The following is a 71411-nucleotide window of genomic DNA, read 5'->3' as shown; positions in this document are numbered from 1 at the left end:
GTCTGGCATAATTGGGAAAGGTAGACAAATGTTCAGGCACACCAGCCTTCCTCAGCTAAACACAAAAAGACAGCAATTGCTCAGCTATGTACCAGGTAAACTACCTCTGAAAGAAAAGGTAGTTAGTATGTGTAGAGTAGAGCAAGTTGGTAAGGCAGTTACCTCTCTAAGGGAAAGGAAAGAAAAAAGATATTTATAGCCTGTGGAACAAAGAAAGGTTAGCCGAGGGGAAAGCAAATTATATTGTGCCATGAAATCAATATCTCTATTGAATCCCGGTTTTTTAGTGACCAGCACGGTTTAAAATGTTAGCTCCAGGCTTGTCTTTGGAAGGCATTTTGGAGATCTTCTTTAAAGATCAGGTCTGAGAGATCAGAGGTGGCACGGTTGTGAAAAATGTTCTTTGTACAAAATGGGGATATTATGTTTGTGTCAAGAGTCTATCACAGAGCTGAATCTCAGAAATATTTAGTTCAGCAGTTCTAGTCCTTTGAGGATGTCATGCTGAGTCCCACAGGATGAACTTTTGAGATTGGAAAGGATCTTTTAGGTCAGACGTATGTTTGCTTTTGTCTGTGCTACAGCAGATAGTGTAATGTATCTTGTTAAACAGGATTTACTCTTGCTAAGTCTATTGACGTCTCCCTTTCATCTGTAGATAGCTGTGCCTAAGTGCTACTGCTGGTGTGTTCAAATCCTGGAGTCTATACTGAGTTTTTATTGACTTGTCTCTGAAATTCCCATATATTCTTCTTAAAACCTGAGTCGATCTACTGCAGTGTGACAGTACATCACAAGTGGGCAGGGGAGTCCTAGAGCACACACCACTGCCCCAGATGTGAAACGTCCTGACGTGCTCTCCCCACTCTGGAAATAATGTTTTGATAAGAATAAGGACTTCTCAGCCTCCTGAAAACATCTTGCAGTTGCAGCCATACGTGACAAACCTGGTGTTTTCTCGTTCGGCTAGGTTCCCTGCTCGCCCTGCCTCGGTTTCCTTTGCCTCCCACTAATCTTGACTTCTTAAGCCTGGAGAAATGCCAATAAATGGGACCTTCTTGCTGCTTGGGTGAGTCCAGGGCTCTTCTGCCTTCCAGAAGCCCCGTTGCTATGGTGGCAGTTCTGTTGTCACCGCACCTTTTCTGGCGCCATACAGGGAATGAACAGTGAGAGAAACTGAGCCACGGCACCCTGCGCCTGTGACATCAGATGAATGACTTTTGACATTATCGTTGGGTGCCAGTTACTGGAAGATCTGGGTACCTTTTCCTCACCAGCACTCCTTCGGGAGTGAGCTGTCAGGAAGGTGGGATGACAATTCCCTCAGTTCTTCTTTTTGTCTCCCTAGAAATCTTCTTGCCCTGTACTGTTATTCAAGGTGTGCTCACCTTAAAGTAACATCTTCTCTTTGACAGCAGCCAACACAGGGTGTTTCAGAGGAATGCATAAAACTCTGAGGGTAGATATTTCACTGTGGTTCTGTTGCTGCCGTGCAGGACAGGTATTATACTGAGACAACAGCCAAGGAACTGTGGTCGGGTATTTCCCCAAGCAATGGGGAAAAGAGACTCCTGAAGTAATTAAAAGGTTGTTTTACTACTTTGGCGACCCCTAGAGAGTCTATTGCCATTTTCACATTAAATAAGGCACAATTAGGTCTGACATATTGTCTTTCTTTAGAGCTCCTACCTGAGCTGATGACAGGGAACAAATTAATCCCAGTTGGATCCGGTTTAATTAAACCATCTCAAATGTGTTGCGTTGCTTTGGATATTTTGATTTTGTTCTTATTTTTATTTACTGCAAAAGAATACATTTCTTGGTCTGCCTTTTGCCAGAAACAGGATTATTTAGTCAAAGTTTCTATTCCTAAACAAGAGACTGTGATACTTTAATTGAACTGTATTACTGTGTGTAAGATGGTATAACTGAGGCTGGCAGAGAGACTTCCACACTAGATTTGCAAACGGTTTCAATCAGGCGCTTACTGTTCTGTTCCTCAGGAAACTGAGCTTATGATAAGAATACCACACATGGAGCATTTCTCGTTCCGTTATTCAGGATTTTTTGTGAGCATACCTGATTATTCTTCTATTACTACATAACTACTGTTGTAATCTATTCTTTAATAAGTTAGATTGAAAGTACAAAATTATTTTATTGAAATATTTTATACAATTTTGCAGGGATGGAAACCTTAATAATGAATTAATCACTTTGGCACACTCATACGGGTTAATAATTCAACAGTGCATTAGTCATGCCCATGTTAAAAGAATGCCTTTTCTTTCACGTAGCAGAAAAGGCATACTCTGGCCAACTTGGTGCATTTATATTTACCTATGTTGTGATATTTATATGATTACTGTAGTTCCTGTGGTTTACTGTAGTGCCTTTGCATGCCTTGAAATCAAGACTGCATGTTACTTTGATAAAACTCAAGTCTTTCTGTTTCCATTTTGTAGACTGAAAAGTGATAAATGACAAACATGTATTTCTGAGGTGAACTAGCCCCTGCCTGTGGGTTCTTGCCAGATCCACCAATCTTGATCTGTGGCTTTGGACCACTCTTGATGCTACAGGACAAACAAGTTGAAACAGCTTTTTATTTTACTTGACTCTACTTACATGTTGGACATGCACAGCCGTTGTCCTCACTGTGTGTATCAGGTAAGTTACTTGCTTGCTGTTCAAGGCAGTGTCAGAACTTCACCAGCTCTGAAGGCACCGGTTCCCTCCTCAGGCTGACGAAGGGTTCGGAGAGGTACATAAGCAGTTTGCTTAGTTCTGCTTGCAGAGTTTTCCCAGGGGCTGGTGAAACTCTGGTCTGCCTTTCCTCACTCAGACTATGACTCTGAAGTGCATTCCAGTTCATTTTCTTTCAGTTCTCTTAAATCACAGTACTTCACAACTAAATTTGGTTTGGAAGTGCAAAAAAAAAGGTGGGGCTGAATTATTAAAACAAGTCCAAACATATTGTTTGGCTAGAAACAAAGTGTTTGACTCCGTATTAAAGTTCTAAGGTTTATGTTGTTTACCCAATTTGCCAAAAATATTATTTGACCTCAGTAACAAAATCTAAAAATCTTATTTCTAAACACAAAATTACCGTAGCATTTCATTCAAAAAAAATGATTTTGAAATCGTTTTTGTTTTGTTTTTTTTAATTTATTTTTCTCCCCTCACTTATCCTGTTTAGAAAATATTATTTCAAATTTAGTTCAATTCATGCAGTGTTTTGGTCTGCTCAAAACTGCCTATTTTGGAAGGTCGTATTTGTCAGAAATACTTCACTCAGCTGAGTAATCTTTATCTTTGGCTCATTCTGAACCCAGTAAGTGAATTACTTTACCTCTTTTGGTAACAGTGATGAAAAAAGTGATAGTAATAATGCATACCTCTGTGATGGGATGGCTATAGCTGATTTCTACAGCCAGCGTAACCTTTTCCTGAAGCTGTCATCTGGATGCAAGTGGTCTCTAGATCCTTCTGTGCTGTTTCTTTCAAGCTGTTCAGTAGATTCTTCAAAGCCCTGTGCTTTCTGTTTTCTTATGGTCCCATTACAATAACTTAATCAATCGTCTCTCCCTGCACAAAACCAGATGATGCTTAAATTTTAGATGCTGCTACCAATTTACACGTTTTCTGCTGGCTTTGAGTGTAATTTTTTTTTTCTTTTTCTTCTTTTTCTGAATTTGACAGATTTTCAGCTCCAGTAGGAGGTAAGTATTTAATGAGGGCAGCATAGCTCGATGTTTATTTTTCTGCGCTTTCCTACCTCTTGTCCTCCATTCTGATGATCTGTTTCAAAAATTACGTCACTTTCACAATTTCTTTGTAATGTATTCTGTCCGCCCCTTGTTCTCCAGCATTTGTAGGAATTTGTGCTGCCTTCTTAATTGAGCTGTCATTTATGGACTCTATCTGTAACTCTTGGGTGGATCCTTGGTAACCATTCCGAATTCTGATGAATAAGGCAGTAAATTTCAACTCTGCAATGCTTTGGAGGCAGTGAGCTGTCTGCAGGCAAGATGCAATTATTATTATTCAGACAGGTTACTCAACTGTCCTCACTCACCAAACATACATAGGGAACTATGTAGTTCAAGTGTCAGTTTAATTTGGCCGGCTCAATCTATTACATCAATGCTAGAGCTAAATTAATCTTTTCACATAGGCAGCTACAATTTGAGATAAATTGGAATTGTATTAGTCAAGGGCAAGATGCCATCGTAAAATCCTGGCCTACCTCATTGCTTAATTAGTTTTATAAATATTTATTTTTATATAATGAAGACTGGTATTGAAGATCTTAGCCCTTTTTCACTCCTATGAAGTCATAATCCAAGTTTATCTGTCACGAGAATAACCGTCTCTTTTCCTTCCGCCTTCTCATGCATACTTACTTGTTCAACTCAAAGCTTATAAGCAGATCATTCAAAATGACTATGGACTTTAAAAGCAGATGTGTATGTGGGTGTAATTGCTTCTCAGAAGCTGAGATAATGCTGTTTACTATCAACATTTGTGTCATTTCTACTTGGTACACATCTGTGACAAATTTTCTGCCAAATGTATGTTATTTTTATCTTAATGTTGCCTATAGCACCCACAGCTATAGTATTCCATGCCTGAACAGAATTTTCAATAGTAGAGCTGAAAGAGTTAATGCGTTAGGTTGCAGGCACAAGTGAATTTACTGAAAGCAAAGCTGGATGAAGAATCAACATAATTTCTCTGACATTCTTTCTTCATAGTCATTGCATGTGATCTGTTAATAATAACCTTTGGTACAGCTCTACTCATTATTTGTCCTTCTCTCTACCCTCAACAAGAATATGGTAACATCTGTGCAAAGAGCAACCTCTACAAGTTCGGGGAGACATAGCTTGTTACCCCTTGAAGGCTCTCAAGAAAAAAAGGATCATCTCAATGCTATAAGGAGTGCCTTGCTGGTAAACAAGTACCCAGGAATCACCCTCAACTCGGGTCAAGCTCAGATGGATGCAAATAAGCGTTTGTTTACAATGTCCAGAATAGACAGCGTCATTTAAAATATTGACAAAAGGTGCATATGGAGTAAAAAGAAAGGTGTTCCGTTAATCTGTTCAAGCTAAAACCAAACAAAAAAGTCCCCTTCTATATTAGCCAACGTGTTCACACTACTTTTTGGCTCAAATGCTCAGGAAGGTTTTCCTGTGTGATCATGAGTACCAGTGAATGCAGGGCCTTCCAAGTCAATTGCATTGGACTTTGTATCTGGTTTTTTGGAGTCTCTTGGGTTTCCACTTACATTCAAATCTGCCTCTCCTTTCCTTACACTAACTTAATAAAGAAAGAATCTAGCCTTTTTTTTCCAGGAAACAATTACCGGACATCAACCCGCTTTGGAAAGACTAATGTAACTTTTGACAGCTCAGGTGCTATCTCCTAAACACGACTGTCTCTATTAAACTCATTAAGGACGTAATACCTTCCCCTGGCTCTCCACTCTCACAGCCTCTCAGGCAAGTACATTTTGCTGCGAAATGTGTCAGACCGTTGAACATTGTGTTTTATTTATCAACTACTAAATGGACAGAGATAGTCCAGGCAAAGAATACCTTTTAAATGAGCACATGCCTTCCATTACTGGTTGTTGATTTAGAACAGATACTGTTAATCAAATGTTTTAGAAGGACAGTCAGTGGGTTTCAGACAGACAAACGTACAGCTGAGGGAAACCATAACCGAGGCTTTCACGCAGAAGGACTTGCAAAGCCAAAAGGCAACGGTTCAGAGAACTTAGGTGGTCTTAAATTGCTCTGTGTTCCCTTCATTAGGAGATTGGTCAAGGTACAGAATTGGAGCATCACAGCAACCTTGTCAGATTTACACAGTTGCAGCGCCTCATTTGACAAATGAGGCAGAAATGCCTGCGACTTCAGGGCCCCCTTCATTCCGCAAACGTGTAATCATATTGACTCACAAAAACATAAATAGAAATAAAAAAGTTCATTCCAGGAAACTATGCTCTTGAAGAAGTCAACAAAGTGAAACACCAGTCCCATCTTCATGCCAAATCCTGAAAGATTTCCAGGCTCTCCTCTATGTGAATTGAAGTCTCGGTCCTGGATGTGAGTCTGCTCATGTCTGTTTTGTACAAAAATGCCTCTAGCAGAAGATGATTTCACTGTAATTCCTAAATCAAAACAAACTGGGAAATAAGCTGCTGTTTGTGTCAGTGTCTAACACTACACAGCATGTGTGAGTGCCTGACATTATTTTGCATGCTGGCACTTGCAATGGATCAGACTACAGAACAATTACCTTTACTATACAATTGTGCCTTCTTTTATAACATGCTCAGTTTTAATGAAGATCAACTGTGACAAAGCTACATGGAGTAATGGAAACACCAGAGAGAAATCACTTTTTGAAAACAGCAAGCGTTTTAAAAAGTCACAAAAGGACTGGGGGAGCCATGAGTGCATTTTCTAACCCAGCATTTTGGCATTGCTCTGTGGAACCTTCTGCTATCAGCAGGCAATGAAAAATTGCAGTTGACATCTACACCTGGCATTTGTCTCCATTAATGGTTAATGCAGGGGCTGTGTTCTCTTGGCTCAGTCTCCACCTGTCAGCTACTCTTTAGGAGAAAAGAGAGCAGGGAGAAACCAAATAGATTTAGGCTTCCTTATTTTGAACCAGGTTTCCAGTGAAATCTATAGGCGGGGGCCAAATCTGCATCCTTAAGGAAACAATTACAGTGTGGCCCTGCTTCTTTCATCTCCTTCAGATCTGCTGTCCCATCCAGTTGTCTATTAGGGAAATTTTCTGCCTGTCTTTTCACATCGGGAGTCAGAAATTAAATTTGGTCCATCCTTCACCTGTGGCATAGGTGTGTTTTGAAATAGAGAACATACTTCTGCATCTCTGACACAGAAAGTAAAACGCTGCTGAAAGCCAGAGCCTAGATTGCTTCTATTTGCTGCGGGAACAACAGCTCCTTGGTGGAAACTTAATGAAGCTGGAAAGCTGGAAGGTGGTTCCTCTGCGTGTTGTTTCACCCTCAGAGGAATGTCCCATGGGCTGCCAGCGGTGGGCCTGGTGTGGACCTAATTGGTCTCAGATTCCCTGTCTCCTCCTCACCCAGAAATGCTCTATTACATCCTCAGGGACCGCCTGTGGCATGATCATGTTCAAGAGCTTTGTCCTGAAAGCTGGTGTCTTTTTTCTTGCATTGAGCAGGAACGACTGCAGCTTAAGGAGGCAAAGCAAAAGTACCACTCCATATAGCTCTTAAACACGTTGATGTTAGAGGTTATCCATATCATCTTTTTGGCATGTTAGGTGCACAGACTCGATGTCTACTTATTGTAGCTCCCAGGAGTACTTCTCAGCTTCTAGATTTGGATGCACACTACGGCAGTAACCCAGTTATGTAGTTTTTTTGGGCAATCATCCCCACCATAAAATGGAAATCTGGGCCCAGTTCTTCCAAGGGAGCTGGGGCATGCTCTGCTCCTCTTCCATGGCTGAGACGTATGATCGCCCAATGAAAGGTGATAGTTTACTTTTCCACTGTGGCAAGTTAAAATACCTTTGAAAGACAGCACAGAATGCAATAAAAGAAATAACAAGACTAAAGTCTGGTCCAGCGCTATTGCTAGGTAGAAAGGCCAGAGAGTTGTTATAGCAACAGATGAAGGAGATTTTTTTTAACAAGCGCAAGCACCTGAACCTTAGAAAGCTAATGTAGCTGTAACTGTGAGAAAGTCTAAGTGGTACCTTTCAGGCTTACATGCCTTTGCTGTGCTTGCACTTCAAAGTTGTCCGCAGCTGAGTGCCTGCATTACTGTCATCACAGGCCCAAGCTTTTCAGACCCATTGAGGAGCCAAGCGCATGTCAGCCCAGCCCGTGGGCTGCTTTAATCGGGACACACGGCTCTTGGATGAGAGTTGCTTGCGCAGTGCTCTGGGGCACGTGTGGACCACTGCCCGCGTGGTACTGTGCAGGCGTACCCTGACGGCATCTACTCCGGGGAAATATCTCCCTCTCGTTTTGCTATCACTAGCAGCGCTCTAAAGAGCAGAGTGATGTAAAGCGGAGTGGCAGCTGCTGTTTGTCACCAGGCCATCTCTCAGCTGGCGTGGGGCAAGTCTAACCCGCTCAGTAACAACTAAACACCAGCCCCCCTGAGCCTGGATTTGCACTAACATTCCTGCCCACACTAACGCTAAAATAGTAGCGGTTACAAGAGCGGGAGTTTTTTCTAGCGCGCACAAAACCAGGGGAAGGGATTAGAAACAGCCACAAACAAGGCGTAGATGAATACATGTACCGCTAGAAGCCAGTCAGTTATTTGACCTCAGGTCTCATTTCTGTAAACATGTATCTTGGCAACGTATCATTCAGTTTCTCAATACGATGCAACGCAAGCCCTTTCTCATTTATCTCAGCTATCTTGTTGTGTTATGTTACAAATGATTACTGTTAATTCTGTGTTTAATTGCGCTTAGCATAATTTATTTGCTATCCAGTGATTTTAACTGTTGGACATAAGAAAATATGGTTGTTTTCTCTTCTGCTTCCTTCTGCTTCTCATTTGTGGATGCTGAAAGCAGCTGGACCTGTTCCATGCGAATGGAAATAATTATGGGCATGTACTACAAATTCATTAATCTCAAGAAGACGTCTTGTGTGGAGCTATTCCTGGAGTATTCTTCATGAGTTTTCTTCCTCTTTCCTACCCTTCCAAAATTCCTTCCTTTTAGTTTTCCATCACAAACCTGTTTTCTGTGAACCTACGTCCTTCCTCTTACTAATGGGGCCGGGAAGCAAAATGCATTTCAACTAAAACTGGCAATAATGGCGTGTTTCTTAAACCAACACGCCTGTCCCAGATGTTCTGGAGGAGAGGAAAGCTCTGAGTCTTTCAAGTGCAATTGGAGCACTGGGATCGTTTCACACAATGGGAGCCCAAAAGAGGGCAATTTTGTTCTGCGTCATTGCCCCTTTTTAAATACATTTATCCTGGGTTCCAAATGCAGAGCAGTCAGGACCCATGTATTTTATTTTGTGAAGTTTAATAATCTGAAAATAATCCATGTTTCTTCTGCTATACTCACTTTTATTTTCTTCTTGGTTTTGCTTATTAATCCCGGTGAGCAATTTGTCAGCTCTTTAAACAGACTATCAGTAAACCTTGTTCCATTGGTCCCTAAAGGTACTGCTTGCCCTCAAAGTCATGTCTGATGAGGGGTAGGCCGTTCAAATCTTATTCTCCGAAGCTCCCAAAGGGCTTGCGCAGGCAGAGTCCACACGTAAAACCAAGCACGGAGCAGTGTGCTGAAGTCAGGCAGCGACTCTGAAGTGTGCCGTGATGGCTTTCAGAGAGGAAAGCGACTACCCAGCCAGCATGGCAACAGACATGTACATATTTCATTACATACACATTAGCGTACATATTTCAAGAGGTTAGTTAGCCGTGCCCTTTCAAGTCTGAGCATGGGGACTTGTGTGCATAACCCTATGGTACGGTTAATGAACTTCCCAAAATATGCAGATGAATATTGCCCCTCCATCTCAAAATCAAAGCCGATAAGGCCTGTATCATTTCCTTTTAAATACAGCTGGGTTTGATCATATCAGGGAATATTTCCAGTTTATCCATATTCAATTTGTGTTACTTGTATTTCTTATTTCCTACAAATGCACTCGTCTATGTGAAAAATGAGGCCAGCATTTGATCAACCCTTAATGGAAGCCTTTGAGGATCTCTCAGCTGTTGTTCACTGTTATCTGCAGGCAGAACAATGACAAAGTAGAAGAGAGTGCATGCGCTGCATCTAATGTGGTTAGCCTTCTGATGCTGGGGATGAAGGGAAGAACACAGTCAGCAGGTAAAATGCACCTCTGGGTAAATACCTAAAGAGTGCAAGCCTGGTCTGAAATAGAAAAAAACATAAAAAATCAGCAGTTTCTTCAGTTGTAGATTGTGCTTTTATGTATGTATAGTACTAATTTACCTTGGGGAATAATTGCAGTGAGATTGCATGGAGATGGAGGGTCGGGAGAAGGAATGTAAGAAAGTTTGGTATGGTAAGTTATTATGGAATCTTTACGCCAATTACATTTTGCAAAGGTACGCTTCAGGCAGTAATCAGAATTATGAGAGGTGAATGGCAGTAGAAATTCAAGAACGTATTTATCTTAAAATGCACTCTAGCTCCATCTGCACCACCAAATAAATGCAGCTAATGAAAATGAAGTCAGTTGAGAGCTGAGTTATATCTGCTACTCAACGTCAAAGTGAGATTTTGTGTTTTATCTGAATTCTGAGCTCTTGCCCATTTTCCTGTGATGGATTTGATGGTGGAACATAGAGCCTTCTGTTCACTTTTGTGAATGGGCTGCAGATCTACACGCTGAACCTCATTAGATTGTCAGTGCTTTCATGTGCATGCTTGGGAACTGGATTTCGTGATCCAGGAGGCCCATTCCAAGTCCGTATGAGTCAAAAAAAACCCCATAATGCACTATGTGCGTATGCAGATGGACCTTCACATCTTCTGTTTCACAGAGGATAATTGTTGTATTTGCAAATTGTCAGTATAACTAGGGCTGGTCAGAAACTTATCCATTTTAAAATTATTGTAAATTGCTGGTAGGAATTGTTTTCAAAGCCTCGCTGATTTTTTTTTTCCTAGAATACTCCAGTATTATTGTTATCGGTCCACAATGAACTTTCACGTGAAAGAGAGACAGGCACAATGGTAGATGTAGCATGGGAAATAGGCAGACTTTAATGAAGTTTGGTAGAGAGGAGCTTTTCTCCCTACGTATTGCTAGTTGTTGTCCCAGGTACCTGCATACAGACTATTCTGAGCTGTGGATACACATAATTCTCATCCCTCTTAATGCCCCCATCAAACTGAAAAGCTGTGCAAAGTCTTAGGTTCATATGAATTAAAAGCCATCTGCAGTTTAAAAACATTTGAGGATGAAAAAATTCTTGCTGGAAAGAAAACTTCAGCTGCTCTTTCCTGACGTAAAATCCTACCACTGCTTACAGCACGTTGCTGCAACATTATTTTAAATTGAAAAACTTGTTTATGAATTGAGTAGTTTTTCTTGTGTCATGGTCCTTAACATTCCCCAGATTTGGAACTGTGGAACTAGCTTACTCCACACCTTCAAAAACACATGCACAAAATTTAAGAGTTGTGTTCTCAACATTTTGAACTTTTTTCTTGTGTTTTATGAGTAGAGCTTACTGCAATATCATAAATAAGTGTCATAAAAACTTTTGAGTTCTTCATTCAACGTTCTGTATTTTCGACTGCATCCAAAGAACACATCTGATTCATGGAGAACAGAGCTGTGTTGGCATTAATTTTTAAATCAAACCTGAGAATGACAAACTGTATATGTGTGTAGGTTCACACTAGGAATTAGGGCAATAGTCTATCTTGTAGATGATCCCTGGTCAAATATAATTTTCTTTAAAATATCCTTTCTCTCCTTAACTGTGATAACTTTGGTTAGGTAATATATTGCAAGTGAGAAAAAAAATCATCTACTTCATTAGAGACACACATTAATTTAATTGCTGTCATTGCATATTTCCATATCAGCGAAGTACAACCTGCATTACTTCTCTAGTGTTGTAACTTTTTCTAATATCCTTTCCAGTTCACTAGCATTTTCCAAGGTGAAAATCTCAGCTGTTTCAGTTATTGTTTCCCACCTAGGAAGGGGATTTAAAATCAGCCGTGTCAGCAGTTTTTTCTTGCTGGCACTGAGATTATATTTTCTTCCCCCCTCCCTGTGTATGCTAATGCCTCTCTCTGTTCCCTACCACAACTCTGCCATGAACCAGCCAAGCAAAATTAAAGCTTCCAGGCTTTCTAGCAACAGGAGTCTCCTAGGCAAAGGAGACTGTGTATCAACACAGTCCTGTGTTATCAGCAAAAATCTTGCTGTCTGATTATGGAGGATATGGGCTATGAAGATGATTAGGGGACTGGAACACCTCTCTTATGAAGAAAGACTGAGGGATTTGAGTCTCTTCAGTCTGGAAAAGAGAAGACTGAGGGGCAACCTTATCAACACTTATAAATACTTAAAGGGTGGGTGTCAGGAGGATGGGGCCAGGCTCTTTCAGTGGTGCCTGGCAACAGGACAAGAGGTAATGGGCACAAACTTGAGCATAGGAAGTTCCACCTAAACATGAGGAGGAGCTTCTTTACTTTGAGGGTGGCAGAGCACTGGAACAGGCTGCCCAGGGAGGTGGTGGAGTCTCCATCTCTGGAGACATTCCAAACCCACCTGGACGCGTTCCTGTGCAGCCAGCTCTAGGTGACCCTGCTCTGGCAGGGGGGTTGGACTAGATGATCTCCAGAGGTCCCTTCCAACCCCTGCCATTCTGTGATTCTGTGACCTTTACACAAATTTAGTTATGGCAGTATTTTACACTAAATCTGACACAGAAGGAGAAAGCCATGTAAAAAAAAAGGATAACTGCTCATGTGAACGCAGCAAATTTCATTCTAGTTCTTCACTGACTTTAGACTTTATGACTTGAAAGGGTAGAAATTCATACTGTTCTAATTAGGATGCCAGGGGAAAGAAATTATTTAGATCTTTGTTTAGTATTCTGTAGAAGTGGTAAGTCCTATAAGAGTATCAGCTAGATCCATGGACCTCTCTAGGGAAGGAGAACTAAGGAAGCAGAGCAATGCATATGAACACTGGACAAGAGCAGTTATATCTAATGAAAGCACTGCTGTTGTGATAGGCACTGTTTTAATTTGTCTCCACTTGCAGATTATATTTCCTGTATTTGCCCTCTTTGTGGGTGTCTTCTGTGGAGTTTTAAATGTATAATTAATGCAGCATAGAAATGTGCACTAGCCATATTATTAAAATTTAGCATGGCGTTAGCTTTCAAAAATGAGTAGCAAGTTGAAGCTAACGCTGTAAAAAAAATGAGTTTTCTGTGAGGAGCTCCATCATACAAAGCATTGAAATTTATTTCAATACTATTTTATTAGACCTTTTAATTACTATGGCTGATAAGCAGGACTGGCCATTATCTTTGTAGAACATTTGTATTAATAATGTCGTGCAATTTGCAATGATTGCTATAGAGTATTCTGTCCCCGTCAAGAGCTTAGTTTAAGCTGATATGCAAAAGCCAGTCTTCTGCAGAGCAGAAGTTTCACCATTCTCTGCCACTGGGCTCCCAAGTCACAGCCATTTTTCTCAATTGAGCCATAGTATTGCCTTTTGCAATATAGTCAAAGGAAACATATAAAATCCCTTCCTCAGTACACCAATAATAACAAGTTCTGAATGTGTGCATGGTAGCCAGAAAATTAGTCACCTTTTTTGTTTTAAAGCACTCCTGCTGTTTATAGAATGCAAGACAAGGTAATTTTGTAATACAAAACTATGCTTTCAGTTACTTACCAGATACTTTTTTTGGGTTTGTTTGTTTGTTTGTGTGTTTTGTTTTGTTTTTGTTTACATACATAATATGAAGCCCAGTGATTTTATTTGAAAGGGCAGCTTTGGTACTTTGCTTCTTAGTGGGATATTTGTAGCTATAATAAGGGGTGAAAAAATAAGAAAGAGTTCACATACCATACATTCTAGCTTACCTGTCATCTAAAAAAAAATTAAAATGTCAAGTGCTAACACTGGATTTGAATTAGAAGTAACAAAAGCCGTCTTGTAATGCTACTCACCAAAGCCCTTTGTGTACTGTTTGTGGTTTGGAGCGATATCCAGATTTAAATATTTCAGGCAGGACTGATTTTTTTAGCGAATAAACTTAACCAAATAATTATTTATGGATGTCTTGTGTCCTACGTGGTTTTGTAGTTTATCTGTGCGAGATCCCGTCTCTGTATTCAGAACACACATAATGAAACAATGAAGAAATTCAGGGATTGCAGGAACACCAGAAGAAATAATACCCCATTCAGCTTGTAATGAGATTTTTAAAGAACTGCTGAGAAGTTTTCAAATATCTGTATTGGCTGCAAACAAGTTTTTGTCCTTGAATTATTTTGACTTCATTCAATTCAGGACAGTTCAATGTTTGCATTATAACTTCACAGCACTTGGAATCAGACACAGAAAAGGGTCATTAAGATTCATTGCACTCCCTCTTCTTTGCTGGTCAAGGCAGTATTGTTCCTTAAATTATATTTTTCTGTTGTTTGCCTGGCTTGGTTAAAGATTTATTAGGCTGATGTTAAAAAAGGAACAGCTACAGGAAACAAACCACACAGCATGAAGATGAGAAGGCTTCCAATTTTGGAACCTGATCGATTTGGGTCCTGGTATTCATGCCAAAATATGGCAGGATTTTTTTAAATTGCATTGGGGTCACTCTTACCAATAAGTGTAGAACTGTTACTAGGGATGCCCACTTGTGTCTTCCATGCATGAAAATATAAGTACCTTATGAGACAATCAAGTTTTTGACCGTAAGAAGCTGCAGTTCTGCGCTATGAGGAACGAACAATCTTTTGAGATATGCTGATTCAAAAGTGAGAGAATGTCAGCTTGAACTCCTAGGTGCGTCTGTTTGGCTTTTTTCCTTTGAACTCTGAGTCTTAGAGCCTATTCAGACAGCTGAAAAAAATCCAAGAAATACTTTGTATTATATTTGTATAGATTGTATTTTTTATATGGAAACTTTTAAAATTTACTTTTTATCTGCTGAATAAAGGGAAGTGCTTTATCAGAGGGAGAAGTTAGGAATTGTAGGACCCGCAATAGAATGCTAGAAAATTGGATTTATGCAACTGAAGATGCCATTACTTGCTAATTGTAGTGCAATTATTAACAAAATAATAAATTTGAGGATAATTTAACATGTAGCAGAAATAACTAAAATGATAAGTGGTTTGCTCAAATATTTATTTTAAAAAGCATTTGTACAGCTCTTCCTGGTCAGAGTCTGGGGACCACAGAAATAATCTGCAGAAATAAATTCCACAATAATGTGGAAATGGCACAGTTGAGAAAAAAAAAAAAAAGAGAGATAACAAATGGAAGTTGCAGATTTTGGTGGTGTTAGATGGTTTACCACAAGGTACAGCTCAAACAGACTGGATAGCTGCTGGTACGAGTGTCTTTACCTAAAATTTCCTTCTTTCAGTGTGGCTTTTAGCATTATTATGTTAAATTGTAGTAGTTGGTTTTGAAATATTAGAAACAGTCTCCACACTGTCCTCCAAACTTTTAAAGCCAGAGGTCCTTCCATGGAATGTTAAATATTTGCATCTCCTTTCATGTGAGCGTGTTACTTTACAGTCTCATCCTGTCTTTAAAAACTTTTTCTCCTTTATTTATGTATCCTTTTTCTTCCTCTCTCCTGTTCATCAAGTGCCCCTGTAGATCTTCATCTTTTAGTCCTTTGATAAGCACTAGAAACGGGAAATGACTTAAAATACTATCTAAAGCATCATTGATGGCACATGAAGTAGTGCTCTTTGAAATGAGCAGGGCTGCCCATGGTTGAGAGCTACGATCTCTCTTCAAAACCTCAGGGAAAGCTCTCCGTGGCTGAAATCCTTCTTTGCAACCGGAGCCGTTATTGACAGCAAACTGCAGCGTAGTGGGTTACCATGCTTCAAGTTACTCTATGCCAGCTATGCTGAAGTAACTGTCCTTGTGCTTACACCCAGCATATGCGAGGTAGTGCTACTGATTTGGAGCTTTTATCACCTGGAGAATCCTGGGTGCGTGTTTGCTGAGATCCTTTGTTTTGCTTTTTCTTGACGGAGAGAACTGGCTTCCCAGAAGAGATTCACACCAGTCCCTTAGCTCAGTGCACCACTCCGTATGGCCACACATTCCTTGCTATTCACAAAAAGTTGCCGCAAATGAGTTGATGCCCTCGTCCGTTTCCTCTGAATGCTGTGGAGAAGAGAAGCCCTCACTCAGGTAGGATGGCTGTGACGTACAGCTCCACGATGTGCTGCTTCTGGGAAAGGGGATGGGGCAGGGGCAAAGGGTGAAAAGTGACCTCGAAAAAACAAACCACAGCACCATATGGGCTGCTATGCAAAAAAATTAACTCCATCCCAACCAGACGCAGTACACATACCAAGTGTGTTCAGTTCACAAGGAAAAGAAATAAGTAGCCCATTCCCCTCCACCCTGAGCCTGTCTGCAACCAGCCTTACAAACTTTCCTGTGAGATCCCCAAACCAACCTGTCAGTTTTCTCCAGCATGTACGGCTGGACGTTGCTGGACATTTTCTGCAGGCCAAATTCTGCCCTAATTGGTGACACCTGTACAAATGCACTTGGCAGTGGAGTTTGGGTGGGACTAATTTCCTCCTCATGTTTACTTAAGGCCATCGTTGGACAAGCAGCAGCAGCATCCTTTGGTCTACAAAGTGGCCTCTGTTAATTGGCAATCCAGAAAAAAAAAAAAAAAAGACATTTCTAGTCACGGCAGTCTGCAACTATGATGGTTAACAGGGTGTGGGTCTGTGCAGTAAAAATAAGAATCTTAATGCGGCTCTTCAGGGAGGCAACATACTTGGAATATTTTTTTTTCCCCCTTTTTTCTCTGCCGCCAAAGGATACCTCATATGGAAAAGGATAAAAATACTGAGCACATGCAAATTTGTGAGCTGCAGTTCTCTGGTTGCAGTTAGACACATAAGCCAAACCTGAAAATAAACCATTTAAAACATAAATCCTTTAGGGAAGACAAAACAACGCCTCTGTCAGAGCAAATAGTTTACCTATTATTCACATAGCTGAACACCTGATATTTCCTGTGGGTTTCCTGGCTTTCAGTCAGGCCTGCCCTCCACATGTGCCTACCCTCCAACAGATTTCAATATAAGGGACCAGAAAGATGAGCTACATCACATGAGTGCAGCGGCCAGTTGTGTGTGGCAGGATGCTCCATATTTTTTCTTCTCCAACATTTGAGAGGGAGCATGGAGTAGTTAATATCCTGGAGCTCTTCCTTCAATATTAATTACTACTCAGCTTAAAAAGAATGTCCCTGACTAGAAAAGAGAAGAGGGTCGTGAAGACCATGCCTGGGTCCAAGAGCTTACAAAGAGCTTTTTTCTTGTTGTTTGGTTTTTTTAACCTATCAGTGCAGCAGCAGTTGTTTCAGTACACCTCAATTTCAAGCTGATCTCAGTTTAACTGTTTTCTGTAACTCAGGAGGTGGTATCTACGTAGTGCAGGATGTGGAATGATACTCACAGGGTTAATTCTGTTTTCATATGCTCCCGTGTGTCCATTACAGGGCAATTAGACAAGGCTGCAGAGACTGGACACCAAGACCAGATGATAATTAATGGTCATGGCCTCTTTCCTGCTTTTTTCTCATGTGCTCTGCAGCTCTTCAGCTGTGTCAAAGCATCTCCCAAACTTCTAAAAAGCCACAGGTAAGCTTGCATCAAGAAAAGCATTGCTTCACTTTCTTCACCTGCAGCTTCATTACACAGGTGTGCCTAAACACATGATGCTGCAGTCATACCCCCCTGATAAGTCATGGTTTGGGGAAATACTTCCTCCTGCCTGCAGCGGGCTTACCTCTGTAACTGCAAAGATCCTCAGAGTTGAGGAATTGATGTAGGAGCCGGATGGGAGCTCAAGGGTGAAGCGTCTCTTCGGGCAAAACAAAACACAACACCATGAAGCAGAGTCTGTAAAGCAAATAATTTGAGGTTAGTTTTCCGTGTGTTCCTCTGCTGTTGCTTGAGACTATCTTTCTGTGGGGTGTTGTGAAGGAGGCTTGCTGTTTCTCTGGGACAGAAATGGGGTCTGTTGGAGAAATTATGTATAAGATGTTTCTACCATGATGAGTAAGGGTGGGGTAATAAGTTTGTTTCTTTTTTCCTTTGATCGATTGATCCCTTCAAAACAGTATGGGCTGATTTATTTGGCTAAAATGATATCATTGGTGTTCTATTTATCTACAGAAAAAGTGCAGCTGAAGCTGCCACAGGTATAAGAAAAGCTGTTTGTATTTTAAGCATCTGTCCATCAAGTGTCTTACCGTAAATTCATTTCAAGTAGAGAGATCACTAAGTGACACCTTTTCATCACTATCAAACTGGATTTGGACAAAGGATTTTGACGTAAGACTCTTTGTCTCTGCCATCATTCCTAAATCACAGACCTTTCCTATTTCTGCACGTGATTTAAGGAAATACAGTTGTGCCCTCAAATACAAAATGTGGGCTTTTTTCAGAAGGAATGCCTTGAGGCTTCTATATCAGCTGCTCTTTCTTCTGTCTGTGAGAAACCTGCTTATCAACAGGAGGAAACAGTTAAAATGGCTCTTGTAGGATAGAGATACTGGTCTATGGTGTCTTTTATGACTATTTTTAAAAAAGGCTGGTAAGCCCAACTAGGGTATCGATGAACAATTAGTGCAGTGCAGGCCTCTTTCTTCACCTCAGACATCTGCTTTTGACAAAGTGGTGATAGTGCTGTACACAAATAACACTTGAACTGCAGCAGAAACACCATAATTTCCTAAACAAGACATGGGGAATGTAAACGGCACTCTAGGATAATGAGCAAGTGTTAGCTAATTAAATTTTACCTGTGCGTGTTATATTCTAACTCTTGTTCATGTTGTAGGTAGAAGACTAGACATGGGTGGGTTGCTTAAAATTAAAATAAAAAATAGAACCAATATAGTGTAGTTCTCTTCAAACTCAATTAAAGTAGTTACCACTTTAAAAAAAACCAAACAAACTAACAACTTTTTGAAGGCAGGGAATGGCAAGATTACACTTTTGAATGTTCTTACAAGTTCCTTTATCTTGGCATGCAAGCAAGCTGCCAGTCATAGAAAATGTTTTGGCAGTAACTTTCTGACATTTCTGTGTGGGAGGTGTAAGAAGAAATAGGGAGTTTGCTCTTTGCCGTAACCATTCTCTCAAGAAGTGACTTTTTTGAGGTGAAGTTACTTTCTGAGAACTAAGCAATGGGGGTTGACTGAGGTTTCCAAAGGAGGGAGTTGCTAGAGTTATCAAATGCCCTTTTAAAAAAAATGTATTTGTTCATTATTTTTGCTACCTGAGCAATAGCCTGATGTGAACAGACTTGCATGCTGGGTCTGACCCCTCTTCCACCAAACTCCAGCTTTCTGGGACCCACGTTGGATGCCTTGGGAGGCTTTAACAACTTGTGCGTGGGTCCTTGGAGCCCTTTGGGTGGGGAACAGCAGGGAAACCAGGAATGGAAAGGAGCGATGCCCTCAGCAGAGATTTCTCCTCCATGATGACATCTGTAAGCCCTGGTGAGCTAGGTTTCTTTGGAAACAAGACTCCACGCAAATCCTGCATGTTCAAACAAAGGGTGGATGGTCTCTGCTTCCCCTGAAGCCTCTTGTGGGTCCCCCCAGCCGCAGGCTGAGCTGTGTGCGCAGAGCCATGGCTGGCTTCTCCCTCTCCTCTCCTGACTGGTGGAGATCACAGAACTGCTGCGCCTCGTTTAAAAACCACACACGCTAATTTGACCCTAACCGAGCCTGCTCCATCCGAGCTTGCGTGTGGCAGGTTTCCACTCCATTTCAAGCCTGCAGGTAAGGAAACCCCACAACCCTGCCCCAGTTTCATCAGCAGGTAAAGCCTTCACGCAGGGTGATGCCACTTCCCATTTCTTTCCTCTTCCTCCCACCAGGAAGGCAGACATTTACGTCAGCAGCCAGATGTGTAATCCCAGCATATGGCCCAAGCCCTTTTTGGATAAAGGCTGGAGTCTCCGCTGTGATCTCTTTTCAGCAGGCTTGCCTCCTTCCATTAAGCCTACTTAAGGTAGGAAGCAGCACAGTGACACACTGTTATCATTGTTCGTGTAATGGTAAGCGCTCTGGGAGGTGATTAAATTGCTCAGCCTTCCCCATGTTAGTCTTGAGCCCCCCCGCCCCGAAAAAATAATTAAAAAAATAGACTAATGCAAGTCACAAGAGGCAGGGGGAAAGAAGGCTTTTGGAGGGGGAAGTGTAAACCAGTTTCCTGGAAAAGAGCGCTCTGTGTGCAAGATCTTTAAACTGTGAAGGTTTTCAAAGGCCGTGGTCACAGCCCTGCTGTCGAGGAGCTGTTGAACTGTGGCAGGCTGCAGCCAGGCTGCAGGCAAAGGAAACTGCGATTCTTCCTTCGAGCTGGTGTGAAATTAAAAGCCAAAGGCCAGAGCTGTTCCACTAACTTAAAAAAGAATAAATGAAGGGGAATTTGAATGCGAGAAAGCCTGGCATTTATGAAATGGTTGGGACGAAAAAGGAATTATTCAAAAATCCAGCCATTTTTTGAGAGGGAAGTTTTTTTCCCGGCCTTTTAGTGTGGTCATGTTTCCCATTTACATTCTTTTGTTTGGTCATTTTCAAATGACAGTACAATAATAGATCGTTAAGGCAGTTTTGGGGGGCATTGGCATTTTGGGGGGTGAGGGGGGTTGTTTTATTTTTACTTTGCAAGCCATGCAAGCTCAGCATTGGTCTAAGGAGAGAGAAGCAGAGTTAACCTGGATCTGTCTTCCATTTACTTTGGAATCAAAGTGGAGATTTGAGTAACATCTGCCCTTTACCATTACTTTTCCCTGAACAGCAGCTGGTGTGGCCATTCCCCACTCAAGTTATCGCTTTCCAGCCTTAGAGCCGCTCCTGCTCCTTAAACGGCTGTTTTGTTTTATTTTTTAAGGCCCTCTTCAGCAGCACCTTTGGTCACCTTCCTTTTGCTCCTGGGTGGCATTTGAGCCTTCCCCAGCTCTGGAAAGTCTCCTTCCTTTCCCAAGGAGTCTGTCTCAGGGCCCTGTGATTTTCCAAATCCCAGAAAACAGGTCTTTCCTGTGAGCCGCATCCCTGGCCACTTGCACACCCTACGTTTTGTCTTTTCTCCTACCTTCCCTCCCGTTTGCCGTGCACTTTTGCATGAAAGCCAGCGAGTGTCCAGGCATATCCAGCACTCACTTTGCACACAAACCAGGTTCAAGTGAACTGAAAGGATGAAAGGATTCATCTGCAGCATTCAAGAGAGAGGGTACCATCACAAACATTTACAGAAGTCAGTTCTGAGGAAATGCAAGGCAATGGCTGCAAATCTACTGAAACTAAATCTAAAAGGTCACCCTCCACTTTCCCGTTTCCAGCTACCTCATACATATGCTTTCCCTCCTCAGCGGTCCTGTGCTCGTACGTGCCCCAGGCTCCAGGCTGCATCTGCTGGAAACATGCTCTTCCCAGCCAAACCCACTTACTCCCATGGCCAATCTGCTCTCCTGGAAACAGACGCAGGCTTATTCTTTGATTCAGTTTTCACTCTCCCAAACCATATTTCCTTCCGGTGTCTTCAGGAGGATGTGTTCCCACTAAATAAAGACTCGCTCCCCATTTTGGAGGGGAAGCTGGGGGAGTGTTCCAGTAGCACTTTATGTCCCATAGCGGGTATTTAACTGGTGTATTTAACTGTTTCTGGAGTTACCAAGGAGCAATGCCTCTGTTTTCCTCTGCTGCCTTCCCAGATACATCAGCATTAACCTTTCAGTGTGAAATATCTCTATCTGCTGAATTTTCTACTGGATATCAGTTCAAAAATTCACCATAATACATGTCCAGACCTTAAATAGGAAAAATACATGCAGCTTATTACGAACTCTTGAGACCGGGCATGATGGTAATCAACTGATTTAGGCTATCAGCCAATACTTACTTTTGAGGGGGGTAATCTTGGGCTTTACAGAAGGCATTAGGATTGAGACTCAGGTTTTATCAGATGACGTGTAGAAGAATGACTTTCACAACTGACATCATCTTGTAAGAAGAAACTCTTGAGTCTTCTTTAGTTTTCAAAACCTAAGGCTTTTTTTGTGAAGGATCTGCCTCTTTTGAAGCTATGATAATACTATGCAGAGGAAGAAAAAGTCGGTTATGCAGTTAATTCAAACAAGCTGGATCTTTATAGGACAAAAAAAAAACAACTCTGTCCAGAAGCCGTTGTAGCCTAGAGAACCACTAGCAGTGGCTGGCTTTTTTACAAGGCTGTTTCATTAAGTAGTTTTGTGAATTTAAGTTGTTTTTTTGCTGCAACCAGCTGCTCTTTAATGAGAACGGCACTTTGTTTAGATGTTTATCATAGAATGGTTAGAGTTGGAAGGGACCTTAAAGATCATCTAGTTCCAACCCCCTGCCATGGGCAGGGACACCTCCCACTAGACCAGGCTGCTCAAAGCCCCATCCAGCCTGGCCTTATAGAGATTTAACGATAGAGCTGAGCAACACTGACTGTTCTGGGATTTGTTCAAGCTGTCTTTTGAGTGAAAATGCTGCTGTGGCCCTGCTCCCATCTGCTCTTCCTACCCTTTAAATTAGGGCAAGGTGTTCAGAGGTATTGAAAAGAATGTCAGTTTTACACCACTCCTTTGGTCTTTTAAATGATCATGTTCCACTATTAATAACAGTTCATAGCCTTTTGACTAACCTGGTCTCCTTTGAAAGTGCTCAAAGAAAGTATTACTGTGTAAGTGGGTGAAGTGGGGCCACGAGGCTGTGGGCTACTGCTAAAAAAGTGGCTCTGCTAAACACAGAAGAGAATTCGAGTAATTCAGAGGGGTATTTATGCAAATGTAAGTAAAAATTCAAGTAGCCTGTCTTCATTCTCAACTTTTAGCTCAAGTTCAAGTGGCATGACTGTCCATGCATGAATATTTGTGGGCTGAGAATTTTAATTGTTTTCTGCTGGTCAATGAAGTGAATACCCAGTAGGAGCTGTGCTTGTTCCACTTAGAAAAAAAAGACAACACAATACGATTGTCAGGAAAAATTCTAGCTAGGCACTCTATGTTAAAATGTAATTCTGTAGCTTCTAAAAGCTGTACTATTAAAAAATAATAATCATAAAAGCTGTAACATTAAAAAATATATAAAAATAACTGATAAAAATCATAACTCTGATTTGCTTGAAATTATTAAAACCTCTTTCACTGACATTGAGCCCAGGAAAGAGGTGAAACTGAACTTCACACTCTAAGAATACACTGCTAGCCTATTAATGTATCTTGTCTATTGTAATGATCTTTCTATTCTACCTGTGCAATCTTTGCATGGATTCATCACTCTCCAGTGTTTCTACTGATGAAGTACCTGTACAACTGCTATTGTTAATTATTTCTGGAGGCACAGTCTGGCACTGGTGTACCAGATTAGCAGGACACCCATATATGCTGAAAAAAGCCTCAGATCTCATTACCACCTTGTTATTCCATGGCACTTCCCAGCCTTTTTCTGGAAAACCATTTTCTCACTGTGGACTGTTATGCCATCTTAACAGCCAAATTTTCTGGTTTAAAAAAAAAATTATGTGGTATATATTCACTTGTGTTAATGCACTTTTGGAGAACTATAAAGCCTACAGTTTAGCAACCACCAAGTGTTCCTTTCCATCTAGGACACTTTCTCGCTATGCAATCTAAGTGATGGAAAGAAAAAGGAAAATGAATCAGGCATATATATAGCGTGTCCTCGAGGAGTCTTTCTATAAAACTGTTGTGTAGTCACAAGTTAATAAGAATCCTGTCATAAGATAATGAGACAGAAGCACTTATAATCCATTATTTTCATTGGACGTAATGATTTGCACACATTGTATGCTCTTGTACTAGGAAGATAATGAATTCACGTCTGTACTCTTCAGTGCTGTGAGCCATTTCCTGTATAAACATACACGCTTTAGGATGTTCAATTTTAGAGGATGGTAAAATCAGCTCTTTGACTTGATTGAGTCTGATGCTGCAGGACTTGTAAAAGAAGGCATACCATTTGTATCAGGGTCAAATGCAAAGGACAGATCCAGTCCTTTGCCAGTCAGCTTACTGGCACAGATGAGCTACTTCTACTCTTTGCTCAGAACCAAAACTGGCAATTTCAAAGCATTTCTCTGAGTTCCCTTTCTGGACTAATAGTAGTGGCAGTTTCAAGCTAGCAGATTTCAGGGCAGATTAGTTCAACTTGAAAAAGTTTCAGAGAAAACTTGTCAGCCCAGGCTACCCAGTGAGCTTCTGAGACAAATGCAGTTATCTATTCCTGGTTCTCCTGGGACTCATTTCTTCTAATCAACTGGCTGCGATGCAGATGATGGAGTGGTTTTGTGCGTTAATCTCTGCTTGCTCGTTCAGTGTTCTTCAAGAAGTTGGTTTTAGGAGGGTGTGCATAATGTTTTCCTCATGCATGCTGGCTGCCCCTTCATTTCCAGGCATGCAATTTTGTGTTAGTTTAGACCTGGAAATGAAGGCTCTGCCCACCTCAAATAATTCCCTGTCCTCTGTTGTCACTGCTTCCACTAGTAATATAGCTTCAAAGCTTTTAGTGGGGGAAAGAGGGGCCTGGCAGACAAGCAATTCTCTGAAAACCCTTCAGCTTCCATTCCTGGTTTCAGATTAGTATGTCTTAATGACAAAGTTCATCATTTCAAGGAAAGAGACTTTTTTGTCATTTTCTTGTTTTGCAATTGCTGCTGCATGTGCTGTTCCTGACACAGTTGACCTGATAGATCAAGGCAGCCTGAACATTTTAGTGAGGCACAGAGTAATCTGTGGTTGCTATAAACAGTACCTGTGGATGTACTTTGGCTAGATCTAATCCTTTGGCAATTATTGAGGGAATGAAAATAGACCTTAGCCTGAGGCAGAGATGATGAGAAGGGAGTAGGGAACTGTGTAACCCTGATTAACAAAAAGCAAGATTATTTTCTTATTGGAAGGAAAATTATTTCCATAGTCCACAAAGTATAGTGACTCTGATTGAATTGTTTGTATGCTTAGCAAAAGGTAATTATCCCATATGGCATATGAGTAACAGCATGGGTTTCTGTTTTCCCTTAGGTTCACTATGGTAAATGTTTATAGATAGACTTCCTTATTTCTGTAAGCACTTCTAAATTAAAAACAAAAAGTCGGTACATGTAGCTTTGCTTATAGTGTAATGGTAGCTGCCTTCTGAGGTACTATAGCAAAAATCAGACTGCGTCCTCCCCACGGTGTAACGTGGAGGTCTATGTCCCATTCCATCAGAAAGCTTGTGGTAGGTTTCTCAGCTCTGACCCTCCTACCTGAACTCCTCAGCAAAGGTAACACCATATAAATACTTGAGCAAAGACACTGAGAGGAAGCAGCACTTTGTAGTTCTCTGTGCGAGATTCATCCAAAGCATGTTTGAAATTGCAGACAAGATTCTTTTTAGCTCATTCTTCTAAATAACTACCTAATCAGTTATATCGCAGTGCTGAGCAGCCACCACCAAGATCCATGGTTGTCTTCTTCGCTGCTTTCTTCCTGTCGTTGTTTTCTTGTCCTTAGACAGTTCTACCTGCATTTTGAGGATGCCAGACCAACTGCTTTCTCATGGCACCTTGCACAATTGGGCCTTGGATTTATGATAATAATATTGACAGGAATTGTAAGGATTTTTTTTTTTTTAAGCCTTCCCTGAACTAGCTCCCTGCTGCGCAGCGTCTTTCAGTCACGACCAGGACATAATTGAATTATTCAGACAGGATCTCACATGCTTATTCAGTCCTGCCAAGGAGGCAGTGACTGGCATGAAATCACCTTAGCAGTGGTTCTACGACCGGCAGTAAGTAGCTGAATAAGAAGTGTCGCTCCAAGCTGACTATCTTGTAACTCCTCATAGAGAAAGAAGCTTTTATGGGTCGATCCTAGAAGGCTGAAGTGCACCAGTCTGTCGCTTCTTCCTCCCCTACCTGGACTGGCACTGGCATAGGGAAAGCTTGCTTCACTAGGGAGGTGATGGTTAAATTCACATTACGGGGCTCAGTGAGTATTTGTTTCACCTCGAAGACAGCCAGACTCAGCACCGCGCCTGGCTAGCGCTGTGGTAGGACATGACTTCGGTCTGGGCTCACGGGGAACAGACATTTGCTGTGTCGCCACATGTTGATCACCTTTACAGATGTCCAGCTGGATACCACTCGCCTCTTGGAAAACGAGTCATTACTCTTTTTCCAGCTAGTGGAAAGCGGACTCTGCAGGTTTGTTGTCATATTGCTTGAAATACATATCTCTTCAACGGTCTTTGGGACAGAACAGTAATTACTGATGTTTGTTTACTTAAGATAATAATCACATACAAAGAATGCTTATTTCTTTTCCTGACTGAAGTTTTCAATTTTGGATAATTTTTCTATCTTTACATTCTAACTCCTGATCTCATTGCTTCCTATGGGTGATGCAAAACACTAATAATCTATTTTCCACTCTACATGGAGTGGTTACGGCAATGCACCTGCCTCAGGTGCGTGGTTTGTATATTTAATCAGACAACGTAAAATTGTTTTGAACACAGCTCACTTTTGCTGGCACAGAGAATTACAGCAGCAGGTATAGATTAGATGAATATTTTGTCTCAGCTGTTTTGGTTTAAACTAAGACAACAGAAGATCAAGCGCAAAGCAAGTGCGTGACAATAGCGTGATACAAGCTCAAGAGCTTTATGCATTAAAATAGTGCGAGGCCCGGTTCAATCATATGAATTACCATAGTGATGAAATAGTGCGTAGGTCTTTTATTGAAAACCGGCTGCCACCATTCTGTTTGTAGACACCATTTCAGCTCATAAAATAAATGGTTCTTTCTCATTACCTCTGTATACTTGCCTGTTCTGCTGAGCTTATAGAAAACAGTGTATCTTAGCATTTACCCCATATTCAGCATTTGTAAGGTGGGTTATATATAGGTTACTTGGGTTCTACAGCTTCCCCTATTTGCTCTGTTTGGAATTACTTGTTTTTCTCATTAAAACAAAGCCCATGGAGTATTAATCTTTTCCTTTAATTATTATTGGAGAGATGGGTTTTCTTACTTCTCCCATTACGTCAGACTACACTTGAATCTTTCATCTGGTTCTCTAACAAAGCAAGACTCCTACAGTTGTGTTGTCTGGGTAGGCATATGTTTATCTCCTACGTCTAGCTGCAGTAATTTTTTAACCTGTGGGCTGTTTTCAGTTCAACTTGACAGAGTAGCAGAGATCGGAAAGGTAATTTGGTTCTAAGCTTTGCAAAATTAGAGATCCAAGTAGCTCAGGGAATAGATAAGTCCTCTGACTGAGAAAGGGGTTGCAGCATGGTTCAAATCTGACTTGGCACCAGAGAACCACCGTGGGAGAGAGACCCTGTAAGTGCCTGAGCTGAGGATGACCTTCTGCTGCAGCCAGTAATTAACCATGAGATACTTGGGCATCCTGATTTCTGTCATTCTGCTGATTGTAGGCAGTCATCCTGCCCACATCACTCAGAAAAGAGGTGAAAACTCAGGGTTCCCTGGTGGATGTTCTCCTGCATCTGCCCAGCTGATGTCTGTACGGAGACAAACCCGTCTCCAGCTTTCTGTGACCCCTCTTTCTCTCTGCCTGTTCCCTCTCAGGTCCCTCCCGGGACTTCTGCTGTCTCTGGCCTCAGGGAGCTTTGGTATTTGTGTGGGTTAGAGGCATTTTTTTTCCTCTAAAAAAGCTGCAGTATTCAGAAACTAGCTAGAGGAACTGCTCTCTGTTGTGCTAGAAGCAGAGATCCTGTGTCCGCAGGCCCATATTTCCACCCTCATGACCAGCAGAACTGTACTTGAAATTCTCTTTAGTTTAGCCCTTGTTTTTGGATTTGTCAGTGATAAGGTACTGCATGTGTATCTGTGCTGTGTAGAAAAGCAAGGGGGGAAAACCTGTGGGTGGCAACATAAAGACATGTGGGAAAAGGTAGTGAAAAAGAGTCCAAAGTTACTTGTGTTAAAGCACTGAAACAGTATACGAAGCTAAATAAGAGGAGCAAATTCACAGGGTAAATATTTTTTCTTGTTATTAATAAATGCAGAGGAAGGAGTTTAACATTCAAATGCCTGTGAAAGCCATTTCCTCATTGTCATGAGTGGCATGTATTTTGATAACACGAAATAAGCACCTCATCCTCCACTGCTACTCATGCATGCACAATTCTTCCCATTTAATTCAGCAAGACTAATTATCTGAATTAGTGACATTAGCTTGAAGCTACAGCTTTGCAGATTGAGGCTCTGGCTTTCAGAACAACTTCTTTAAAGGAATTAGTCATGTCTAAGTACAACAGAACTGTCAAACTGCATCCCCTGGCTTTGTCTGCTGTTGTTGGTGGCACAGCCGGCCTTACACAAGACTGTCCTCGTGGCAATAGACTTAAGGCAGTGGTTATTCTAATTTCCTGGCTCTGACAACCAGGAAATGGCTCATAAAGGCTGGGCAGTTACCTCATCAGCTGATAGTAGTTGGGGTAATGCGCACTTGGTTTCACCTTCCACCTCATGGGTGGACTCTGTCACCCACACTCCAGGGATGCCTGTTCTCCGTTTGCAAATCAACTCCTGAACTAACTCCCGTTTTGGTTTAACTTACCATGCAGGCATGAAAACTGCAGCTAATTCTCAGGCAGATCCCCAAACCCTGCCTTGGCAGCAGCCACATCCGTTAGAGAGGCAAGGCTGAAAGCAGCAGCACTTCAGGAACTGATGCGCAAGCAACTTGGGCATCGCTGCCCGCAGAGCGGCAGTATCTCTGGGACCAGCAAGGTGCCCAGCTGGAGGAGGCAGATGCTTTGATTATTACTTTACACCCACTTAAACTAAAAGGCAGTGCTTATCCTTACAGTCCTGCTTTTTGCTATAAATTGAAGAGTTTCAGTAACTCTGTCATGCCCGCACTGTTATTGAGGAAAATAGTGGAAGGTTTAGGATCTGGAGCGCTCACTTATCCAAGGTCGGGCAGCGCAGGCAGGGGAACAGAAGGGACGGGCCATGACTGTGTTTAACTAATGGGGTCTTTTAGTCTATACATCATTTGTCACCCCTTATCTTTGAATGAACTGTTCAGAATAAAGTAGCGTGACTGAAGATGTGAAATCCTATATGGCAAATACTGAACTTGCACCTCATTTATCTCTTTCAAGTGTTTAATGAATTTTCAGCTTCAGCTAATGAATAATGGCAATTTCAGGCTCATTGTCCCACCCAGGGAAATTAATAATAGCCTAAGGATAGTTTCATACCTAAGAACATGGCAGAGATTGCCAAAATGCCAGAACGTGCATTTCTTTTTAGAAGATACAACATTATATTTGAATTCATTCCAGTCAGTATACAGTCCATATTCACAAAGAACCTCAAATCCACAACACATAGAAACTGCTCTTTAGGGATAAAAAGTGACTCTGATCAAGTTCCAGACTCAAGAACTTGGCATAAAGAAAAACATTTTATCATCACCATTTTTATTAGAAAAGGAGCCGTGACTAAGTGTTTCCAACAGCTCCTACTTCCACGGAGTAAGAAAAAGCAATTCACAGTGGTAGCAGCGGCTTCAGTTGGTTTTGGCATTCCAGACCAAGTACAGAAGTTTACATGTGGAAAGCAGAGCATACACATGATATGGATGTATACTATAATATCTACTAATTTGAGACCAGTACTTGAAAAAATGGGCATGCACTTGAAGTGCAGGAAGTATGCTCTTCTTACTGGCCAAACCTGGAGCAAACGTGCTCTACTTCTCTTATCCACCCAAAGTGACTGATTTCCGTTTCTTAACTGCCTCTCAAAAGTGTAGCTAAACTAAAATACTGAAAAATAGAAACGTGGTTTTCAGTCACAGAAGCGGGAATGTACATTTAAAAGCAATTGTTTAGTCAAACAACTGTTTCACCTGAAAACACAGTTTTATGGCTTTTTTAAACTAATCTGCTAGAAGTTAATGGTTGCCTTGTCTTCATCTTCTTATTCAACTTGCTGTGACTTATATTCATCAGAAGAAGTGAGATGTAAAATAGGTGGTGTGAGAGACTTAGTGTGTTAATTTCTGGTTTAGACAGTGGGATGAGATAAAGTCATTTTATCAAATACATAGTGGCAAATACATAACATGCCATATCCTGACATTGCCAGATACGAGACATGTAGGATTTAATAGCTCATCCTTGTCTGTTACTGCAGGTGAGTCCCAGACTGCTGTAGCATCTCCGTGTAAGATCTGATGTTGTCACTACAAAAGATGGAATAAATTGCTTTTAGAAATATTTTGGAAAATTAAGTTAAAGATCCTGTCAGAAACTCTGGTCTTTAGATTTGCAAGCTTTTGCAAATATTTGCTTCTGGAAGCACAGCCCCTGAACCAGATTCCTGCATATACTGTATAGGCTTGCCTTCCTTGCCCGTCTCAGAAATACCACTAACCATGAGCAATAAGGTTGATAATCATTGTTTTGCTTTATCCATAATGTTTTTTGTAACTTCTAGCTTGGTGTCTTTTCCACTATATGCCTTCATAAAAGCTCTGGATTTTAATTTCTGTCATATTATCATTGGGAAGTTTATTTCAGTCTGGGAGTTAACCAGCCTCCCTCTGAAATCATAAACGTGCTTCAGCGGGACTGCCTATAACTGTGTTTCTGTAAACTGGCTTTAATCCTGTCATATGACAATCATAAGGATTATCGTTCTGGAGGCATAACTCATCTAGCAGTATGCCTGGCAGCTGTCAGGATCACAGCCTTCGGACACATGTATTGGACAACTGATAATTAGAGGTAGTTAGGCATTTTTCTGTCTGCATAATTTTTCTAATGGAAAAGACAGGGTTGGGTTTTGGTTTTTTGGTTTTTTTTTTTTATTTATTCCAGAAAACCGAGTAAAGTGTCTCCAGATAACTTCAGATTTGTCATAAGGTAGGAATGACTACTGCCAGCCAAGCAAGCTGCTGCCCATATCTGTATTAGAAATAGTGAGAGCATATCCTGGTGCTTCCTTCCAGTGGCCCAAGGACACCAGCTGAAGTATTAGCAGGAGGGCAGGGAAATATACTGAGTTTTTAGCTATTCTCTTCCACTTTGCTTCTGCTCAGTGCGAGTGAAACTGGCATCACCTTTCAGGTGGAACAGTCCTAGAAAGTTCAATTCTGAGACTCTCCAAATCCAATTCTTGTCTTATAAAAGAAAAAAGTTATTTTCAAAAAACGCATTTCAAAATGAAACTTTTTCTCGCTTCCAAAAAGAAAGCTATTTTTAAGTCAATATAATTCAAAATATATTCAACTCAAAGTGTACTGTGAGAAGAAGTTTACCCATTTTCCTATTGGTGGTTACAGTCAGACTGATCAGATTGCTGTATCTTAGTAACTATTTTAAGCACTGAAACTTGCAGTTGTATGAGTTTAGTTCTACCCACTCCTGTCTGTTTCAAAGGACTGCAGTATCTTCATATGAGAAGTGTTTCGCAGCAATAATGCGTGTATTCTGCATTGTGCTTGTCAAACCGAGCCATTTAGCAATTTTACCCTAAATTTGACAAAATTATGCTCCAAAAATCTGTACATTTTAGCACAGTCCTAAACAATTTCTTTATGACAATTTGAAACACTTCATCTCTCATGTGTGCTGATCTATAAATACTGGTTTTACCAACTGCTATGTCTCATTCTCTATTTTGTTCTACTGAGTTTTTATTCTACACTGAATACAGTTTTGTTACTGAAATAGATGCGGTTTTTTATCTTGTATTTTTCTCCTCAGGAATTGCTTTCTGTCTGCTTTTAAAATCAACTATGCAGGATATATTGCTGCAGTTTAGCTTCTATGGACTTCTAAAAAGGTATATATTCTTCAAGCTTTTAATGAATTCTTCCAAAGCATACTTAAAAAAAAAAGAACTTGCCACAATAAAGTGACTATATGTAAATAACTGTAAAACTCGGACAGTAAAAACAAATCTTCTTTAATTTTTCAAGATGCCTCTTACGATCGGGTTTGTTAACGTGTCAAGTTATGCCACTAGGACCCAATTGCCAGCACTCTTATATTGTTACCTCCTTAGGTACAGGCATGCATTCTGAGTCTATGAAATGCTCCGTTGAAAAACCCCATCGTACCTGGCAATTGAAGGATCAAAGGCAAAAGAACTGAAGTCCATGTAGTATTGTGCTGTGTCTCTCAACGCTGTCCATGATTCTCTAACCTGAAGTAGATGAAAACGTAGAAGAATAGTCTGAGCTTTGATACTGAATAAATAACAGCGTGTGATGACTGAGCAACCTTGCCTGCGTTGATAAATCAGAGAGGTTTCCTCCCTTGCCCCACCTGTTCTGTGTTAATCCCAGACCTGCGCTTTCTTTTTTTCAATAGATGCCGCAAATTGATGAAAGAAAATACCTGTTCGGCTACAGTGTATCCCCAGGCATTCTGGCTGCTGCTTGGGTCCCAGTAGATCTGAGAATATGGTATCTGTCGTTTAAGTCGTATAAATTGATTTGCTGATTCTTCTGTCAGAAAAGGTGCTCCAAGGACACCTGAAATGGAATATCAGAAAAATATTTTAGAATGTGCACTTCAAAAAACATATTTATACCCAAGGAGCATGTCTTTGGACCTATAATTTATTTAACAGAATTAAAGACGGTCCTAATTTAGATCTTCAGAAAGATTTTTTTTTTAAGCCTGCAGTTAATAAAGCAGCTGCTGTAAATCATTATTTCGCTGTTGAATCCAAAGTAAATAAAGTTACAATCAAATTAAGAGACTAACTTATTTTTAGTACAAGACTTTGTGACAAAAAAAACTCCTTAGACTGGAATTGCATTAGTCTCAGGTGTGCTGTGAAACCTGAACTTTTTTTAAAAAACCTAAACTTACCTATGAGTTTAAATATCCTTTCTAAACTTCCTCCTTTCGATGTAGTATTTATTCTCATTAGTAGCAGCATAGAAATAGCATGCGTGGAAATTATTCTGTGAGCAAAAGATATTGCACTTCTAATCTTGTTATCGCATTGCTTTAGACAGCTTTTGAGGTCACCCTGGATGCAGAAGTACTTGCAGATCTTCTTGAAATAATCATTCTGCCCAAGAAAAAGGGCTGAATTCCTCATTAACTTCATATGAAAGGCCCTGGTATAGGAAAACTCTTTTCCTTTTATTCTCTAGTGTTTGAAACGTAAACTCATTTGGGGCTTAACTGGTCTGAAATTGCATGTCAGTCTGAATCATACAATTTTTAATGAGCCGCTGATTAAGTTGAAACTCGGATACGTCTGCCAAGCTGAGGCTAGTGCCTGTAAACAGCTGTGCTTCAATTTAGCAAAGTGGGTTTAAACGGACACCTGAAGATGACCTGCACATACCTGGTACAGGTGAGCCAAGAACCTGAACCCTTGTGTATTGTGTCTTACAGTAGGAGCTCAGCAGGGCGAGCTGTCGCCTCACAGGGGGCTCTCCAATGCCCTTATTCCTGAATTTCTCGGGGGAGAATCTAACTGAGAATGTCAAATGCTCAGCTGAAATCAGTTCACTTCCTGTTATCACTAGCTTTGCCGACCATCTGCAGCATGGCCAAACCTTCAGCTTTTTAAATAGAAGCAAGCATGCTGAATGCATATATAGGTAGCAGCTGCGTGAGCTGGAGTATTTGCTGCTCCTTTTCACTTTGTTTCTTTTCGTAGCCAAAAAATGCTCGAAAAGAAAGTGAGAAAGTGCTTGATTATGCAGTAACAAACAAAAAAGGAAGTGAAGGTGGTTGTCGTCTTTGCTCTTAACAAAGACATGAAATAGTGCTTTAGAAAATTTACTTAGCAAGCGAAGAAAGTCCCAGTACTTCTTTCCTACATCCATTTCTCCAGATTCCAAGTTTCTATAATCAGAAACTAGAGACAGAAATTTTGGGATAAGGAGTTTTCAAGGAATACCATCTTTGAAAATATTAACAACTCCACAGATAAATCTAAGTTCAGAGATTTGTTGTGAAGACTCTTGTTAAATGAACTGCTCTCTCCCTTAGAGGACTGAGGAATAGCTATTCCTGTATGTCAGAAAACAAGTAAGATTTAGCCCTGGGGAAGAAAAAAATGTATTTCTTGCATTTTTCTATTAAGTTGCTACACTTCTGTTCCAGAGCTGCACAGAATAAAACTAAGCTTATGCCAAATTTCATTATTTCTCTGACAACTCATTATTATCCAGTAAAAAATCTATGAGCTGCTAACTTCTATTTAGTGAATTTTGTCTAGTATTAAACATTTTATAAAGCCGTGCTTACATTTCTGAACTAAGATAACTGATCTAGGATCAGAAATTGGCTCAGTAATAGGCTTCACTTTTGTTTAAGTGTATATATACTTAGTAAGGGTCATTAAACATTAAATTTTATCACCAACATGTGCTTTGGCTCTCCAGCTACATGGGGAGCTAGAAAATAAGATCATTAAGCAGCTCTGGTTTTTGTGTTTCTTTTCCCCACTGCCGGTGTCGTCAAAAAATGAGCTTGTGATTCTGTTGGTGGGACAGTGGGGTGTTGTCTTGGCTACTGTGGCGCAGAGTCCTGCGTCTTAAGGATATTAACTTTACATTTTTAATATACAGTCTGCTCTGGCTGTACCTGTAGCCACAGAGAAATGCCATCCCTAACCATGCTGAATATTCACGTTGATTAAAGCCCACCTGCCTGCTCCGAGGGGAGGCGGGGGTATCAGCTCTGCTTTTGGCTTCTCTTGCCAAGTTTCACATCCAGTTCTCATCCTTTTCCAGACCCCAGACACCTCTCCCAGACCCTTCCACCTCTCACCTTTAGCACCTGGGAGCATCTCTACAGGGCTTGTTCCTAGCTGGTGGGGCACCCCAAAGATGCAGGAGTAACAGAAGAAAACTGGGTAAGTGCCTTTGCATTCAAGCTAATCTTTTAGGATTTTAGGAGTACCTGGGCATAAGACTAGATGGAGTTAGGAGCAGGTGGGTAACGTTAATGAAATGGCTCACAGTGCATGAAGGTGATCAGAGGGCTGGAGCACCTCTCCTATGAGGACAGGCTGAGAGGGTTGGGTTGTTCTGCCTGGAGAAGAGTAGGCTCTGGGGAGACCTTATAGCAGCCTTCAAGTACCTAAAGGGGGCCTACAGGAAGGATGGGGAGGGACACTCTGTCAGGGAATGTAGCAATAGGACAAGGAGTAATGGTTTTAAGAAAAGAGGGGAGATTTAGATTAGATATTAGGAAGAGGGTGGTGAGACACTGGAACGGGTTGCCCAGAGAAGCTGTGGATGACCCATCCCTGGAAGTGTTCAAGACCAGCCTGGATGGGGCTTTGGGCAGCCTGGTCTAGTGGGAGGTGTCCCTGCCTATGTCAGGGGGGTTGGAACTAGGTGATCTTTAAGGTCCCTTCCAACCCAAACCATTCTGTGATTCTGTAAAGTTGAGCTGAAAAAAGATGAAGAATTTCAAATTGTAGTGAAACAAAGTTAACTCACTGTGAAGAGCAGTCAGACATATTGTACATTAATATTTTTATTTAATATCATTTTTCCTCTTTTCTCTTAGATAAATATGTTATTTGAAAAGCACATTTAGAGATTAATGCCCCAAAGGGAAAATACGAGGAATGTGTGCGGCGAATGAACTATTGCAGGGGCTGTATCAGCCATTACCAGATAGTGTTTCCTTTCATCGTCTCTTGAAGATTCACTCTGTTCTCGTGTGAAAAGCAAATTACAGAAAAAAAAATGGCTGATTTTCGCAAGCAAATGCTTAGCTCATGTAATTAGTGTCTTCAGCAGGTAGATTTGTCTATCCTCTACATGTAAATCTATTGTCCAGAGGGAAAACTGTTAGTAATCTTTACTGCTATGGTGTCTTCTGCGCATCTAATTTTGAATTAGTGTGAACTGGTGTAAGACTGAACTTTAAAGAGGGGAGACAGTGGTAGAACCTTGTCATCTTTTTCAAAAGAGCAAATGTGTCCTTAATCCAGCACTGACTACTATAAAAAAAAAAAAAAAAAAAAAAAAACAAAACCAAAAAACCCCCACACCCAAACAAACCCTCATTATGAAAAAGGCATATCAAACAGCTTGGAAAGTCAAGGTAATAATAAAAAAGTATTACAGTATAGCAAGCAAACTCCACTTAGAATATAAAACCAACCTGCATAGATCTTAAGTTATTGTGCATTAAAATCTCTTTATATAGACTCAAATGGAAGCTTAACTCTATTGTGCAAGGATAGATTTCTAGAAAGCAAGATGTTGAGCTGGGTGCAACTGCAAAATCTTCCCAGGAAGACATCTTTTTCTATCAGCTGCATGTGCAATGATCTACTTCATCACACAGTCAAAAATGTGAGTATGGGATTAAATTTTGACATCTTTGTATGCTTAGGCACCCATTTAATTGATATGCTTTCCCATTTTTAAAAGCTGAGCAGTAGGAGCCATTGCGTGCTTTGCAGTCTTTGGGGAGAGCAGGCAAGCCACCGTTTGCATGTCTAACCGTAGAGTCAAATGATAAGAAAACAAACCTTTAAACTTGCTTTAGTACAGGATATGCTTCTCCCCCACCCTGCTGGAAGTCTTTTTTTATCTAGATCGGCAGTATTGTAGAAGCAGAACAATCTCAAGGCTTGGGACCAAAATTTATCCCTGGTGTGCATCTACCACAGGGAAAAGTGGTTTATGTCTGATTTTCTGTGATATTTACAAAAAAATGTGACAATTACTTAGCAACACTTCAGTCACTCTCTGTGCGCATTGTTATAGGAACTGGAGCTATTTGTTCCTCTTCATAGTTTCTAAAGACTGTTGCAAGTTCCTGACAACCTGAAAACCTAATGCTGGAGTTATTTATATCAATGGAATTTATATGCCAATAGCAGGCAATTGCTTTGGCTCCTTTCTTTTTAGTCTAATAACTCTTCTTATTATTGGCTTTGGTGATTGCCTGGTCAAAATGTCAGCTCACAGGGGTAAGGCTGCCGGTCTTATCAGCGCTTTAGGACAGAGCTTGGAGAGAGGCTAAACTTGGACAGAGCTAAACTTCAACCTTGGACACTTTAACCTTGCTGAGGTGGCTAGTGCTGACGTGTTGGGAACTTTGAAAAAGTAAATCAAATGCTGCAGCTCAGATGTGTTTCTTAAGGTTAGAAATGAGCCAGAATGGACCCCGTGATGCTTCAGCTGTGTGACTTTTTAAATGCAGAAAAGATTCACGAAGCCAGACCCTGGGAGTTGGTCTGAACACCACAGTGCAACAGCGCAAGAGCTGAAAGGGGAGTGTGGAAGCCGTTCGTTTTCTCTTCACAAAAGTATTTCTCTAGGTTATGTGGCACTCCACGGAAATCAAGACATGGTTATCTGTCAGTACTTTGCATGTGCGAGTGGATTGGTGCAGGGATAGACTTTAGGATTCTGATGGCCACCTTTGGGCCAAATGTCACCTTTTCTCAGCTAAAAAGCACAATTACATTAACATCAGACACCTGAATATTCCTTTTTCAAATGGTGAAAAGGAAATGTGCATATGCATACTGGCTATGTATCCCAAAGTGTTTGGATGGTAACAGGCCTTACAACAAAATTAAGTTAGTTAGATTTAGTAATACCTGCTGACAGCAAAATTTAGTCACTGCTTCTTAAGTGCTTTAACACTGTTCATATCACCTAGTCTTTGAAATTTTGGTCTTATCTGTTTATTTTTAAAGCTTGAGTTCTCTATTCTTTGACAATTCTTAATTTTACAGCACCAGACACAAGGGTTCTCTGGTTTAGGAGATGAGAGCGCAGTCATTAGCAATCATTAGAGATACAGCGTCAGCCTCATTCCCTCATCAGCAAAGACTGACAAGTTACAGACAGTCAATGCAGAATTAGGTATTGAACGTATTGCTGGTGTGATGCCAGGGGTCAGGAAAGTTGTCAGGTATGGGTAAATAGCAAGGCAATTTGGCAAAAATCCTAGATAATCCTAGGGAAGGAACTACTTCCCCTGCAGCAAAGTATTAAAAAAAAAAAAAAACAAAACAAAACCAAACTTTGGTCCTGCTCAATGGGTCCTAGCAAAATTTCCTTTGTAAATCCATATGTGGCCATCAGTTTAACCTTGAGTGAATAGGCAAGACACCCCAGTCAGACATCTGAGAGACTTTGGTCATGATTCTAATGCCAGAAGACCACACTCTTGTACCCCATCCCTTGCTGCTGTGCTCTGCAGAGGCTAAAAGAGAGGTTCAGCAAACAGCCCAGCAAGCCTGTTCCCAGAGGTGTGAAGATGGTTTATTATGGGGAGTGATTTATAGAAGCTGAGTTGAGAGTGTGATGAAGCGTCAGGTTCTTGTTAGTGAGTCTTACGGTCTCTGTTTAAATTCACAACCACCTTGATCACTGCTGAAAGGATTCACAATTAATGAAAAACTGAACTGTTTGTGATCAATGAAACTTTTAAGAGCTCATTAAAAATCAGTAATAAATAGTTCTTCCTGCCTTTTGAAGAAAGGAACCGGGTAAAGAGGGCAAACAAGGCTGTCGGGAAAGACAGAGACATAGGGAGATGAAAGCAAAAATAAGTCTTCCAAAAGGAGGGGCATCAGGCTGCTGTGCTTCCAGCGTGGCCTCAGGTGACGTGGCTCATGTCATGATGGCCTTTAGTGGAAAGTAGGTAAGGTTCAGGAAGACAGATAAGTACCCAGAAACAGTCCAAGCCCAGATGCCCAGCAGATCAGGAAGTGCAAGTAAGGGGAAAGGAAGGTTTCTAGGTGACTTCTAACATGCAGACGAGAGACAAGCCCTTTCCATCTCTATCCCTCCCTGCAGAGCCTCACTGCAGCCAAAACTTAAGGTCACATGACAAGGAAGAGAATTTGGCCCTTAAGAGGGTGTACACCTGACTGTGGTCCCAATGCACAAAACACCTTTTTTATTAATTCATGTTTAAACATTGGCTAATTCTGTCTACCTCATTTTGCCTTAGCTCTTCATGTATTTACTGCATGTATGTTGGAGCACTCAGACATAAGAAATGCTTTTAATGAACGCGTGTGGATGGAACACCTTTCCGTGATGCAGGCAATCACCTGAGAGGTCATCAGTCACTTATTGCCTGCCTGTTTTGTTCTAATTTAGTGAGGAATAAATTAATCTCATAGCACGTGCATCACTCATCATGGACTGTACCAGTCTGTGCTTCTTTGGGAAGAGCATTCTTTCAGCCTCGCTGATGCTGCAGCCCTGCCCCACCTATTTTCACTCTGGTCCAAGTTTTACAGGGTGAGTCTCGATTTTAAGTGCCCTGGTTGCAGGGTGCTGTGAAAGCTCAACGATCAGACAGCTTTAAAAAAAAAAAAAATCAGTCTCCTTAAGCAATTCAAATCAGACAATGCAATAGATCAATTTGGGTCCTTATAAACGCATGTGAAATTGTTTCTTAAAAGCAATAATGTCCAGATCAGAATAATGTTTAGGGAAGATTCCAGAAAAACAGCATTAAGCTCTTTCTACAATTTTAACAGTTGAGGAAATCATCCTGTAAGAATCCCTTTCGATTAGGAATGCATCCACGCTCCTGACACCTGAGGGGCTGAGCAGTAAGAGGTTTAAAAGTAGTCACGAGGAGCAGAATCAAGACTGTATTTCACAGAATTTGCTATGCAACGTTGTGCTCACCCACTCTCCCATATGTCCCCGCTGCAGTGATTTCCAGTTAATTCTCTTCCATCGGTGCTGTTCCGGTGGTAACACGGGGTGGGGAGGGGTGATTGCCAGCTGACTATTGAACAAGCCAGCAGGGAATGACATGAGACAGGGTGCCAGGCACTTACCTGTAAACAGCAGAGCAGACACCAAAATTTGAAACATTTTCAGAGACATGGCAAATTATCCAGAAAGTGTTTCCTTTGTAAAGGGGAGGCAGTCATATCGTTTTATACTTTGTTATCTTTAGTTTTATAAATCATTTACCAGCTACCTGTAAATCGTTGGTGCAGGCAGAGGGCAGGGTACAGTTCTTAGTTCAGATTTGCCCTGTATTCCTCTGTTTGTACACTTTGGACTTTGCAAGCTGAGCCTCTAATGAGCCATAATGGCTCATTATTTTGTGGATACATTAACTTCTCCATAAGCTTTATAATGCAAAATAGCACATTGGGCTTGTTCTGTGCGTGCAGAACAGGCAGGTGTCTGCGAGTCAGTCTTCTGCACGAGTGTTTTCCCCTCCTTGTGGTAATGGGCATGAGCGGTTTATAGTCTGATGCGAACGTGAATGGTGGGAAATGGTGTTTGAATCCACCTGCTCTGAGAGCAGTGCGTAAGTACACAGTATGTTTCAGCTGTATAATGCTTGGGCTGAGGAAAATAAACCTAGGATAAAACTGACCGAGAAAGCACGAGGGAGTCGAGTTCTTGCCCTGAACCAAGCACAAGTCACAGGGTCTCTCATTGCCTTTTGCTGGTGTCAGGACCCTGTAGTGTGGGACACTATGAGTTCGTGCTGTCTCACCTTTCCCACCTCTTCAGTTAGATGTTGCCTTTTTATATACGACTCATTGTCAGTAACAGCTGTCTTACTGCAGACCAGTTTATCTTCATAAGCTCACCTACATTGATGACATCAGACCACAGAAAAGCTGAGCTTTATCAGGCATTGAAGTGAGTTGATCTGCAGTTCACTATGACAGGCGTGCGTGTACCCAAAGGTCTGTATGTCAGGGAATTAGACCTTGCTGACGTTACAGGTCAGGGACCAGACTCCATGCTGATGGGCAGTAGTACTGCATTCTTAGGTTCACAGTGAGAACCATGCAGTCTAGACAGTGGAGGGAGCAAAGGTTTGTTGGGAAGTAAAAGAATGTTTAAGTATGTAATTACAGAACCTTATAGTTTTTGTCATTGCACATTGGTGGGCAGGAGGGGAGACTATTGAACAGCAGTTCTAAAAGTGGTGCTCTGCACACCGGTGCCATTTTAACAACAAATATTAATTATCCAAACTTAGGATCAGCTTTCCTCATCTCTTAGCTACTAAAGTAAATGTTAGACGTCAGCATTTTTGCATAAAAATTGTAAGGACTGGGACATTTGCCAATGGGTGACACAGATGGCTGTGACAGACAAGCTCTCAAAAACTGTTGAACCCCCAGAAATACGTTCCAGGAAAGCATACAAGTTATCATTTTATCTCACAGACTTTTTTGGGCCATCTTCTCCAGCCTCTTCCACACTCCTCTCTTAAATGGACCTGCCTTTCTATTGCAGTTTCCCTCCCATGGGTTTTTCCTTCCAGTTCCTAGTATAATGTATGGAAGAACATGTCGGTGTGTCATTTTTTTATTTATTGCAGTTATCTCTTCTTTAATGTGCAGTCTGCTGGTAGAGAAAAGTGCTAGTGATATGGCCTAGGCCAAAAAAGACAACAGCAGCCAGTAAGACTTCACTGCAACCTGGGAGCAGATCACAGGGAGTCATGCTGGATTGGCAACACAGACCCAAGACACCTACTCCTCCTATCTCATCTTAAGAAGCAAAAGAACTCAATGAGAAAGTTTTTCTTAGGAACAGGAGTTAGAAAAAATAGACAGAGGCCACAGATCCCAACTGATCCTGAGTATCCAAAGCCTAGACCCCCAGAACCTAAAAACTCATCCTTGCTCTTGCAATTTCCAAACAAAACCTGTCACGTACTGGAGCATATGACTTGTCTATATCCTTTACTGATGAAGTCTTGACTCTGTTATAGGGAAGGTCCTTGCTGAGAAGCACAAAGTCCTCTGGTGGGGCCATGAAACACGGTGGGGATGTTGCAATGCCTGGACCCAGACTCTAAGTTGAGAAGAATGCAAAGCTTACTCTGCTGTAGACTGGGACAGTGGGCAGCCAGCTTAGGCAATGATACAAGATCTGGGAAGCAGCTAAACTGTAGACAGCATGTCCCCTTGGAAGTATAGATCCATGACACCTGAAAGCTCATCCTGCTTTTCTTTGTATTATATTTTCTTTGTATTTTTCTTGTCCTACCACCCTCACTTCCTTGTCTGATTTTGGTCTTGCTCCTGGCCCCTGCTCTTTCTTGTCTAGCCTGCCCAACTCTGCCTTCTTCCCCTGAAATTTGCCTTCCCTCTTGTTAGATGCTCTGCAGTTTCACATAAAATGACGCTATGCCCCTAAAACCCAACTTCTTTAGACTGAAGAATTCATAAGTCTCTTTTAAGGAGAGTGGCTTCCCAGCATCGTTTCCCTTTCCTCCTCCCGTATATGTCCTGCTTCCCAGGTTTGCACAGGTGTACAGCTGTGTCAGGTTCACCCCCGCCCTGCCTCCTACCCCAGTCCTGCTATTGCTCAGTCTCACCTCTGCTCAGAATAGCCAGTGTTCTTCCTGAAGCCCTGTAATGTATATTTATTCTGGGGGTTACATATGCCCAGCTGGCTCACATACAAAAACTTCTAGGGCACAGATGTGTTCTTAGCTGTTCTTTGAGGGCATTATATAGGCAATCTGGATGTCACTAAAACCCCATGAAAAGCATGAATGTGTTCATTGAATGTAGAATTTTAGCTGTTAATCACTAACAGATATGCAGGCTGCAATTTTCTGGAAGATTTATTATCTTGGCCCAATGGCTCAAATTTTCATATGGAGGAATGAATCATCATATCATTTTCATATGATGCCCTCCCTCTCTTGTCAAATTTCTGTTCCCTACTTTAAAGCACGGAAAGCTTATTCAAAGGAGTTGTCATCAGAATGCTCAATGCAAGTTAAACTTCCCGCCCGCACATCCCTGTCTCGTTTGCAGAAATAGCTGAGATATTGGCTGAAATGCTTCCAAAAAATTTCAGCCTGAGGCAGACATATTTAAAAAAAAAATAAAAATCAGACCAAATGATAAAAGTTTAACTAAGTTATAGGCAAGTGAAAGTAGAATTATATGAAGGGACGTTTCAGGCAATCTTCAACGGTACCAGCTTTATCAATAAGGTGTAAGGTAAGCTTCAAAAAGCAGAACTCTAAGTTAGGGAAAGATCAGAATATTCTTCCTTTTACATTTCATAGTTTTAGACAGTAAATCAACATTTCAGGGGAAAAATCTATGTTCCTCCCCTACTAGTATCAATTTTTATTTTTTTTTCTTTCAGGAAAAAGAGTAAACACCCAAACTGTAGCTGATTATAGCTGAAACAGTTTTAGGAAGAAAAGGAAGAAAAGAGGTTGGGCTCATCTTAAAAACATCCTGGGGAAGAGAATTATCACTGGCTATTCAATGATGCTTCTGTCTCCTTGAAGAATTTTTCAATGTATTTTTCACTAGTGAAGTAGTTATAAAATGGCTAATTTGTAAAATATCAGAGAGACAGGGGAACTGAGTATCCTCGAGATTGCTTGTTGCTTCAAGTTTATTGAAATCAGCTAACGTACAAAGTAATTGGGAAGGAGCAAACATGTAGGAAATCATATGCAGAGCCTGGGTTAGGGAACAAAAAGGAAGATAAAGTTGAACAATTTGAGCTGCAAAATCCACACTCTCTTTCTTCCTTGCCACCTACTTCAGTCCTGCACATGTGTCTTGCAGCAGGAACCTTAATTCTTTTGGTCCAATTTTGCCATCTAAGTATAATGCTAATCTCTCAGACTTTGTAAACCGCCATGTAACAGTTGAAAAATGTCATCTTCTTCTGGTGTACTTAGTATCAAATTCCTCATTTGTTTCAGCTTATCTAACATTTACCAGATCTGTTTGTTCATCTCTAAGAAATCTTTGACTTAAGTGGATGTGCCTACACCAGTGTTGAACTTTTTTGTTTTTTTTAAAGTAGCTGAAAATGCCTGTTGTGTTGCTGTGGTATCTTTTTGGAGTAGAGATGAGGCAAGTGTAAGGTAATATTTAAAGGATCATAAAATACATGCAGGATGTGAAAAACCTCTCTCAGAAGAAACGTACTGAAAGTTGTACATGGGGGACAATCTACTGTAAAGACTCAAAACAGGGTATGTAATAGCAGCATAAAGAGCCCACGAGCTTCTTTTACCTTGTCTTGTTGTTATGTTTGTTTTTCTTCACATGATTTAGTCCAGTTAAACGGAGCAAGGAGGCAGTACAAAGGTGGACTTGAGCCACCTAAGCGTAACAGACCTCTTCCAGCATGTATGCCTTAAGAGCACAGCATAAGACATGTCATACTGGGTTAAACTGGAAGCTTGGCATCCCATGCCTAACTGTGGCCACCCGCAGAGGTCTAGGGAGGGGGCTGAGAAAACAGGGACCATTGCTGTTTCCACCAGCATACCTTCTGTACACCCAGCACGTTGTGGCTAACGACTTGAAGTCAGAGGCAGTAGCTTCGTATTTAATGTTTCTTGGTAGATTCTCAACAGCCTAGTTTTGTAACCAGTTTTAAAATCCACAGCTGAACTAGGTGCTGTGTTGAAGCCCACGCCTGGCAATTACGTGGGCAAAATTTCTCCTATTAGTTTTGTCTCATGGGGAGAGCCTGGCTACATCATTCTGCATGCTGTTTCCTGCCTGCTGGAAGAGCAGGAAGGTTAAAGTCGGGACTGTGCCGTGTGGGTGCTGCTGCAGTCAATACAAAGGATGATCCTTGGCAGGAGTTTTGGGAAAGTACTGGGGGCTTTTCAGTGTTTCACGTCAGTCACCGATTCCAGTTACTGTTTCCTATGTTCTGCCCTGCTGCTTCTGAGTAGTGCAAGTCTTGGAAGACACCTGCCATCAGCCTGGCACTAAGGATGTGTATCCACGTGTGACCTAGGGGCAGCGCTCCGGTTCCAGCTGGCACAAGCAGTGCAGAGGAGGATGCCTCTCCAAAGTCACCACCAGTGCCCTAGGGTGGTTCAGTACATCCTGTTGAGTAACCTGCCTTTACAAAATTTTCCTCCTTATAGGAATTCATTATCCCTTATTTTTCCAAGGTGATGGCGTAAAGGCAATTTATATAAATCTGCCTGCAGTGGAATGGAGCTAAGACTTACAGGGAGGTCTAATGTGATTTATTGGCCACTACTTCAAATGCCTTGCATGTTTTGAAGTAACCCTGCTAGCATACAGTGAGGTATTTAGCACAGCAGGATTCTGCATTTTACACCTTCTGGCTTGGAGGTATGCTTTATTTCAGTTTTTTATTCCAACCAGCTACAGCTCTTGATAAGCTCACCTTTGCCTGTCCCAAAGAGCACCACTAGTCCTGTCCTGCTACTCTTGTGCTCGAGCACTTTTGTTCACCTTTATGACTTCTGAGGGGATGAGAGATGCTCTCTTCGGGGGGGGGGTGGGGGGGAGGGGGGGGAAATGGCATGTATGCTTTAACTTGCCACGTTGTCCCAGAGTTGCACTGTGGAAAACTCTCACCTGTCAATGACACGTACTCTCAGTTTGCTAGTTGCAGGAGTAGGTGCTGGAAGTGGCCCTCAGCATCCCGAGATACACCCACTCCCCTGTCTCCAGCAGGGGCTGCTCCAGGGAAGCTCCCGCAGGGCAAGAGGAACAGATGGGAGCAGGGACAGGAGCCGTCTGTTTAAGCCTCTCAATTTGTGAGTGACTTGGCACTAGGGTCCGAGTGTGTCTGGTGGCGTCCACCTCCCTTTGGTGGTCAGGGCACCTCGCCATGTACTGTGAGAGTTCAGTTGCTCTTTGGGTGCAGTGGGAGCACCCACACGGGGATGGCACCAGCGTAGGCACCTGTGCCCTGCCCTGGTATTTGGGCAGCACAGCCATGTCTCAGGCAGAGTCACCATGCTGGCTTGCCCTCCCTCTGGCTGGGTTTCTCGTGTGCAGATAGTAGTCAGCAGGTTTGTTCCTTCTATGCCCCCAGCCGTTCTCATCAAATCTCTTACAAGCATCACCCACAGGCTCAAATCTCACAGTCCTTTTCTTAACATGCGGTGAGTGACCAGCACAACAATTGACTGTGGTTTCCTTCCTTTTATTGTTACAAAGTTTAAGAAGGGATGTCAGAATTCAGGGAAGTGGCCTAGAAAGTCAGATAATCATTGCTTTGAATGGTCATCTTGTTTGCAAAGTCGTGACCTTCATACATGACTGCAATGTCTAAGAAATACATATCTTGTTGCTGAGATTGTAATAATTAAATCTCTAACATCTTTCGCAGGGCATTTAGTATGGTGCATTCGATGTTTTTCTACGTTTTCAGCAACTTCACTATGCTTTACACTACGTCTGATTTTATGCTGTGCCCAAGCCACAACAGTACCTATTGAGTGTCCTATTTTCATGCGGTAATGGGTATTTTCAATGCACAGTGAAGTTCGCAGAACTACAAGCATCTGTACTGTCTAGATTTTTTATTTTTTTTTTAACCATGGAACACAAGTACACGTCCAAGGGTGTAACTGAGTAGCCGGCTCAGCGAGCCCCACTGATAATTCTGACACTGGCCCTGCTCTCAGTTCACCTGAACGCAGCTGCCCCAGTGTAATGAGAAAATACGGTGGCATCAGACTGCACAAGAAGCTGTAGCGATGTGAAAAATCTCCAAGAGACTGTCAGTACTTTATCTTCTGAACGCTTACTTCCTATTGTGTAGAAGATTATGCAGTCTTGGTGCCTTTTTTTTTTAAACTTCAGGTTTCTACTTTGAAAACTCCTCTGGTAGCATGACCTGCGGTTCTCGTGGTGGCAGCCAGAAATTGTCACAGCATTCCAGACAGGTTGCTGCTGTCTGATCTTGCCGCGGTGTACATATTAGCTGACAGCTCTTGGAGCTGTTCTAATCCATCACTCCTGATCCACGAAGAGCAACCATAGCTTGCAGAGGGAAAAAGACATGCACCATGTTCCTCTTGATGTAGTATAAGACCACATCCAGAATATTTTGCATGTTTTTTCCTGCCTTTCTGCCAGCAGTGATGTAGGAACTGCGGTAGCTGCAACTCGAGGCAATTTTAAATGCAGAATTCTTTAAGTCCACTCTCTTCTGGAAATTAATATACATTGCTGCTCCTGCACAGATTTGGGGCAGTGTTTATGAAGCTAGGCTGATCTAGCCAGGGCAGGACCTGATGATTCTGCTGCCTCTAACATGAGCCCTTGGAAGGAGGGCATGTGGATGCCATTTCTCAGCTAAAACAGTAAAGCTGTTGGGAGTGTCTTGTGCTGTCACCCCCTTCTTGCTTACGTAGTGCAGCAATTTTTAACATCTATAAACAAACAAATGTTTTAGCTTGTTGTAAAGTCAATTTTTATTACTTCTTCTTAAAAGCTGAATAACATAAAGCCTAAAGAATTGACTCTGATGTATAGGCTGAGCATCAAACCGTAGCCTGCATTCTCGTAGTCCTGTCATAAAACTGGGAAAATTAGTGTCCCGATGAGAAATATGAAAAATTCTATAACTAGAGCAATATGAGGAGCATTTTAGTGCTGTCAAAGACAGCAGTGGGAATTAACTGCTATTGGTGTGACTTATGCCACAGGTGTATTTAACACAGTCAAGTTAAATCCTTGCTCTGTGAAGTCCGTCTGTTAATCTGGCTTCGATCCTCCTGTCACCTGCTGTTGCTGAATGTGGGATGAACTGATCCTTATGTGCACTTGGAAGATAAGGCCTGGCTTTAAATCTCATTATAGTGGTAAAACAGGGATAGATCCACTAGGAATGGAGCTACGCAGGTATGAAACCTGGTTTGATCTCTCTAATTACAAAAATACATGTCTGCATAGCTCCAGCTCCTCATAGATCATTCTGTCACACCATCACAAAAGGTGGGGGGTTTTTTTGTACTAGATTCAAAAAATGTATATTAGCTTTATAACTCAGCTTGGTAATTGCATCATCGTTTAGGTGTTGCAAATGAATGTACAGAATACAATATAGAAAAAAAGATGGAAACATAGTTTGAGGAAGGGGATTAGATGTCTTGGTCAACATTTTGCTGTTTAGAAATCCTTAACAGAACCCTTTGCAACCTGAATCAGCAGACAAAGCTGCTTTTGCCTGACTCCACATGTCTGAAACTGAGGATACTGCTCCTGATCATTACCACTACACAGTTATTTGATTTTATTACTGCTAATTACTTCCAATTCTTCAAAACTTTCAAATTCACTTATTTTAGCTCTACTCATTACTTCCTTTTCAGAGTGACTCCAGTTTAAAAAAGCCTAGCAAATATCATGTTTTTAAGGACAAAATATTTTTCTTTTTTGTGGAAACTGCAGTGACTGAATGAGGAAGATATTCTCTGTCAACCAGTTAGGTTAGTAAAAGCTTCAATAAAATCAGCCATGCTCTACGAAAGTGGTACAGCAAATGGTAAATGACATGTGATGTGAACAAAGTAATGCAATTTGAATGTTTGGGGGTTTTTGGTTTTTTGGGTTGTCTTTTTTTTTTAATTTTTCAATGTTTGCTAAGGGGAAAAAGTATCTTATTGAGCCAAACCTACATGAATTCATTCCCTTTGCTACTGCAACAATGACTGATGTCTGGGGCTACTCCATCTCAAGAAAATACTGGAGATATTCACTGTACCTCATAGGAAAACAGAGCTTGGAAAAGTAATTGCTGCAACGTTATAATGATTTGTCTGACTGCTTGAAAGAAATATAGTACTTATCAGCACTAATTCTGGTGCTTTATCTAAGCCTGTGTTGGCACAATGGAGACACAGGTTGAAGTCTTTGAGCCTCGTGTCTTGATTTCCATGTTCCTGTTTATTGTAGTGTAGGAGATTAAGGTTTCTCTCTCATGTTAACTGGTGTGCTATGTTAACTAGTTTAGGTTCAACACTTCTAAATGCAAAAACCTGGGTTGAAACTGGCATGTTACTTTGGGGGGGGGGGGTGGGGGGGAAGACGACATATTATCTTTAATGTGTTGCAATTCATTGTTTCACTAAAAAATTCCCACCAGATATTTCAACTAGTGTACAGAAGATCCAGTTTTTAGCTGCTAGTTAATGTTGACTTAACTTGTCCTTTTAGCACAGTTCCTCAAAGAAGCAGTTGTGGCTGACTGTATATTTACCATCTCCAATGGCCAAAGAGTATACACCTCTAAAACTCCTTTATTGTGCATGAAGATTTATTGTCTTCCATTGTGTTATTTAAAGAGACATAATACTTTAAAATGACTACCGAGAATAAAAGAGAAATAACACAGTGGGCAAGTTGCTAGCCAAAGTTAATTCATAATGTGAAAACACAATAGCTCAGTAGTAGTGCATGGGGAAATAGTAATTTTTAAATGTAGTAATTTTTAATGTAAGTAAAAAACCAACAAAAGGTAGTTCCCAATTTACTTCAAGAGATTTTCTTTTTAATCAAAAGCCAAGTTACCTTTTCCAAGAAATAAAACAATTTTTTGTAAAGTCATAAGAGCTAGAAAGTTATTCTTTATAATTCAAGCATTTTTAAAGTACAAAGTGCCTGGATGCAGGATTGAAATAGCATGTCAAGATAAAAGGAAATGGTGAGCATTTTTCGACTTTCACAGTAGAATATCTGTACTTACAGGAGGTGGGAGAGAAATTTCTTATGACTGAGTATTTCCAGAAAGTCATTAAGTAAAACGTGCCACAAAAACATGGTATAACAGAAACTGGATATTGACAAGGTGTTAATTCATTAGTGTGCTCCATGAGCTCAAAGATATGAAGATATGGTTGGACTCAATGATCTCAAAGGTCCCTTCCAACCACGAAGATTCTATGATTCTGTGATATAAAATATATTGTCCAAGCTTCTTAATGCCTTCCTGGTAGGCTGGGGACAGGGGAGGGGTGGAAGGGTCATTTCAGATGTACTTGTGAACTAAAGGATAGTGTAAGGTAATGTAATACTTAAGTCCCTTTCTACTTTGCAAGAAACTAGTGTTCTTTGAATTGCCCATTGGCAGGTTGTGTCTTGAAGTTTATAGGTGAGATTATTGTAATGCAGAATGAAGCAATTACAGAGAGATTCCTGCTGTTCCTTACCTCTTGTCATTGACAAGGCTACAGAAAACACCTGGACTTACCTCTGCCTGGTCCCTTTGCTGCCAAATATTCGTAATGCCCTGCAAAATTCTTCTACTATCTGCTTTTTCCCCCAGACTACATGGTCTTTTTCCCCCAGACTACATGGTCTTGATGGCGGTGAGATATAATGGAGGTCTGCTGTTTAACCGTGTCATTAGAGGATCAGGTAGGAAGCGCTAACTGTGACAAGGAGTCGGTCTTTGTGAAATCTCTCACCAGTCTGGATCTCACCAGACCCTTGCAGTTAGAGATGTGGAACTCCATCCACATCAGTAGCATTCAGATGTTAATAAAAATGAGCAATAAAATGACAAGATATCAGCCCTCGGAGGGACTCTCAAATGTCAGATCATTCCTGTGTTGCTGTAGATGCATCCCAGCAAATTCCCCTGGCAAGTGCTGTATGTCACTGGCGCACATTCAGTGAAGCACTCGCCTTGGTACAAAAGTCAGATTGAAATACTGTGATCCTAAAAGCTACATATCAACATCTGGAATGCCTAATGGCTGTTTTAATATTTCTTAACTGTCCCTGAGGTGTTTAATCTTTCTGACCTTCCCCTTGCATCAGTAGCACTCTCAGCTTCATTTCTTGTGAAATATTCAGTAGCTTGCCTTCTAAAGCTTTCCACCTCTTAATCCTCTTATTGTCTCTCTTGATATCAACCTTAGCTGCTGACATGACAGCTTTTTCCAATATGTATGTGAACTAAATGGTTTGGATAAAAGCCAAGGAACATCTTGCCTCTTGGAGGATTGTAGTAAACAGATATTGCATTAAGACTTTGCTACCCAGAATAAAAAAAAAAAAGGGACAAAAAAAAAAAAAGCCTAGCAAACTATTGCCTGAAAGACAACTTAATTCTATAAAGCTTGTGAAGGACACATGGGGCTTACTGCTCTTGGTCAGTCCAGTTTACTGTGGGGGGGGTCAGCATCACTGAGCTTGCCACAGGTGGATACAAATGGCTTTGAAGTCTACATTACATCTCTTCCACAGAGTGGCTTTATTCTACTCCTGCAGATGACTTGCTAAAGTGAAGACTAAAGCTTTTTCATAGAATTATATAATTGAATCATAGAATCGTTTGGGTTGGAAGGGACCTTGAAGATCATCTAGTTCCAACCCCCCTGCCACGGGCAGGGACACCTCCCGCTAGACCAGGTTGCTCAAAGGCCCATCCAGCCTGGTCTGGAACACCTCCAGGGATGGGGCGTCCACAGCTTCTCTGGGCAACCTGTTCCAGTGTCTCACCACCCTCAGAGTTAAGAATTTCTTCCTAAATCTAAACCTCCCCTCTTTCAGTTTAAAACCATTACCCCTCATCCTACTGCTATGATCCCTGATAGAGAGTCCCTCCCCGTTTTTCCTGTAGTCCCTTTTTAGGTACTGGAAGGCTGGTATCAGGTCTCCCCAGAGCTTCCTCTTCTCCAGGCTGAACAGCCCCAACTGTCTCAGCCTGTCCTCATAGGAGAGGTGCTCCAGCCCTCTGATCATCTTTGTGGGCCTCCTCTGGACTCAATCCAACAGGTCCATGTCCTTCTTATGTTGGGGGCTCCAGAGCTGGACACAGTACTCCAGGTGGAGTCTCAGGAGAGCAGAGTAGAGGGGCAGAATCTCCTCCCTCGACCTCCTGGCCATGCTGCTGGGGATGCAGCCCAGGATGCGGTTGGCCTTCTGGTCTGTGAGCACACATTACTGGTTCATGTTGAGTTTCTCATCAACCAACACGCCCAAGCCCTCAGGGCTGGTCTCAATCCATTCTCTACCCAGCCTGTATTTGTGCTTGGAATTGCCCCAACCCACATGCGTGACCTTGCACTTGGCTTTGTTGAACTTCATGAGATTCTCCCGGACCCAACTCTCAAGCCTCTCCAGGTCCCTCTGGATGGCATCCCTTCCCTCCAGTATGTCAACTGCACCATTCAGCTTGGTGTCACTGGAAAACTTACTGACGGTGCACTCAATCCCCCTGTCCGTGTCACCAACAAAGATGTTAAACAGGACCGGTCCCAATACTGTTCCCCTGAGGAATGCCACTCATTGTTGGATGCCACTTGGACATCGAGCCGTTGACCACAGCTCTCTGAGTGTGGCCAACCACCCTGTTTCCTTCCAGAGAGGGCCCACATTTTCTCTAGTCTTCCTTTTATCCCTGACATACCTGTAGAAGTTTTTCTTTTTGCCTTTGATATCCATGGACAGATTTAATTCTATCTGGGCTTTATCTCTCCTAACCTGAGTCCTCGCTGCTCGGACAATTTCTCTGAATTCCTCCCAGTCTACCTGCCCTTGCTTCAGCCCTTTGTAGGCTTCCTTTTTGAGTTTGAGTTTGTCTAGGAGCTCCTTGTTTGTCCATGCAGGCCTCCTGGCATTTTTGCCCAACTTCCTTTTTGTTGGGATGCATCACTCCTGAGCTTTGAGGAGGTGATCTTTGAATATTAACCAGCTTTCTTGGGCCCCTCTTCCTTCCAGGGCTTTATCCCATTCTATTCTACCAAGCAGATCCCTGAGGAGGCCAAAGTCTGCTTTCCTGAAGTCCAGGGTTGTGAGCTTGATGTGGACCCTCCTTACTGCCCTAAGGATTTTCACCTATCTCATGATCACTACAGCCAAAGTTGCTCTTGAGCTTCACATTCCCCACCAGCCCCTTGTTGGTGAGAACAAGGTCCAGCACAGCACCTCTCCTCATTGTCTCTCTGTAACTTGGAGAAGGAAGTTATCATTGATGCAGGTCAGCCACCTGCTGCAGAATGTCCTCCACGTGGGCACACCTTTTGCAGGCAGGTGTGCTGCCTATGCCTGCCCCGGGAGAAAGGTCGAGGCACCTTCTGCAGTCTGAGGTCTGCACTGCAGCCTCTGCCTTCAGCAGCTCCAGCTGGGTGGAGGTGTTGGCCACCACTGGGGTAGATAAGGCAGAGCCCCGAGACAAAGCTGCGAGCGTCCACCATTCTGCCTTGAAGTTCAGGTAGGATGGGTGACTGTAACCTGTACGGATGGTCACAGAACGGTGCCTGGTTGCTGGGTTATGTGTACAAGTCTCCCACTCTCCCGCTTTGCCGTTTTGTTTTGTTCTGTCAGTTTACTTTTTTTTTCTTTTAACCAACACTTTTATTCGGGAATCCTTCCCCTGCTGCGAGAGTCAGCTGCAGGGTGGTCTGGCAACGCTGACCCCAGACAGCGGCCACTAGGTGCTGGCAGCACCGTGCTGCTGGTTCAGTGCCACCTCCCTGGCTGATTTGATGTGCCAGATAGTCCTGTGCATGCTTCCACCTGCCATTGTCCCCGGGCGACGCTTGGCCAGTCCCCACTTGTATTAGCAGTGCCCTCAGTTTACTGAGGGCAGGTCCAGGAGGGCACGCTTGGAAGAAAGCCCAGCCTGACCCTGCTGCTGCTTCCCTCTTTTCTTTTCCCCACCATTTGCATCTCGGGAGGAGGGAGGGGAGGGGAGGAGAGGAGGAGGTTGTTGTGATTGCTTGTGTGTGGGAGAGGCTTTCAGCTCTGACTGCTAATATGTTTTTTTTTTTAGCGTTGCCATCTACACAACTCCTCAGAGGTGATGTTTTTCATAAATCATAAAAGGATTTCTAAGTAAAAATCATTTAGAATAGTTCTGTAGATTGCGGAGAATTTTAAGACCTTTGAGGCCATATACCGGTGCGTTTATGTGGTGCAACGCTAGTTAATGGCTCCTCCAAGCAGCCTGACAGGGTCCACGGGCACTCTGGGATCTGCGGTGAAAAAAGGATATGTTCCCAGCACCCCTCTGGCTTGGGACTTCTCAGCGTTGAGTTGGTGTTTCCAGATTCCTCAGGGGGGGCTATGTGGCACAGTGCCCCTGTGTTTGCAGGAAGGGGAGATTTTCTGCCCCTGCGGCATGAATCCAGTAGTGCAACAGGAAAGGAGGAGGCAGAAAAACTAGATTAAAGCTGTCTTGAGACAGGTTTTTGGTTACACACGTTCTGCTTCTCTTCTCTGGGAATGTCACATGGGAGTGCAGTCGTCTCTTTCAAAGGACTGTTCAATTAAACTTTCTTTTTTGAGATTGTATGCGTTAGAAGGATTCATTTTTCAACCTAAAGGTCCTGTCAGTGACTTTGTAGTGGTTGTTTTCAGAGACTTGTGAGCAACTGGACCTGACATATTCACTGGTAAGCACAGTGAGCCCCTTGATAGAGGAAGTGACGTTAATTGCCCCAGGGAAACACATGGAGAGTGTACTGGTCTGTGACCAGCTTTTCTATTTAACACTCCTGCCTGCACACTGTCTTGGGAATTGAAAGCTCAGCTTCAGAAATGTCAGGTGATGACATTTTCATTTCCCTTCGAAAACTGTCCCACAGTCAAATGGATCTTGCCTTTTTGGAAGCTTTTATTTTTTTCTCCCCCCCTCACCCCCCCACCCCTCCAGACTGTCTTTATGCTTCAAATAGAAGGCACACAAAACTGCACGTTTTGCATTTGGGTGCAGAAGCCTATTTCTTGGCATTACTGTCACCAATAAGCATGTTAATGTACTGTCAGTTCAGCTTGCTTGCAGAAAAAGATTTTTGTTTTTTCAGGTGAGCTGTTTTCAACTGACCTTTCTATTCTCAGTCATTGATAGAAGAGGAATATCTGCTGCACAGAGCTGAGCCTTCTCAAATTTGTTCTGGCAGGTGATCTTGCTAGGAACTAGAGTTGAGCTGGTCGAATTCCCCTACAGCACCAGTTTCTGACAATAAAGATCCAACCATATTTTTTATTATTATTACATAGGAGACTTCTAAATAAATCTTTTTATAATGCTGTGATGTCTCGGAAGCTAGCCTTCCACTCGTGCTCCTCCCTCCTTCTTCCATGTGTGTTATTTGCTTCACTTGCTGCCAGGAGCGTCAGATGCAGCCTTGAACGAAGGCCAGCATTTGCATAGCTCTCATCACGTTTGAAAGGGATGCCATGACAAGTTTCCTTTCTGCACAGCTTGGAACAAAATGAAATATGTCCATATGTAGAACACAACTGCAGTAAACGGCAAAGAAATGCAGTTAGAATAGCGCATCAGAACATTTCATCAGCTCTCTTCTGTGGGGGTGAAGGAAAACTTATAACCAAAAGACTGTTAATTTCCAGACACATTCTGTTTTGGTTTTTTTTGGTTGTTTTTTTTTTTTTTTTTTCCAGTGGGTGGAGGTGAGCTAAAAGGAAAATGCCTACTGTGCTTTTTGGACAATAGATGTGGCGTGACCCCGAGTAAGGTAGTTATATAAGTGTTGAACTGAATGGTTAAAGGGAATTGTCTTTAAACTGACAGAATACTGTACATATAGAGTCATTTATTGTAAAAGGAGAAATATGCCTAGATCAATAAAAAAAGAGTTTTACATTATTTTATGAGAAGAAAAAAATTAATGTGAGGGTAGGGGGGTTGCTTTTTTATTGTTTCTAAGATGACTGTGCATTTTTTAAAGGAATAAAATGTGAAATTGATCTTTAGAGAAGCCTATCTGACTTGCTTTAAGCAGTAGCACCACCACATGTCAGGAAGGAGCCAGAGGACCAAAACACAGTATTAACTCTTAATTCTGTGATTAGAAAAAGCTCAGTAAAACCTGCTTTAAGAAAAATATCCCATCGTTTTTGTTAATTCTATAAAAGCAGGGTATCAGTCAAAGTTTGCACATCAGATTAATTTTCCAGCTAAATATCCTTCCTACAATTCTTTTTCCATCTTTGCTCAGTTTTAGGGCATTTCTTATACTGTGCCTAAATTATGTAAGGTCATATAGAGTCCTCCCTGACAACTCCATTGCCCCCTCTCCAGAATTCACATTTTATTACTTGTTTGCTGCAGTCCGTGCTGTGTTGTCCTTTAGATTTATCAGTGCATGTTGGGATCCTCTGGCAGAAGTAGTAAGGTGAAAGTCTAGCAGAAAAAAAGTCACCGTGTTGCTGATGTCCTGAAAACTGCTTTTCCCTTTAAATACCACATGTGTAAGAATTAAGTCTGGGACTCTCATCCTCTCTTAGATGTATAGTCACATTGAGAAATCAAAAGAGCACTTGAGAGCACTTTTTGCCCTGAATTCTCCAACTCCCTTGTGCCATATATTTAGCGCCATGGAAAGCTGACCTACAGCAATGCAGTTAGAGGATCAAAAATAATAGTGGCACAGATGAGTGTATATGACCTTTTGCTTTGAAGCTAATGAGGGAAGAAGCTTGCAAGGGATACTCATTCATGTTCTTCAAATATGTAGAACTTTAATTAAAGCATCATTTAAGCATTAATTAATATGGACTAACTGTTACTGAGATGTGGCTGCCACCTGAATTCCCTGTCTCAGCGTTGTGCTTAAGCCAGGTAAACAATAACCATTGAAGGTCAGTCAACTGGACAAGGTCATTTATCTTCTAAATCCTGTGTTTTAGAGAAAACTTATGTCAATACCATCTGCTTGTGAGAAAAGAGTCAACATAAGCTCACGTAGCTGCATATTGTTTTTTCTACATGGTCCCACATAGACAGTTTCCTAAATACTCTTTCTTACAAATGGCTGTCATGGTGGTAACTTTCATTGGTTTGGGGACTCTGTAGTAAAAATTTACATAATTTTGCCATTTTGTTTTGCAAGTTGACATACGGATCGCATTAAAGCGTTCTGGTACAACAGTGCTCTCGTTCATAGCTCATTTTTCTCCAGGGAAGAAGCTACGCGCAGTTGTAGTGGGGAGTCCTTAGCTGTCCAAAAAGTGTTTTCTGGCTTTCTCTCGCTGTGCCTTTATTTATATACTTCTTTTTAAGACAGTATTTACCCTTTTTCCAGTAGCCAAATAGCCTTGTAATCAAAAAGATGTTTTTGTAATTTGATATCTTGGCTGTTTCCTGCCATTGTCAAGTGGATAATGCGAAGTCTGTGTCCCGGTATCTTGAAGTTTGACACAGGCTGAAAACAAGCTGTTCCCAAAATGGGGTTGCCAGCTATTCTTGCAAGCCAGCTCTTTATATTTAAGTCTTTGAAAGACATTGAGCATGTGGATTTTCCTGAGAAACAGAGCTCTTCGTGACCTTCAGCAGGTATCAGTACCTACCAGACCTGCTGACCCTACGTGTTTGCATGCATTTTGCGATGGGGCGGTGAATCGCAGTCTGGTGGCCAGTCAGCTGAATGATCCCAGTTATGAGAAGCCTCTTGCTAGTAATGGTGTTTCTCCTTACATTAGAAATGGGAAAACTGCCCTTACCTCTTCTGAATACTGAAGATCAATATACTCATGCTCCTGAAGCATCCAAGAGCATTTTGTATCAAATGTGATGCAAATATCAGCTAATTTGTAACTAAAGCTTAATATTTATAGTTTGATATGAGTAGAGAGTGGATCAGGCCATTGGAGTTTGGTCTCTTGTCCCTGAAATCTGTCTCTGGCTTCCACCAGTGACTCGAGCTTGGTTTCGGGACAGGGAGCAGCGTGCATGTGGTGGCCGTATTCAGCTGACAGCAAGTTTGCTGAGCAGGGGGAAAATGTGTTAGATGCCTACCAAGCTGAACAGATAATAATATATACATCTGAGTTCTGATAACTGCTTTGTTCTGAAGTATCTTGAATAATAATAGCGCTAAGAAAAATACCGTGTGTTTTTGAAATCGTGCATTGCACAATTTAGGGTCTTATCTAAGAATGCCTCATAGGCACAATTCAGTAAATGACTAGCCTGCTTGTGTTTTAGAGGAAGCAAATGATTTCACTTATTCTGGAAGGTTTTCTAAAGAGATTCGAGGCTCCAAGATGATTAGATGCTGACAGCAGATGAAACCCAAGGGTTTCCTTTTAAATCATAGGCTTATAACCAGTTGTCTCTGATTTTATATAGTTGTTAATTTAATGACAAAGTTACAAAACCAAGGAGGAATAAAGTTATATGACCATGAGAAGAGAAAAGCTAATGAGTTATCTAACTCACTGTTTAGATTACAGTTGTTGATAATAATGCAGATAGAGCTCTGAAATACTTATTTTCTGGTTATCTCTAAGGAATATTTCAGAAATGTATTTTTTAAATCATCCTGCCTCCTATTGTCTCAGAGGTTTTCAGAAGAATGCTGCCAGTTGTTACTCATATTCTTGCTTTGTATGGATGTAGTTTCTAACTGATCTAGCTAGGAAAAACAGACAACTTCCTTGGTACATAAATTCCACAGGGCAACCCTGGGACTAAAATGATTGCCCCCTTCTCCACAAACTTTGTTTATCCTCAGATGATCACAAACACAACTGCACTTGTACTGCAAATTCAACCCGAGCATGTTAGAATAGGGGCTCCAGATGTGTTTCTATCTTTTTAAAACAGAGTAACATCTTGACAACAAGCTTTTGAGTGTAATCAGCTCTTTCCTAATTTTATTGCATGTGAATAGGAAAAGATTTCATATTATTCACTGAGAAAGAAGAGGCAATGACATAAGCACTTCTCTTAAATGGTTTTTCAGAAAGGAGGTCTTAATGAGGTAGTTTGTTTTTCTTCAGTTGTCATACGAGCAGTTTGGGCAAGGCTTTGAGTTAACTAGCTCTTCAATCTGATCAAATTTAAAACTCGTGGATATTTAAGTGAGCGATATTTCTAAATCAGCTGTTTATATTGGTTTGAATAATATATGTAGAAAACCATACTTGGGAAAAGTGAAAATTGTCTTTTTTTTTTTTTTTCTTTAGAAAGGATGCCTATGAGCTTGATTCAGAAATCACCACCTGTGTTTCCTAAGTCCACTTTGCTACAGAAAGGTAAGATTGTTATGTGGAGGGACTTGCTAATAGCTGAAAAGTAAGAAGATACCTCACTGTCAGCCATACCTCGTGCTGCCTGATGTCCCACGGTGAGCTGCAGCTCCTACCTGAGCCTCCCGTTTCATCCACTCCTCCTGCCCCTCTGACCAGACTGGACAGTGTCAGGGAGAAGCCACGTGGAGTCCTCCTTTCTGGGTGAACAAAGAGCTTCATGGAGCAGGGACCAAATAACCACTTTCTTGTGCAACACAACACAACTTTCCTAGAGAAATGGCCCATTGTTTTTACTCATTAAGGGCTGTAAAGCTGATTCACTACAACAAGCCTCGTACAGTTGGCAGGGTAAGCAACAACATGACAGATAAAAAATGTGGAAAAAAATGTGTAAATGAAAGAATGAGTAAGAAAAGGAGGGGAAAGAGGGAGTGACACAGTAAGAGCTGTCATAATGAAGCAACTATCTCATGAACCTTCATTTGAGAACCCAAACAATTAGTAGCACAGCAAGTAATAGCTGGAGTGACGAGAAAGAGAGTGTGTGGTCTTTTGGCGTCGGGGTCAGTTCTCTCATTAAAAACTCTTCCTACTCAAAGGTTGGCTGACCCTCTGCTGTTTGAGGAGGGAGAAACAAATAGAATAAAAGGGCTGTGCCTGACCTTCATGCACAAGGAAAGAGAGAAGGAAAGGTAGATGTATACTACAGTAGAGTTGCACTCTTCCACATTCTCAATAAGTTTTTGTGCCCCTGGCAAGCAGAGGAGAGAGCTAAAGAAATACGTCCCAGTGAAAACACCTGAGGAGCAGAAGTCGGACAAAAAATTCAGTCTCTCCACAGTAGTTCATACACTGGTGTGTTTAAAAGCCTGTGAATAAATAGTGGCCACCAGCCATGGATGGATATTTTCTCGTACCCAGGCTCATACGCAAGTAAGACACCCAAGAAATTTTCAGTATGTGCTCTTTGTGCTGTAAAGGTAGCTTTCCACCTGCTGAGGAGACGTGTGATCCCAGCACAATAATAAAAAAATAAAATGGCCAAGCATCTTCTTGCCATAAGTATAAAAAAAAAATAATCTCTCAAAAACATTCCAGGTGCGTTAGGGAAAAAACCCCGCAAGCCAGAAACCCCAAAATAAAAACCATACTTTTGTAAAGCAGTTACCAGAGATGGGAAACTGTGACTGCAGAGGAACAGTTTCTCTTTAGAGGTTATTTTTCTGCCTTGCTGCGTTTCATGTGTTGCAATACACCAAAGCACGGATTTAAATTTCAGATGTGCTTTTTACATGTTTCTGCGTTGCCTCTAGTAACTTTTCTCTTCCAAATATATAACTCGATAATAAGGTTATTGATATAATAAACTCTCATGATAGACGACTGTGGACAGCAGCAAGTCTGATCCGAGGTGTTCTGTGAAATTTTGTTTTATTAATAATTGTAATAACAACTCATGGTGACAGCACCAAGTGCCAAACAAAGCTAAGGAACATTGTACAAGTTCTGTTTGTGGTTGATCTTTTTCTGGAAGCATACTGTAGTTTTGTTCTGTTTCTCATAAGAGAAAAAGGTTGCTTTTGCTGGAAGAGTAAATTATTTTCCTCAGCTGTTTGCTTAGTCATTTCTCCTTGTAAAGAAGTGGTGAAGCTGTTTCAAGCATTCCAGATCTCCTTATTTTAGGTAACGATATACCTATTTTGAGAATTTGGCAGTGAAGGCCAGATAGCACTTGAGTACATCATAAATTTTAGTAGAACCTTCCAAGATAGCATCCCTGTGAGAAGTACGATGCTGTCAGCTGATCTTTAGTCATGCACTTGATTTCTTTCTGACAGTCATTCAATGAATGTGTGGTAGACAATCGATCTAAACCCAGTTCTTTAGGCTGCAAGATTACGATAACAAAATAGTTAGGGCATTCCACTACAGATTTATAGCTGATTTCCATAGGTTGCTAGTTGGGTGATCACCCACTTTTGCTACCTTTTTCAGATGTAGTCCTTGAAAAGATCTTCTGAAACATACATTTCAGAACTATTGATCCCAGATCTTGGAAGTAAAATGAAAACTAACTGTTGGCAGATTACTTCTATGGTTTTAATTTCCCTAACAGAATCTCATTACAATTGGCACTGTTGTCATCCTTTCTTTCGTGCGGCTAATAGTCTTGAGGATAATTCTTTCAAAAAGTCCAACAGTAAGAACATTTGTTTCCTATTCTTGAAAAAATAGTGCAGATATTATACTTTTTATTATTTTAGATAGTTGTCCTGATGTTTTTGGCGTGATCAAGTACCAGAGAACCTATCACAGGTTATGATATTTCTATGTGTTTTGAAGGTGCCATTCGCTTTGAAATACTGTCTTTTAAATACTGAGGCTGAATTGATGCAATTGTTTTGTGCCTTCTATGGTGTAAACAGTAAGTACAAAAAGCTACCATTTTAATGGTGATAGTTTTATAATAATCTTAAAATATCATTTATGTGCAGCCATGCCGTTACAACAGAAATCAGCCAGACCTACTATATTTTGAGAAGAATACATGTAGATTCTATGCAGACATTTTTTGTCCTTCACCTACCTTTGGTGAAGGCTTTTTTTAGTATCTTTACAAAGTCTAACACATGATGCATGAACCTTTTCTTAAGCTTGTGCCTTACACATGACAGAGGTGCTTGGTTTGGTTTATTTATTTTTTTTTCCCCTTTACGGTTCTGATTTTACAAACACTTTGAAGTTCTGCATCATTTCCCTCAGTTCCTCCTCGTGTTGCCTTGGCCTGAATCAGCACAGGGCATTGTCCTGGCCATGATGGTCCAGGCATCTAAAAGAGGCAAGATTTGGAAAGAGAGATCAAAGGGCATTCCCCCTCTCCCCCACCCCTAGTTCCCCAGCCAACTCTACTTCCTGCAGCAGGTTCGGCGAACATCCATTTACACCGTTGGTGGTATTTCCTACTAGGACTGAGACCTAAAGCTATGAGCTTTACCTCCATAGTTTTGTCTGAATTGAAGTAGACCTCCGAAAATTATAGGCCTCTTTGTGTGTGTTTGAAATATGAATATTTTTCTGTAGGAGTTTCATTTTTATCTATTATTTAAAACTTAAGGACAATGGATAGCCCAGCTATATATATAAACAATTGGAATGCTGGGCTGCTGGACAGGTGACACAGCTTCACTGGGCTACTGGAGTAATTTCTTTAGCAGACACAGCAGGAGAAGGGTCTGTTATTATGGCAAGCCAGTAACACCTTTGGAGGTGAAAAATAGCATGGAAATGATTGAGCTTTTTAAAAAAGGCGTATGGAAAGGCAGTGACGAGACTTGGTTGTGGAAATGAAAGGGGATAACATTATGGAAATAGTCATTTTTCAATGAGGTTCAATGAACAGCACAGAAAATGTTTAAAAGATAAAAAAATAGAAATCTACTGCCTGCGTTAGCTAGGAATTTTTGACAAAAACTAGCTAGGGGGAAACAAAATAGGCAAGTTCAGCTCCTAAAAAGGAGGATGCCCCACTGGAAATGGGGCATGATTTATTTAGTGAATATTCTTTGTATTTGTTTTGGGTTTTGCCTCAGCGTTACTTCTCTGTCTTCAGTATAGACCCATAAGAACTGTAGTTTCAGTTAGTTTTTGTAAAGCATCGTTAACACGCTACCACATGCATCATCCAGTGATGCTTTTAGAAGAAAGTTCAAAGTTGCTGGGGTTATTTTTTTTCTTCTTTTTCCTGACTTTTAGCTAGGGAGAATGACAGATATGACAATAAATCCAGATTCTGAATTTTTAGAAGGAATGTCTTAGAAATCTTGATCCTACAGGGAGCAGAAATGGACTAAACAGAAAGGAGGTACCTAGTGGCCAAGAGAAGGTGTGAAAAAATAAAAAGCATTGAGGTTATGAAAGATGAATCCTACAGAAATGCTGTAGCAGCTGGTGGTGTACCCCGAGCACACTATCTTCTCTTCTAATCCCCCTTGCTTTGGTGCAGATTTCAGCAGCAAGCACTGGTGAGCACAAAGGAGAAAGGACCTTTGGTCCTGGAGCAGAGCTCCCTGCAAATGGGAGAAGGAAGAACAGAAAGCAGTGGGAGGGAAACACCACAGACGTTGTCCTTCGTGGTGATAGTCTTCCAAAGGCTTTGGCTAAGAACTTTGTTCCAGGCCTGGAACAGGTTGCCCAGAGGAGCTGTGGATGACCCATCCCTGGAAGTGTTCAAGACCAGCCTGGATGGGGCTTTGAGCAGCCTGGTCTAGTGGGAGGTGTCCCTGCCCATGGCAGGGGGGTTGGAACTAGATGATCTTTAAGGTCCCTTCCAACCCACACCATTCTATGATTCTATGAAAGGAAAGAGCTAACAAAGCAACATGAGCATGGCAGAGGAGCGGGGCTACCTCTGTCTCTCCCAGCAACTCAGTCTGGATTCCACCTTGCTTTTCGCTAGGACTCTTTTCATGCAGGACAGCGGTTCCTGGTCTGTAACTCTACAGGACAGGAATGCCTTGTGCCTACTCCTGTGTGTCATTAAATCCCACTGACTGGTAAATTTTCATCCTGCGTGGCCCCAGCATGCCATTATAAATCTTGTTTCTAGCCAAGTATAAAGAGTGTTTAGTTCTGTTGGACTCAATTTTAGTGAAGATGCTCAAATGGAAGCTTCCTTGTGAGGATCTGACAAACTTAAACTAAAGAAAATTCACAAAATCCTCTAATTTTTCACGAAGCATGTGGAGGGCATCCGGGACACCTTAGCTTAATAGCTCTGGGATGGTTGTATGTACTTTGCTTATTATGCACTTCATATTCTCCATACAGTAGAGTTTTCACTTTGTGGTCTGCAAATAAACTTATTTGCATGTCAAATATTTCATCCTTCTAGGATGACACAGTCACTGGAAGACTATATAGCTATTATTGTGTTTTGACCCATGATGAGAATATTTTTTCAAGCTGAGAATGCAGAGGCAAACGACATGCCTTTTTTTTTTCTTCTCTAGACTCAGGTGAGCAGATTTGCATTGCTGTTACACTCTTAGATATTTTAATTTTCAAACTAATGCACTTGAAAGCTTAATAAACCTTTTTGTCATGGTGGGAAATTGACTTAGATGGCAGGGTGACTTATAATTTAAGCAAAGTTCAAATCACATTAGCAGGCAAGTCTGCTTAAGTGTAACCATCTGTGACAAAAAAACTTGGCAGCCACTGCAACCTAAGGCAGCAAACATGGTACAAAATACAATCACCTTAAGAGGCAATTTTTTTTTTCTTGAGTGTCTCCAAAGTGTATAAAAGTTGCAGTATAAGATTATGGGTCATTTATGCAGCTCTTTTATAAGGGAACCTTAATCTTTTAACACGTCATTTACACAGAATTGCTCCTGAAGTAAATCTTTCCATGGCTAATTAGTGGACAGATTCCCACTCCTGTTGGGACCCGATCCAACTCTCTCAGATATCAGCAGAGAGAGACTCCTACAAAGTGTACAAGCTGAAGCAATCCATTATTTAGCAGTTAGGTTGTTAACACAGGTTCTTTATGGAAAGATTGATCATTGGCCCTATCAGTCTGTGGCACAAGTGAAAATATATAAAATGCTGCTGAGTCTTATTGTAGATGAGGTATGGTACAAGGGCTCTGCTAAACGTACTTCCAGTATGTGAAATGCAGCTCATCTGAATAAAGATACTGGACTTTCAAAACCCAGATAACTGGCACAGAGTGGTCCTGGGTTCTCTGGGTGTTCAGCCTGTGTCAGATAGATTCAGGTCAGGCACACAAAAAAAGTTATCTAGGTTCATCTTTCTTTACAGCCTGTGGCAGATGGATGCTGGTGCCACAGGTTCTGTAAGAGCTTTAAGCAAGTCCTTGGGAAGACTTTCTTCCAGTCCTCTTAAGCTGTTGGCACTGATGAATTACAAGTTTTGGCATGCTGTTCCCTGATTGATGCTCCTTGTATGACAAGACATGATTTTTATTTTGATCTGGTCTGTCATTTTTATCAGGTTTAAGCTTACTGCTGTTTAGGTGATCATTTTCTTATCTTGTATCCTTTGTAGCTGTGGAGTACAAATGTAGATTTTTCAGAAGTACTTGACCTTATTTCTGTCTTCTTGAGTTAATAGTGTTCGGCCAGTAGAATGCGCTTTCCCTGCCCGTTGCTTGTAATCTGCTTGTTTGCTGCAGGGTGAGGTGCAGATTGTACCTGTCATACACACAGCTGGATGTCATAAATGATTCACACCTATTTTCAAACAAGTGCACTTTTTAGAAAAATCCTTGTAGTAGATGTTTTATAAGCTCAGCAAGCCGATGAGTCTAGCAATGTAAATAGGAAAGAACCAAGAGTCTGCTGTGTGTTTCAGAAGATGAACTTACTTATACTTAAAACAAAATTCTAATCACTGAATCAGCTGCTTCAGCTCAAGCTTCTGAAATTGTGGATCACAAACATGTGGCTTTCCTCTTTTTGTCTCAGGCTCGCCCAGTGCCTGTCTTATCCTGTCACGAGTAACTCTTCTTCTGTGCCTTTATTTTTATACCCTGCTGAGCTTGGCTAAGGGCTCTTTTAAGGATTTCTTTTGCTTTAGATATCTATATTAAAATGTTTGGGTTCACAATAATGATTTTCTTTCCAGCACTGTTAGCATTTCTCCTGCTTCTTTTTCTAATCATGATAACTCCTCATCAACAATAAAGTAACTGCTCCTGCTAGGCAAAGTTTTCCAATCTGAGCCATAAAGAGTTTGTTCAGTCACTAGAGTTGTTTGGGCAGATTCGTTACCTATCCAAGTATTTGTGTGAATTTTGTCAACGTTTAAGCTGAAATAGTATCTAAAGTCAACTGCTGAGCCTGGTAAATAGTAGCATACAAAAAAACTAGAAAGGTACAATTGGTAGGGGGAGGGATATCAAAGCATGGGTGACATCTTGTAAAATGCTGAGCACAAACTTAAGAGGAATAAAGAGATACGCTGAAGAGTGCTGGCTTGAAGAAAGTGAGTGTTGAAGAGTTGTGGTATTAACATAGCGAAATCTTTAGCTTCTGCCCTGCGGAGCTGTTTTTCATTGCTTGAAGTCTCAAGGTGGTTCCCTGTTAAGAAGTGCCAAGAAGTGAGTCGCTGCAGGTTGCCTGTTTTGAATTGGAAAGCACTATGGATCAGAAAGGATTGTAGCAACCTAAGCCTTTCGGCTTCTCCAGCAGAAAGCAAGTTAACCGGTATCTTCCAAATGACCTCTGAAAGTCACCTGTAATTCTTCAGCATTCGGGCGGGAGAGCCTGTGGGACACGGTGCTGCTGCAACGCCACCGCAGCGCGCACCACCTCGTGATTAGAGTCTCCCGTAACAATAATCGCCCAGTGCCACCCTCGCTGCCGATGCTACGTAAATGCTAAAATCATTTATGAGGGACCAAAAAAAATATCATTCCCCCTGAAAACAAACTGACTATTCTTTTGTTCTAAACGTGTGGTTTTGTGACAGTATTCACTTTTTCCATCATTTTCAGTCTCATCTCTTTCTGGCATTATATTCATTTCATTTGCATGTCCCTTCTTTGTTCAATCACTTTAAGATATTAAGCCCATTATCTTGGTTCTCAGTCATATTTAATGGACTTTTCTGTGATTTCTTCTATTTTAAGTACCGATTGCCAGTTCTCTTTGTTAATGTATCGTATTTGCTCTTCCTCATTTTTCCTATGAAATCAGAATCTCTTCAGATCTTGTAACATGCTGCCACGTTCTTACATTTGTTACAAATTGAGAAAGTGATATTAGAACAAAATGAAGTCTAATCAACTCCATATATTACCTCTCTCGCTCAAGAGATCGGAGCTTGGTTCATTGGTGTTTACCTGCTCATTTTTGTTCCCTCCACCAATGTGTGCTATTTCAAAATCTTTTTATTTAGTTGGGGGAGGCAGCTGTAGGGCAAGGAAAGATCAATCTGATTGATTCTTGATACTGTTGCCTTTAATTCATAAACTGTTTTCGTAACTTTTGCAGTAGTGGAAATGTCACAGAGAGCCATGTTTGTTGTTCATGTCAGCTAAAACCTGTCTGCTCTCCATGTCCCTCAGCTCCTCCACAAAACACATCAGTTCAGAAGAGTTCGCGCTGAATGCTGTCATTGTCACTGTTCAACAACCCTAATACAGAAGTTTGGTTTCCATGCTTTTATATCTCTTTTTCTTCATTCACCAAGGCCACAAGCATCAAAGATGAAAGGGGGTTGTTTATGCTATAAATCTTCAATTTATAATTCTTGTATCTCTGTGTTGATGGAAACTATCATCTTCATCCACTCTTGGCTATTTCAGGATTTGCTCCTTACCAGCTACCTTCCTCCCATGCCTGCCTTTCCTGCTGGCTTGGGATCCAAGTCTGCACTCCAGACTCTGTTTGTCAAGAAAATTCCTTTGCACAGACAAGTGGCAAGCAAAGCACACTACACGCAGGACCAAGATGCGCGCACGATTTAGTCTACCTTTCAAGGAGTCTGACTCTGCATTCCCTCCCCACTGATTTAAATGTTTTCTTTTTAGCTATCATCTTTCCAGCACTTAGGTTGGTTAATCGCAGCAGGCAAACATTAGGCACATGTTCAAGTTCCAGTTATTATCAGTGCCATTTCTTGTTTGGTTTATGCTCCATACAAGTTCTTTTTTATTATTATAATTTATTTTTTTTTACAGGCCAGGTTCTGCATGTTTTGTGTTACACCGTTGCTAACGCTCTGTGGGTGTTTGGACCCTGGTAATCCTCTGGACTAAATGCCTCATCAGTCTCCTATTATATCTGTCATATTGTTGAACACTCCATTGTTTCAGGTGAATATTTAGATCTGCTGGCTTTCAGACACAGATTCAGCTCATTGTGAGAATCTTTCAGGTGGCGTTAAAGATTTATGCTATCCATACTCTTCCTATTCGGCTGTGTTGCCATATTCCTTTCTGCTTTTCTTAGTAAGTGTCAAACACTAGTTATTAAGAAGTTTTACTTCGGCATCTGTCAGTTATTTCTCCCCTGTCAACATGGTTCCAATGTGTAGGAAATACTTGGCTGATCTGCTGTTGTCTTAAAGGTTTCTGCAATAACCAGAATTTCTGGCTCTGAGCCACTCTCTGAACTCACAAGGCATATATATCAGACCAGCATTCATTGCAGTAGCATATTTGATTCACGCTTACTGTCATCAGATTACAAAGTAAAGTCTATCTGCTGAAACTCTAGCTACATGATTATATTTTTTTACAAGACTGATTTTTTTTTTTTTAACCTCCCAGATATTCCTCCATCTTAAAGTGAACTTCATGTTGACCAACCTTTTCTTTAGCTTTTGTCATACGCCAAAAAGTGGCACTGAAGGGCTGAAAAATGCTTGCTCGCTTCGAGGTCCTTGAATAGACAGAGCATCTGTCGCTTCATCAAAACCACCAGAGTGGCAGCATCCATCCAAAGTAAAGGCTGTGCATACAAAACTTGACTTTTGTGCTAGCCAATGACTGTAAGTAAATGCAGGAACGACCCTGTTAGAATTCATGTGAGTTTCAAAAACAGGCTGCTGCTTCTAGCAGGGCAAGTTGATTGCCTCCCCCTTCTTTAGTACGGCTTACTGTATCTGACGCTACCTGATCTTGAGCAGGAGTGCAAGTGCTGATCAGATGGCTGTGTCAAAAACAACAATAAAAAAATCTGTTTCAGGGTCTGCATTGACCCTCAGTTGCTCCAGTTCATTACAATGACTAATTATACCCCTTCCAATCCTTTCTTCTTGGTTCAGTAGGTGGAGCTGTAACATCTGTTTAAATTTTCCCTTGGCCAAGATGTACCATTGTGGGCGGACTGACAAGTATAACTTTGGGTTCCCAGCACTGCACATATTTAACCATTTTATACGAGTTGGCATTGTCGCATCGTTTTCAAATTGCACATAAAAAGGAACCTCAAGTTCTGTGCTCAATCTGCTAGTAGTTGGGAAAAGCAATCAGTCTCTGTTTTTAATATGCAGTCTTCAGCTCTTGGATGACTATTTTCTACTGTTCAAAAGAGCACAAAACATGTTTCAGCTCAATTTCAAAATGTTGGGCTTTCGGAAAAAATCATCTCTAATTTAGTACATTTTGCTTGTTTTGCTAGTTTCCGGTTTGAAACAGACTCTTTGCAGAAATAAAGAATTCAAGAAATCATTTCATTAATTGTTTTCCATTTTAGAATCATATCCAGTCCACTGGCAATTGTTAGTTTTCATGTTCATGAGTAGTTTACACTTTATAGTATCAATGAAGGCTTTTTGAATAATAGGTGACTATTACATAAATGGACATTTCTGATAATTTTTGCAAAATTGCTCTTAAAAATTCACTGCGAGTGGGGAAAAAAAAGGCACCTGGTAATGAGACAAATTCGTTCTTCAAATGTTACAGCATCATTTGAGCATTGTCCCATCCTCTCAAATCATTCTTAATTCTAAGGACCCTTTTTTCTCTGGAAAGCTTTCTGCAAAGGCAATAAGAATAACCAAATTAATTTTAAAGATCACAAAATTGCTATTTCTTTTTAGAGGAAGAGCTGTCTTCTGTTGATTGCCTGTATGCAAAATTATCTTAATGATATCTTCTTTCATCTTAGTATTCTCCCTTGAGCGATTTGAGTGCTTTCTGGTTCTCTTTGGTTGCAGCTAAATATTTCAAGCGGGTGTCAGAAACATTGCAGTTTTTGGCTTGTCTCCTTTTAGTTCCCAGAGCTTCTTTGGTGGGGGCTGGTGACATCTTTTCTGAATGCACGCTATAAACCAGCAGTTCCCCACCTTTTTCTTTACATTTTATTTTTCGTAGGTCTTTTTAATGACCATGACCTTCTCTTTTTCTGCCAATTCTCCGCTGCTGCCCATGGGCTCTCCCATCCCTAGGTGCGCAGCCAGGCTGCTGCTGTGAGTATCTCCAGCCTTGGTCCCTCATCCTTGCCCAGTCCCTTTGGTACACTGTGCTTCCCAGGGGCAGGAGGGATTTAAAGGGGTAGGTCAAAGGATGGAGAAAGGAGGGTTCATTTGCAGTATTAGTGCCTTTTTTGGCTAGCCTGTGTCCACAGTTAATACACCCAGCAGAGCTCAGCAGCTTCTGTCCTGCTCAGCAGTTTGCCTTATACTTTGATGTGTCTCTTGGCTAAGGTGTGTATCAGCTAGAAACCACTAGTATAAACAAGGACTTCTACAAAATTCCTGCTTTTTCTTGCTGGCTGTTGTGCAAGCCTTTTCATGATCTCTAACAATATGCAATTGTATACTCACTTTCAGCTTGAAATATAGCTGACCCTTTTGGAAAACACTATTATCGGCACTGGTGTTATCCAAGAGATTTTATTTGTCTAATCAGTTGAGTTGTCAGGTTGAGTTAGCAAATCCATTTGTATGAATCTAAGAGCAGCCTGTGGCTGTGGTGTACTTTTTTATGATATTTGTTAGGTAACGCATGCTGGATAGCTTGGATATAGAGATTACAATGCCTTTGCTATAGTCCCATAAATTCAAAACCACATAAGTCATCCTTTTGAAAACAGTACTGCAGAGATGAGAGGAAACTTGTGGATTCGACGTTGGCTTTGGGTGGCAGATAATTTTTTGAGAAACTTGTTTAACATTATAGCTAGCGGGTGCTGTGCATTGTAGAGCCAGGTGTTATTGCTTTGTCAGAAGGTAAATTAATCAAAAGAAGTGTAGTAATGCATTACATAGCCTTTAATGTATTGAGAAACATTGTATGTGCTTGTAACTGTCTTGAGGGGTGTGTAAAATCCACCCTTCGAAGAAAAGCTTATAACGATTTGCTGTACTCCTTCATAGCATGTATCCCTTCATCTCATTCATCATTAAAAAGGCTACAGTGAGTGAAGTTAAAAGGCAAAACACAGTTGAAGATTGGTATGTAGTATCAACCTGTTGTCACTATTTTGCTGCATTGCGTTGCATGCTCATATCGCTCTTTAGTATGTGCTTGTGGTTTACAAAGGCTAGCTAAGCTTATTTGTCTAACAAAAATCAGTAGTATTTTTAGTGTGTAACTTTACACTTTGTTCATAAACCTTCTCTGTACTTGCAGACTCTTAAGACTGTTTGAAAACATTCTAAACATTCTGTAGTGATTACTTTTGGGATAGATAAGTGCGAGATGAGTAGGGAGAGAGTGGTTAAGGGTAAAGTATAAACAGCAGAATGAAAATTGACTAAATACGTCAGTTTGTTAATACATACAGTTCTTCTGTATATCTTCAATTTAAAGAAAAACACTTCCAAACTTTCTAATTTGATAAACTGATTTGTCCATGGCAATGGACCTAAATTTTAATAACAGCAGTGAACAATTGCTTTAAAAGGAGGAAATTCTCCTTTCTGTGAAGGAATGTTCGTTTCCTTCTCTCTTTCCCCATCATCTTCCTCATCCCTTTGAAAAAACAAAACAAAACTTTTCCCCAAATGCAAATCTACTAATTGCAAACATGTTATTACTGCAAAACTATAGCAAAGGATTGAATTCCAAGTTTCCTAGAAGAGAGAATTGTAAAGCAATTATTCTAAAGCGAACCAAATTACATTTTAGTTATTGCCCCGCCGTCTGGAAGCTATGCAATCCCGTCTCTGGGAAGCAGCCATCTTTTCATCTGTACATCTTCAAGCCTGCCATCCCGTCCCCCTGCGCTTCCCATTTTGGTTTGTCAAAAAGATTCAGCAGTCAGCACGCTCCTCTCCTCGGGAATATATTGGGTTTGTTGAACAAGTGTTTTCTGGCTGTTGCGGGTTGCATTATTCACTGCTCTTCCTGCATCTCTAGGTCTGCAATTCAACTGCA

General features: G+C 41.3%; 1 protein-coding gene and 1 long non-coding RNA gene across 6 annotated transcripts; one reads left to right on the top strand and one right to left on the bottom strand.

Moving 5' to 3' along the window:
- Nucleotides 1-15818: 15818 nt before the first annotated feature.
- C1H3orf85 (chromosome 1 C3orf85 homolog) lies at nt 15819-39697 on the bottom strand. 3 transcript variants are annotated; one of them, XR_012588647.1, is made up of 6 exons: nt 39632-39697; nt 32215-32351; nt 31935-32020; nt 17570-17682; nt 16218-16683; nt 15819-15986 (listed from the first exon to the last, which is right to left on the bottom strand). XR_012588647.1 is itself a non-coding variant. In XM_074597320.1 (4 exons), exons 1-4 carry the CDS (start codon nt 39678-39680, stop codon nt 29996-29998), a joined length of 330 nt encoding a protein of 109 aa, XP_074453421.1. In that variant the 5' UTR covers nt 39681-39697; the 3' UTR covers nt 29037-29995. The 3 variants fall into 3 exon arrangements, 1 of the variants encoding a protein (XP_074453421.1); XR_012588650.1 differs by having other exon boundaries at nt 15819-16411; XM_074597320.1 differs by lacking the exons at nt 15819-15986; nt 16218-16683; nt 17570-17682 and adding an exon at nt 29037-30053.
- LOC141747278 (uncharacterized) lies at nt 17573-58928 on the top strand. 3 transcript variants are annotated; one of them, XR_012588653.1, is made up of 7 exons: nt 17573-17703; nt 19395-19574; nt 19673-19806; nt 31579-31657; nt 34581-34702; nt 35365-36161; nt 58487-58928. It is a non-coding gene; the product is annotated as an uncharacterized LOC141747278 (long non-coding RNA). The 3 variants fall into 3 exon arrangements; XR_012588654.1 differs by lacking the exon at nt 58487-58928 and adding an exon at nt 42942-43630 and having other exon boundaries at nt 36013-36161; XR_012588651.1 differs by lacking the exon at nt 58487-58928 and adding an exon at nt 42942-43630.
- The last annotated feature ends 12483 nt before the right edge of the window (nt 58929-71411 follow it).

Source organism: Larus michahellis, chromosome 1, assembly GCF_964199755.1.
Source record: "Larus michahellis chromosome 1, bLarMic1.1, whole genome shotgun sequence".
Taxonomy (NCBI): Eukaryota; Metazoa; Chordata; class Aves; order Charadriiformes; family Laridae; genus Larus; species Larus michahellis.
The sequence above is the reverse complement of the archived record's forward strand: the minus strand, read 5'-3'. Positions and strand labels throughout refer to the sequence as shown.

What these genes read in the sequence shown, in the direction of transcription:
- C1H3orf85 (XM_074597320.1), bottom strand. Translation starts at nt 39,680, where the DNA reads ATGTCTCTGAAAATGTTTCAAATTTTGGTGTCTGCTCTGCTGTTTACA. An exon ending in GTCTGCTCTGCTGTTTACAG is followed by an intron (nt 32,352 to 39,631) that starts GTAAGTGCCTGG and finishes ATTCCATTTCAG; the next exon opens with GTGTCCTTGGAGCACCTTTT. An exon ending in TTTGATCCTTCAATTGCCAG is followed by an intron (nt 30,054 to 31,934) that starts GTACGATGGGGT and finishes CATCTTTTGTAG; the next exon opens with TGACAACATCAGATCTTACA.